The sequence below is a fragment of the Triticum aestivum genome, chromosome 6A (assembly GCF_018294505.1).
Source record: "Triticum aestivum cultivar Chinese Spring chromosome 6A, IWGSC CS RefSeq v2.1, whole genome shotgun sequence".
NCBI lineage: Eukaryota > Viridiplantae > Streptophyta > Magnoliopsida > Poales > Poaceae > Triticum > Triticum aestivum.
Window position 1 is genome coordinate 158,980,280 of NC_057809.1, and position 72,089 is coordinate 159,052,368.

Here is a 72,089-nt window from a genome sequence, read left to right on the forward strand (position 1 = left end):
AAGATAACTTCAAAGGGAAAACTCAATCCATTACAATAAGGTAGAGGGGGAGAAACGTCATAAGATCCAACTATAATAGCAAAGCTCGCGGTACATCAAGATCGTGCCAAAGCAAGAACACGAGAGAGAGAGAGAGAGAGAGATTGAACACATAGCTACTGGTACATACCCTCAGCCCCGAGGGTGAACTACTACCTCCTCGTCATGGAGAGCGCCGGGATGATGAAGATGGCCACCGGTGATGGATCCCCCCTTCGGCAGGGTGCCGGAATAGGGCTCCGATTGGTTTTTGGTGGCTACAGAGGCTTGCCGCGGCGGAACTCTTGATCTAGGTTATTTTCTGGAGGTTTGGGGATTTATAGGAGAGGTTGGTGTCGAGAACAAGCCAGGGGGCCCCACAGGGAGTCCACGAGGCAGGGTGTGTGCCCCAGGGGGTGGGCGCACCCTCCACCCTCGTGGGGCCCACGAGACTCCCCTCCGGTAACTCTTCGTTCTAGTATTTTTTATATTTTCCAGAAAAAATCTCCGTTGATTTTCAGCGCATTCCAAGAACTTTTATTTCTGCACAAAAACAGCACCACGGTAGTTCTGCTGAAAACAACGTCAGTCCAGGTTAGTTCTAACCAAATCATACCAAAATCATGTAAGAATATTATAAACATGGCATGAATACGTAAAAAATTATAGATACGTTGGAGACGTATCAGAGACTCTCTCCCCCTCTCTTTCAGTGGCGTCGGAGTGCCATCCGGGGAATCATCGCCGCGGTGATCGTCTTCATCACCATCATCATCTCTTTTACGCGGCGCACTCTCCCGCAACCCGTTGTAATCCCCTACTTGAACATGGTGCTTTATGCCACATATTATGATCCAATGATGTGTTGCCATCCAATGATGTTTTGAGTAGATTTCTTTTGTCCTTGGGTTTATTTATGATCTAGATTGGTATGAGTTGTATGTTTTATTTTGGTGCTGCCCTATGGTGTCTTTCGTGCAGCGCACACATGAAGGATTCCCGCTGTAGGGTGTTGCAATTGATTCGCTTATAGTGGGTTTCTAGAGTTACAGAAGCTTAAACCCGAGTAAGGGGGTTGTTGCGTATGGGATAAACAGGACTTGATACTTTAATGCTATGGTTGGGTTTTACCTTAATGATCTTTAGTAGTTGCGGATGCTTTCTAGAGTTCCAATCATAAGTGCATATGAGCCAAGAAGAGAAAGTATGTTAGCTTATGCCTCTCCCTCATATGAAATTGTAGTGACGACTATCGATCTTGTTAACAATTTCCTAGGACAATTCCGCACACCGATCCATCATTATTCCACACTCGCTATTTATAATATATAGTAATATATTCTAACTTCACGATAACAACACCTACTTCTATATTTTAGCTCTTCGATATCATGCAAAGTTATCATCTTCATACCCACAACGTTGTTTTATTTCTCGTTTCTAGGTGGAAGCAAACGTTCGGTGTACGCAGAGTCATATCAGTGGCAGATAGGACTTGAGAGAATATTGATCTTCCCTTTAGCTCCTTGTGGGTTCGACCCTCCATACTTATCACTTCCACCTTTGGAAATTGCTATGATGATTCCTTGCACTTGGGGATTATCAATAATCACCCAGTTTTGTGACGTTTGATAGCACACAAGGTATTTCTCCGGTGTCTGGGAGTTGCATAATCTCATATTCGAAGGAATATGTATTTGACATGAAGAAAGCAATAACAATAAAACTGAATGATCATTATGCTAAGCTAACGGATGGGTCTTGTCCATCACATCATTCTCCTAATGATGTGATCCCCTTATCAAATTACAACTCATTTCCATGGTTAGGAAACCTTAACCATCTTTGATCAACGAGCTAGTCAAGTAGAGGCTCACTAGGGACACTGTGTATGTCTATGTATTCACACATGTATTTGGGTTTCCGATCAATACAATTCTAGCATGAATAATAAACTTTTATCATGAATAAATAAATACAAAATAACACCTTTATTATTGCCTCTAGGGCATATTTCCTTCACTCTTCACCGCGACATGCCTCCTCTTCGAGTTGGGAGAGCCACAACACGATGGCGACTTGGTCCTTGGGCTCTGTTTTGCGGCGCCCGGTTCAGCAGCGTCGATGGGGACGGTGTCGTTGATGGGTACGATTGCGCTTGAGGTGCCAAATCGAAGTCGGCTACTGCGATGGGAGCCGACTGATCCCGTGTGACATTCCTCACGAGAGCTGCTGCGGGAGGAGGAAACATCGGCTGTTGTCGTTAGTGCATCGTGGGGGGAGTTTGCACTAATGGTGCACCGCATATGGGATGGGAGGTTCAACAAATAGGTTGCGTTCTTCCTCGCAACTGCAATGTCCCGCATAGGGTACGAGATGTCCAGGTGAAAGACGATGATGAGGGAAAGGTGACAACTAGGGTTTAGGTGATGGGGACGCGTCGCCACCGAGCTTTTATAGCCGAGGACGACATTGTGTTGATGCCGCATGATTCGTCTCCAATGTATCTACTTTTCCAAACACTTTTGCCCTTGTTATGGACTCTAACTTGCATGATTTGAATGGAACTAACCCAGACTGACGCTGTTTTCAGCAGAACTGCCTTGGTGTTATTTTTGTGCGGAAATAAAAGTTCTCGGAATGACCTGAAAATCCACGGAGACACGTTTTGGAATTAATAAAAAATACTGGCGAAAGAATCAGCATCAGGGGGCCCACACCCTGTCCACGAGGGTGCGGGGCGCGCCACCTGCCTCGTGGGCCCCCTAGGACTTCACCGACCTCAACTCCAACTCTATATATTCACTTTCGGGGAAAAAAATCTGAGAGAAGGATCCATCATGTTTTACGATACAGAGCCACCGCAAAGCCCTAATCTTCCTCGGGAGGGCTGATCTGGAGTCCGTTCGGGGATCCGGAGAGGGGAATCCGTCGCCATCGTCATCATCAACCATCCTCCATCACCAATTTCATGATGCTCACCGCTGTGCGTGAGTAATCTCATTGTAGGCTTGCTGGACGATGATGGGTTGGATGATATTTACCATGTAATCGAGTTAGTTTTGTTAGGGTTTGATCCCGAGTATCCATTATGTTCTAAGATTGATGTTGCTATGACTTTGCTATGCTGAATGCTTGTCATTAGGGCCCGAGTGCCATGATTTCAGATCTGAACCTATTATGTTTTCATGAATATATGTGAGTTCTTGATCCTATCTTGCAAGTCAATAGTCACCTACTATGTGTTATGATCCTGAAACCCTGAAGTGACAATAATCGAGACCACTCTCGGTGATGACTGTAGTATGAGGAGTTCATGTATTCACTAAGTGTTAATGCTTTGTTCTGCTACTCTATTAAAAGGAGGCCTTAATATCCCTTAGTTTCCAATAGGACCCCACTGCCACGGGAGGGTAGGACCAAATATGTCATGCAAGTTCTTTTCCATAAGCATGTATGACTATATTCAGAATACATGCCTACATTATATTGATGAACTGGAGCTAGTTCTGTGTCACCCTATGTTATAACTGTTGCATGATGAATCACATCCGACTTAATTATCCATCATTGATCCATTGCCTATGATCTTTTCACATATTGATCTTTTCTTAGTTACTTTTTCGTTGCCACTGTTACGATTGCTACATAAACTACTACTGTTACTTTTGCCACCGTTATCGTTACTTCCATACTACTTTGCTACTAAATACTTTGCTCCAGATATTAAGTCTTTCAGGTGTGGTTGAATTAAAAAATCAACTGCTAATACTTGAGAATATTCTTTGGCTCCCCTTGTGTCGAATCAATAAATTTGGGTTGAACACTCTACCCTCGATAACTGTTGCGATCCCCTATGCTTGCGGGTTATCAAGACTATTTTCTAGCGCCGTTGCCGGGGAGCATAGCTCTATTCTTTGAGTCACTTGGTATTTATATATTTGATCACTATGAGGAACTTGAAAGATGAAAGAACCAAGATTTTTCCCTCAACTACGAGGGGAGGTAAGGAACTGCCATCTAGCTCTGCACTTGATTCACCTTCTGTTATGAGTAAATTTGCGACACATACACCTGTTATTGACTCTGATATGTTGCATGTTATTGATGTTGCCACTTCTTCTATGCATGATGCTTATGATGAAACTACTTCTATGCTTGATAATACCATGCCATTAGGTGAATTTCTTGATGAACAACTTGCTAGGGTTAGAGAAAATGAAATTATTGAAACATATAATATTGATGAAAGTGACGATGAAGATTCTCCTCCTAGATATGAATTGCCTAATGTACCTGAGGGTTATGTTATGGATGAAGAAACTGCTAGAGACCTTTTTGCTTGCAAAGATAGATATGATCTTAAGAAACTGTTAGCTAAGTTGAAAGAAAAGTCTTTGAATGCTAGAATGAAATATGACCTTGCTTTTGCTACTTCACCTATCTGTATTTCTGATAAGGATTATGATTTCTCTGTCGATCCCGAGTTAATTACTTTGGTTGAATCTGATCCTTTTTATGGCTATGAATCTGAAACTGTTGTGGCACATCTTACTAAATTGAATGATATAGCCACCTATTCACTCATGAGGAAAAAATTCGTTACTATTATATTCTTAAGTTATTTCCGTTCTCATTAAAGGGTGATGCTAAGACATGGTTTAATTCTCTTGATCCTGGTTGTGTGCGTAGTCCCCAAGATATGATTTATTACTTGTCTGCTAAATATTTCCCCGCTCATAAGAAACAAGCTGCCTTAAGGGAAATATATAATTTTGTGCAAATTGAAGAAGAGAGTCTCCCACAAGCTTGGGGGAGGCTTCTCCCATTACTTAATGCTTTGCCTGATCATCCTCTCAAGAAAAATGAAATACTTGATATCTTTTATAATGGACTAACCGATGCTTCCACAGACCACCTGGATAGTTGTGCTGGTTGTGTTTACAGGGAAAGAACTGTTGAGCAAGCTGAATTGCTATTGAATAATATATTGAGTAATGATAATGATTAGACACTTCCTGAACCAACTCCTAAGCCAACTCCGAAGAAAATGGGTATTCTATTTCTCAGACCTGAAGATATACAGGAGGCAAAGAAATCTATGAAAGAAAAGGGTATTAAAGCTGAAGATGTTAATAATTTACCACCTATTGAAGAAATACATGGTCTTAATAACCCGACACTGGTAGTAAAGGTAAATTCTCTATAGATTTGATGAAGGTGATATTCCTCGTAATAAGTCTGCTAGCCAATGCTTGGATGAGTTTGATAATTTCATTGTTAAACAAGAAAACTTCAATGCTTATGTTGGTAGACAATTGAAACGTAATGCTTATATGGTTGAACACTTGAGTGATTATATGTCTAGAGTTAAAGGTGACCTTAAACTTATTAGTAAACATGCTTCTATGGTTACCACTCAAGTAGAACAAGTGCTAAAAGCACAAGATGATTTGCTTAATGAATTAAATAATAAGAAAAATGATAATGATGTTAGAGTTATGACTAGAGGGGGTAAAATGACTCAGGAACCTTTGTATCCTAAGGGCCACCCTAAGAGAGCTGAGCAAGATTCTCAGAGAACTAATGTTGATGCACCTAGTCCTTCTAAGAAGAAGAAAAAGAAAAATGATAGGACTTTGCATGCTTCTAGTGAACCTGTTGTTGACACACCTGAGAATCCCAATGATATTTCTATTTCCGATGCTGAAACACAATCTGGTAATGAACATGAACCTAGTAATAATGATGATGTTCATGTTGATGCTCAACCTAGCAATAACAATGATGTAGAGATTGAACCTGTTGTTGATCTTGATAACCCACAATCTAAGAATCAACGTTATGATAAGAGAGACTTCGTTGCTAGGAAGAATAGTAAAGAAAGAGAACCATGGGTTCAGAAACCCATGCCTTTTCCTCCTAAACCATCCAAGAAAAAGGATGATGAGGATTTTGAGCGCTTTGCTGAAATGATTAGACCTATCTTTTTGCGTATTTGTTTGACTAATATGCTTAAAATGAATCCTTATGCTAAGTATATGAAAGATATTGTTACAAATAAAAGAAAGATACCGGAAGCTGAAATTTCCACCATGCTTACCAATTATACTTTTAAAGGTGGAATACCAAAGAAACTAGGAGATCCAGGAGCACCAACTATACCATGCTCCATTAAAAGAAACTATGTTAAAACTGCTTTAAGTGATCTTGGAGCCAGTGCTAGTTTTATGCCTATCTATTTATATTGTAGACTTTATTTGAATAAGTTGACACCTACTAAAATATCTTTGCAAATGGCCGATAAATCAACTGCTATACCTGTCAGTATCTGCGAGGATGTGCCTGTTGTGGTTGCAAACGTTACTATTTCAACGGACTTTGTTATTCTTGATATTCCCGAGGACGATAGTATGTCGATTATCCTTGGTAGACCCTTTTTGAATATTGCAGGGGCTGTTATTGATTGCAACAAAGGCAATGTCACTTTTCATGTTAATGGTAATGAGCATACGGTACACTTTCCAAGGAAACAACCTCAAGTCCACAGTATCAATTCTATTGGAAAAATTTCAATGATTACTATTGGAGGTTTTGAATCCCTCTTCCTACTGTCAAGAAGAAATATGATATTCTTATTGTTGGGGACATGCATATCCCCGTTGAGGTAACCTAGTGTTATTCAAAAATTCTCCGGTTTCATGTTATTCGGAAAGAGTTTGTTAACAAGACTTGATCAGCCTTGTTAGTGGATTCTTTTTGATGAGCATGAGATGGATGAAGTTAGAAAGCACAACTCTCTGTACCCTCCTTTTACTTTCTGTTATTTAGATTAAATAAAGCAAAAATAGTATTCTCTGTCTGTTTTTTGAATTATCCTTGCGATAAAAATACCCTGAAAATAAAAGTTCTCCAAATGTCCTGAAAATGAAATATGATTTTTTGTAGACTATTTAAGAATTTCTGGCACTGAGAACACACCAGGGGGGCCCACCATTTGGCCACAAGGGCACAGGGCGCGCCCACCCCCTGGGGCGCGCCCCCTACCTCGTGGGCCCCACATGGACCCCCTCCACTTATTCCAACACCCACACACTTCGTCTTCCTCCAGAAAAAATCATCTCGTAGCTCAAACCCATGTTCTAGCTCATCTTGCTGCTATTTTCGATCTCTTTGCTCAAAGCTCCATTCACAAAGCTGCTTTGGGGGATTGTTCTCCGGTACGTGACTCCTCCAATGGTCCAATTAGTCTTTGTTCTAGTGCTTTATTTATTGCAAACTTTTGCTGCCTAGGTGACCATGTTCTTCAGCTTACATGTCAAATTTATATGGTCAAAAGTAGATTTAATGTATGATATAGCCTCTAGGCACTTGTGGGAGTAGTTGCTATCAATCTTGTTGAGTTTGGTTCACTTTTATTTTGAGTCACTAAAATTTCAGAAATTTTTCAGAGAAAGAAAATGATGAAGAGATTGTTGAGGGGCTCTTCGAGCCGAAGCTCGAAGGATAAGCAGAATGAGGAGAATAAAAAGCCCAAATACAATCTTCCTCGCACTGCGGAGGTTCGGCCGTGCGAATGGCCTTGTGATGCGTTCTTGAGAGCCGCCAGAATGTATGATGACTTTTATTACTTGGCTGAGAATGCAGGCCTCAGCGACTTCCTCCATGACCAGCATGAACAGTATCCCCTACTCACTAATATTTTCGTGCAAAATTTTTATTTCCATGCTAAGAAATCACCACCTTCAGTGGAGTTTCACTTATATGATGAGGTTAAGGAGATGTCACTCCATGATTTTTGTCGGGTCTGCAAGATACCCTTTGTGGGCAGCATCGAGGAACCACATCGTAGTGATGTGGATGGATTAATTGATAAAATTGCTATAGGGAAACGAGGAAAGTTTCCGATGCAAGAATTACTATTATACATTTTCCTGTTCTATGTTACTTTGTGATATTTGCTAGTAGATGCTTAATTGGTCACGGGAACAGTGGAAATCTTATTGCTCCTAATATTGTCATTTAGCGCCATGCTTTGTTTTGTGATACAACTTTCAGCTTAGGCGCTATTGTTGCTAAATGATTAAGTCCGAACCGTACAAAGGGCCCCATCTTCGGAGGCATCTTTGCTTCACGCCTTGCTAAACACTTTGAGATACCTATTCGGCATTATGAGAAAGAGGAAACATTGTTGCCCCCTATTTTTCTAGATTATAAGAGTATGGTAGCACATAATTTTATTGTTAAAAATAAGAAGAAGATGCTTAAGTATAATTTGATATTTGATAAAAATCACTATGACACTATTACCTTGCCTGCACCCTCTTTGTTTAACATACTTTCAGGCACGTACCTCATCTTACCCGAGGCCATTTATGCGTACTGGAGGCTGACACAAGTCCCAGAGCCTGAGCCTGAGCCACCACTTGATCCTTATCGAAAGTTTGTTTATCAATGGGATCCAGAGGAGATCGCCAACCAGTGGCACCCTGAGGACCCTCCTCAGTACACCGGTGAAAGTAGATTCGATCCATGGGAATAGACCAACTTAGGCCAAAAGCCTAAGCTTGGGGGAGTATGTATTTCTCACCAACATTACATTCATGTTCACACACTCATTCTAGTTGTTAGTGCTCATACTTTTTCATTGTATTATCCATGCTAGTTTATTTTTCTTCGCTAAGCCATCTTCTTGTGTGTTTGAAAAACCTTAAGGAAAACCAAAAAAAATAGTTGTAGCTTTTAGCTACTTTACTTTCCATGCCTGTAGTAGTAGTAATTAAAAGAAAACCCATAAAGATTTCTCATTCTTCTTTTTCTTGTTGGGAGCTTTCCCTTGTAAATAGTTTTACTTTTTTTCTTATTCTTTGGGGGTCAAGAGGAGAAGACCATGATGAAAATGTTGAGTGGCGCTCATATGCATTATTGTTGATTTAACCAAGAGCCCATATTACCTTATCTTCTCCCTTGTATTAAATGCTTGCAGATTCCAACTTAGTCCAATGCACGTGCACTATTATTATTATTATCCACACCGTTCGTTTATGCGAGTGACAGGCAATAACGACGATATATGATGGACTAATTGAGATGAGAGAAGCTGGTATGAACTCGACCTATCTTGTTTTTGTAAATATGATTAGTTCATAGTTCCTGATTCAGCCTATTAAGAAGGAAACATATTTGCAATGAAAATTAGAGATTATAGTTGCTCATGACATGCTTACGATATATGATGTTTATAATAGTTTACCTTGCGTGCCAATGATACGTCGCCAACGTATCTATAATTTTTGATTGCTCCATGCTATATTATCTACTATTTTGGACATTATTGGGCTTTATTATCCACTTTTATATTATTTTTGGGACTAACCTATTAACCGGAGGCCCAACCCAGAATTGCTATTTTTTGCCTGTTTTAGGGTTTCGAAGAAAAGGAATATCAAACAGAGTCCAAACGGAATGAAACCTTCGGGAACGTGATTTTCTCATCGAATACAACTCAGGAGACTTGGACCCTACATCAAGACACGTAACAAGAGGCCACGAGGTAGGGAGGCGCGCCTACCCCCCCTCCCCCCCACCCCTAGGCGCGCCCTCCACCCTCATGGGCCCCCTGTTGCTCCACCAACGTACTTCTTCCTCCTATATACACATACCCCCAAACGATCAGATACGGAGCCAAAAACCTAATTCCACCGCCGCAACTTTCTGTATCCACAAGATCCCATCTTGGGGCCTGTTCCAGAGCTCTGCCGGAGTGGGCATCGATCACGGAGGGCTTCTACATCAACACCATAGCCCTTCCGATGAAGTGTGAGTAGTTTACCTCAGACCTACGGGTCCATAGTTAGTAGCTAGATGGCTTCTTCTCTCTTTTTGGATCTCAATACAATGTTCTCCCCCTCTCTTGTGGAGAACTATTCGATGTAATCTTCTTTTTGCGGTGTGTTTGTTGAGACCGATGAATTGTGGGTTTAAGATCAAGTCTATCTATGAATAATATTTGAATCTTCTCTTAATTCTTTTATGTATGATTGGTTATGTTTAAAAGTCTCTTCGAATTGTCAGTTTGGTTTGGCTTACTAGATTGATCTTTCTTGCAATGGGAGAAGTGCTTAGCTTTGGGTTCAATCTTGCGGTGTCCTTTCCCAGTGACAGTAAGGGCAGCAAGGCATGTATTGTATTGTTGCCATCGAGGATAACAAGATGGGGTTTTCTTCATATTGCATGAGTCTATCCCTCTACATCATGTCATCTTGCTTAAGGCGTTACTCTGTTTTTAACTTAATACTCTAGATGCATGCTGGATAGCGGTCGATGAGTGGAGTAATAGTAGTAGATGCAGGCAGGAGTCGGTCTACTTGTCTCAGACGTGATGCCTATATACATGATCATACCTACATATTCTCATAACTATGCTCAATTCTGTCAATTGCTCAACAGTAGTTTGTTCACCCACCGTAGAATACTTATGCTCTCGAGAGAAGCCACTAGTGAAACCTATGGCCCCCGGGTCTATCTTTATCATATCAATCTCCTACTACTTAGTTATTTACTTTGCCATTTACTTTGCCTTTATTTTACTTTGCATCTTTATCATAAAAATACCAAAAATATTATCTTATCATATCTATCAGATCTCACTCTCGTAAGTGTCCCTATAGGGATTGACAACCCCTATTTGCGTTGGTTGCGAGGATTTATTTGTTTTGTGCAGGTGCGAGGGATTCGCGCGTAGCCTCCTACTGGATTGATACCTTGGTTCTCAAAAACTAAGGGAAATACTTACGCTACTTTGCTGCATCATCCCTTCCTCTTCAGGGAAAACCAACGCAGTGCTAAAAGAGGTAGCAAGAAGGATTTCTGGCGCCGTTGCCGGGGAGGTCTACGCAAAAGTCAACAAACCAAGTACCCATCACATACCCTTATCCCCCGCATTACATTATTTGCCATTTGCATCTTGTTTTCCTCTCCCCCACTTCACCCTTGCCGTTTTATTTGCCCTCTCTCTCTCTATCCTCCCTCTATTTGCCTCTTTCTGCCCGCTTGCTTTTTGTTTGCTTGTGTGTTAGTTTTCTTGCTTGTCACGATGGCTCAAGATAATACTAAATTGTGTGACTTCACCAATAGCAACAACAATGATTTTATTAGCACTCCGATTGCTCCTCTTACCGATGCTGAATCTTGTGAAATTAATGATGCTTTGCTGAATCTTGATAATGATGGGACTGAATATGATCCACCTTTACCTAGAAGGCGTTCCAAGAATTCTGAATCTTTTGATCTTGATGCTAAATTTGATAAAAGTGGGATTGAAGAAATTAAAACCCTAGATGTTGCTAAACCCACTATTATGGATTTCAAGGAATTTAACTATGAAAATTGCTCTTTGATTGATTGTATTTCCTTGTTGCAATCCGTGCTAAATTCTCCTCACGCTTATAGTCAAAATAAAGCGTTTACTAAACATATCGTTGATGCCTTGATGCAATCTTATGAAGAAAAACTTGAATTGGAGTTTCTATACCTAGAAAACTTTATGATGAGTGGGAACCAACTATTAAAATTAAAATTAAAGATCATGAATTCTATGCTTTATGTGATTTGGGTGCTAGTGTTTCCACGATTCCAAAGACTTTGTGTGATTTGTTAGGTTTCCGTGATTTTGATGATTGCTCTCTAAACTTGCACCTTGCGAATTCCACTATTAAGAAACCTATGGGAAGAATTAATGATGTTCTTATTGTTGCAAATAGGAATTATGTGCCCGTAGATTTTATCGTTCTTGACATAGATTGCAATCCTTCATGTCCTATTATTCTTGGTAGACCTTTCCTTAGAACGATTGGTGCAATTATTGATATGAAGGAAGGAAATATTAGATTCCAATTTCCATTAAGGAAAGACATGAAACACTTTCCTAGAAATAAAATTAAATTACCTTATGAATCTATTATGGGAGCCACGTATGGGTTGCCTACCTAAGATGGCAATACCTAGATCTATTCTTGCTTGTTATGCCTAGCTAGGGGCGTTAAACGATAGCGCTTGTTGGGAGGCAACCCAATTTTATTTTTTATTCCTTGCTTTTTGCTCATGTTTAGTAATAAATAAATTATCTAGCCTCTGTTTTGGTTGTGTTTTTTGTGTTTAATTAGTGTTTGTGCCAAGTAGAACCGTTGGGAAGACTTGGGGAAAGTCTTGTTGAACTTGCTGTAAAAAACAGAAATTTTAGTGCTCACGAGAACTGCTGTAATTTTTATTTGGAAAGTGATATTTAGTTAATTATTTTTGAAGATGATTAATAGATAAATTCCTCACGTCCAGAAATTTATTTTAGAATTTTTGGTGTTCCAGATCTTGCGCTAGCTACAGATTACTACAGACTGTTCTGTTTTTGACAGATTCTGTTTTTCGTGTGTTGTTTGCTTATTTTGATGAATCTATGACTAGTAAAATAGTTTAGAAACCATAGAGAAGTTGTAATACAGTAGGTATAACACCCATATAAATAAAGAATTAGTTCATTACAGTACCTTGAAGTGGTCTTTTGTTTTCTTTCGCTAACGGAGCTCACGAGATTTTCTACTTTAAGTTTTGTGTTGTGAAGTTTTCAAGGTTTGGGTAAAGATTTGATGGATTATGGAACAAGGAGTGGCAAGAGCCTAAGATTGGGGATTCCCATGGCACCCCAATATAATCTAAGGACACATGAAAACCAAAGCTTGGGGATGCCCCGGAAGGCATCCCCTCTTTCGTCTACTTCTATCGGTAACTTTACTTGGAGCTATATTTTTATTTACCACATGATATGTGTTTTGCTTGGAGCATCTTGTATGATTTGAGTCTTTGCTTGTTAGTTTACCACAATAATCCTTGCTGTACACACCTTTTGAGAGAGCCATATATGATTTGGAATTTGTTAGAATACTCTGTGTGCTTCGCTTATATCTTTTGAGTTATATAATTTTGCTCTAGTGCTTCACTTATATCTTTTAGAGCACGGTGGTGGATTTGTTTTATAGAAACTATTGGTCTCTCATGCTTCACTTAGATTATTTTGGGAGTCTTAATAGCATGGTCATTTTCTTAAAATCCTAATATGCTTGGTATGCAAGATTAATAATAAAACAATCTTATGAGTGTGTTGAATACTATGAGAAGTTTGATACTTGATAATTGTTTTGAGATATGGAGATGGTGATATTAAAGTCATGCTAGTTGAGTAGTTGTGAATTTGAGAAATACTTTTGTTGAAGTTTGTGATTCCCGTAGCATGCACGTATGGTGAACCGTTATGTGATGAAGTCGGAGCATGATTTATTTATTGATTGTCTTCCTTATGAGTGGCAGTTGGGGACGAGTGATGGTCTTTTCCTACCAATCTATCCCCCTAGGAGCATGCACGTAATACTTTGCTTTGATAACTTGTAGATTTTTGCAATAAGTATATGAGTTCTTTATGACTAATGTTGAGTCCATGGATTATACGCACTCTCACCCTTCCACCTTTCCTAGCCTCTCTAATATTGCGCACCTTTTTGCCGGTATCATACACCCACCATATACCTTCCTCAAAACAGCCACCATACCTACCTATTATGGCATTTCCATATCCATTCACCGGTATATTGCCATGTAACTTTCCACCGTTCCATTTATGACACACTCCATCATTGTCATATTGCTTAGCATGATCATGTAGTTGACATGGTATTTGTGGCAAAGCCACCGCTCATAATTCGTTCATACTTGTCACTCATGCATCATTGCATATCCCGGTACACCGTCGGGGGCATTCACATAGAGTCATATTTTGTTCTAAGTATCGAGTTGTAATTGTTGAGTTGTAAGAAAAATAAAAGTGTGATGACCATCATTATTAGAGCATTGTCCCAGTGAGGAAAGGATGATGGAGACTATGATTACCCCACAAGTCAGGATGAGACTCCGGACGAAAAATAAATAAAAGAGGCCAAAGAAGCCCAAATAAAAAAAGAGAAAGAAAAGAGGCCATAAAAAAGAGAAAAGGCCCAAATAAATAAAAAAATGAGAGAAAAAGAGAGAAGGGACAATGTTATTATCCTTTTACCACACTTGTGCTTCAAAGTAGCACCATGATCTTCATAGTAGAAAGTCTCTCATGTTATCACTTTCATATACTATTGGGAATCTTACATTATAGAACTTGGCTTATATATTCCAATGATGGGCTTCCTCAAATTGCCCTAGGTCTTCATGAGCAAGCAAGTTGGATGCACACCCACTTAGTTTCTTTTTAAGCTTTCATATACTTATAGCTCTAGTGCATCCGTTGCATGGCAATCCCTACTCACTCACATTGATATCTATTGATGGGCATCTCCATAGCCCGTTGATACGCCTAGTTGATGTGAGACTATCTTCTCCTTTTTGTCTTCTCCACAACCACCACTCTATTCCACCTATAGTGCTATATCCATGGCTCACGCTCATGTATTGCGTGAAGATTGAAAAAGTTTTGAGAATGTCAAAAGTATGAAACAATTGCTTGGCTTGTCATCTGGGTTGTGCATGATTTAAATATTTTGTGTGGTGAAGATAGAGCATAGCCAGACTATATGATTTTGTAGGGATAACTTTCTTTAGCCAGGTTATTTTGAGAAGACATAATTGCTTTGTTAGTATGCTTGAAGTATTATTATTTTCTATGTCAATATGAACTTTTGCCTTGAATCTTTCGGATCTGAATATTCATACCACAATTAAGAAGAATTACATTAAAATTATGCCAAGTAGCACTCCGCATCAAAAATTCTGTTTTTATCATTTACCTACTCGAGAACGAGCAGGAATTAAGCTTGGGGATGCTTGATACGTCTCCAACGTGTCTATAATTTTTGATTGCTCCATGCTATATTATCTACTGTTTTGGACATTATTGGGCTTTATTATGCACTTCTATATTATTTTTGGGACTAACCTATTAACCGGAGGCCCAGCCCAGAATTGTTGTTTTTTGCCTGTTTTAGGGTTTCGAAGAAAAGGAATATCAAACAGGAGTCCAAACGGAATGAAACCTTCGGGAACGTGATTTTCTCATCGAATACAACTCAGGAGACTTGGACCCTACGCCAGGACACGTAACAGGAGGCCACGAGGTAGGGGGCGCGCCTACCCCCCCAACACGCCCTCCACCCTCGTGGGCCCCCTGTTGCTCCACCGACGTACTTCTTCCTCCTATATATACCCACGTACCCCCAAACAATCAGATACGGAGCCAAAAACCTAATTCCACCGCCGCAACTTTCTGTATCCATGAGATCCCATCTTGGGGCCTGTTCCGGAGCTCCACCGGAGGAGGCATCGATCACGGAGGGTTCTACATCAACACCATAGCCCTTCCGATGAAGTGTGAGTAGTTCACCTCAGACCTACGGGTCCATAGTTAGTAGCTAGATGGCTTCTTCTCTCTTTTTGGATCTCAATACAGTGTTCTCCCCCTCTCTTGTGGAGAACTATTCGATGTAATCTTCTTTTTGCGGTGTGTTTGTTGAGACCGATGAATTGTGGGTTTATGATCAAGTCTATCTATGAATAATATTTGAATCTTCTATGAATTCTTTTATGTATGATTGGTTATCTTTGCAAGTCTCTTCGAATTATCGGTTTGGTTTGGCCTACTAGATTGATCTTTCTTGCAATGGGAGAAGTGCTTAGCTTTGGGTTCAATCTTGCGGTGTCCTTTCCTGGTGACAGTAAGGGCAGCATGGCACATATTGTATTGTTGCCATCGAGGATAACAAGATGGGGTTTTCTTCATATTGCATGAGTCTATCCCTCTACATCATGTCATCTTGCTTAAGGCGTTACTCTGTTTTTAACTTAATACTCTAGATGCATGTTGGATAGCGGTCGATGAGTGGAGTAATAGTAGTAGATGCAGGCAGGAGTCGGTCTACTTGTCTTAGACGTGATGCCTATATACATGATCATACCTACATATTCTCATAACTATGCTCAATTCTGTCAATTGCTCAACAGTAATTTGTTCACCCACCGTAGAATACTTATGCTCTCGAGAGAAGCCACTAGTGAAACCTATGGCCCCCAGGTCTATCTTTATCATATCAATCTCCTACTACTTAGTTATTTACTTTTCCATTTAATTTGCCTTTATTTTACTTTGCATCTTTATCGTAAAAATACCAAAAATATTATCTTATCATATCTATCAGATCTCACTCTCGTAAGTGGCCCTATAGGGATTGACAACCCCTATTTGCGTTGGTTGCGAGGATTTATTTGTTTTGTGCAGGTGCGAGGGACTCACGCGCAGCCTCCTACTGGATTGATACCTTGGTTCTCAAAAACCGAGGGAAATACTTACGCTACTTTGCTGCATCATCCCTTCCTCTTCGGGGAAAACCAACGCAGTGCTAAAAGAGGTAGCAGCCAACAGGCTATTAAAATGGTTGTGATGTGGTATGATATGGTGGTATCCTCATTTGAACGATTCGAGTGGCTTGACTTGGCACATGTTCACGCATGTAGTTGAAACAAAATCAACATAGTCTCCACAATATTTATGTTCATGGTGATTTATATCATACTCATGGTTACACTCATTGTTGATTAATCTTAATGCATGTTCATGACTGGTGTCACTCTCTAGTTGGTCGCTTCCCAGTCTCTTTCTAGCCTTCACTTGTACTAAGCGGGAATACTGCTTGTGCATCCATTTCCATAAACTCCAAAGTTATTCCATATGAGTCCACCATACCTTCCTATATGCGGTATTTACCTGCCGTTCCAAGTAAATTTGTATGTGCCAAACTCTAAACCTTCAAATGAAATTCCGTTTTGTATGCTCGAATAGCTCATGTATCAACTAGGGTCGTCTATATCTTCCATGCTAGGTGGGTTATTCTCACGATGAGTGCACTCCGCTTATCATTCACGACAAAATGCCCGATAACCGGGATGCCCAGTCCCATGCTCAAATCAAAATAATTGCAAACAAAACTCCCCTAGGATTTTTGTTAGTTGGGGGCACCCGTTGTTTCGGACAAGCCATGGATTGATGTTTGTTGGTGGTGGGGGAGTATAAACTTTACCATTCTATTTGGGAACCGCCTATAATGTGTGTAGCATGGAAGATATCGAGATCTCTTGGTTGTTATGTTGACAATGAAAGTATGCCACTCAAAATATTATTTATCTCTGTTTCAAAACTTGAGCTCTGGCACCTCTACAAATCCCTGCTTCCCTCTGTGAAGGGCCTATCTATTTACTTTTATGTTGAGTCATCATCCTCTTATTAAAAAGCACCAGTTGGAGAGCACCGTTGTCATTCGCATGCATTGCTATTAATTTACATTGAGTATGAATGTGACTAGATCTCTTTTACCATGAGTTACAATGTCTAGTCAGTCCTTGATCTTCAGGGGTGCTCTGCATTTATGTTTTGCAGTCTCAGAAAGAGCTAGCGAGATACCATCTTGTTATATCATGTTATGATTGTTTTTAGAAAGTGTTGTCATCCGAGATTTATTATTATTGCTCACTAGTTGATTATGCCATTGATATGAGTGAACATGTGACCTAAATGTTATTGTGAATATGGTTAGTTCATAATCTTCGCCGAAAACTTGAATGCTGGCTTTACATATTTGCAACAATAAGATCAAACAGAGTTTGTAAAAGTTTTTCTTTATCACTTTCAGTTTGTCGACTGAATTGCTTGAGGACAAGCAAAGGTTTAAGCTTGGGGGACTTGATACATCTCCAACGTATCTACTTTTCGAAACACTGTTGCCCTTGTTTTGGACTCTAACTTGCATGATTTGAATGGAACTAACCTGGATTGACGCTGTTTTCAGCAGAACTGCCAAGGTGTTATTTTTGTGCAGAAATAAAAGTTCTCGGAATGACCTGAAAATCCATGGAGACACGTTTTGGAATTAATAAAAAATACTGGCGAAAGAATCAGCATCAAGGGGCCCACACCCTGTCCACGAGGGTGCAGGGCACGCTCCCCTGCCTCATGGCCCCCCTGGGACTCCACTGACCGCAACTCCAACTCTATATATTCACTTTCGGGGAGAAAAAAATCAGAGAGAAGGATTCATCATGTTTTACGATACAGAGCCACCGCCAAGCCCTAATCTTCCTCAGGAGGGTTGATCTGGAGTCCGTTCGGGGCTCCGGAAAGGGGATCCATCACCATCGTCATCATCAACCATCCTCCATCACCAATTTCATGATGCTCACCACCATGCGTGAGTAATCTCATCGTAGGCTTGCTGGATGGTCATGGGTTGGATGAGATTTACCATGTAATCGAGTTAGTTTTGTTAGGGTTTGATCCCTATTATCCATTATGTTCTAAGATTGATGTTGTTATGGCTTTGCTATGCTTAATGCTTGTCACTAGGGCCCGAGTGCCATGATTTCAGATCTGAACATATTATGTTTTCATGAATATATGTGAGTTCTTGATCCTATCTTGCAGGTCAATAGTCACCAACTATGTGTTATGATCCAACAACCCTGAAGTGACAATAATCGGGACCACTCCCGGTGATGACCGTAGTCTGAGGAGTTCATGTATTCACTAAGTATTTATGCTTTGGTCCGGTACTCTATTAAAAGGAGGCCTTAATATACCTTAGTTTCCAATAGGACCCCGCTGACACGGGAGGGTAGGACAAAAGATGTCATGCAAGTTCTTTTCCATAAGCATGTATGACTATATTCAGAATACATGCCTACATTACATTGATGAACTGGAGCTAGTTTTGTGTCACCTATGCTATAACTATTGCATGATGAATTGCATCCGACATAATTATCCATCATTGATCCATTGCCTACGAGCTTTTCACATATTGATCTTTGCTTAGTTACTTTTCCATTGCCACTATTACGATTGCTACAAAAACTACTATTGTTAGTTTTGCCACCATTACCGTTACTTCCATACTGCTTTGCTACTAAATACTTTGCTGCAGATATTAAGTCTTTCAGGTGTGGTTGAATTGAAAACTCAACTGCTAATACTTGAGAATATTCTTTGGCTCTCCTTGTGTCGAATCAATAAATTTAGGTTGAATAATCTACCCTCAAAAACTGTTGTGATCCCCTATACTTGTGGGTTATCACCGCATGGCGGCCATCTAAATCACCACCTCGGTTATCTGAGTGATTGTGTTGGCCATTAACGGACGGGTGATTAGCGGTCAATTTACCCTGCTTGCCGGTGAATATTTGTGTGTGACGCTGCGTGTACACGCGAAACACAATTTAAATCAAGGTTGTGATACAAGGAGGAAGGCACTGTAACTTTTCTCGTACGCCAGCGGTTGAATTTGAAGTGAGCTCCAAACAGAATCTCGACAGTCTCTAAATATGGAGGCTACACGTACGCTTGTTTTGGAGCGAGCTTCTTAAATTATGCAGATCCAAATGAACATGACGACTCTGTTAGAGTGCCATTTTAAAAAGAAAAAGGAACATCATAGTAATAATGAAAGTGCGTTATATCAACTAGAAGGGGGGTGAATAGGCGGTTTTTACAAATTCCTCGCTGAGGAAATTCAAGGTGAGGAATTTCCTAAGTCACGAACATCAAGAAGTGGAATAAATACTCAGATGCAAATGTAACAGAGTAGTAGCACAGTCATCATGGCGAAATGAAAACAAACGCAGAGTACAAGTAGCATCTAAACAGGATAAGCAGGCTGAAGACAAAGTGACTGAAGAATTAGGATCGAGGAAATTGAGAAATTCTTCAGTCAAAGTCTTCAGACAGTAACGATTAAGTACTTCAATACATGAATGAGGAAATGAAAGGGTTGAGGAAATAGAACGAGTAGCTTGGTGAAGACGATGATTTGGTTGACCAGTTCCAACTGCTGTGACAATCGTACATCTAGTTGGAGCGGATAGGTATTTAAACCTGAGGACACACAGTCCCGGACACACAGTCCCGGACACACAGTCCTCACGTATTCTCCTTGAGCTAAGGTCACACAGACCTCGCCCAATCACTTATGGGAAGTTTTTAGGTGACTTCCAAACGTTCACAGGCTTGGTCACTCGGCAATCCACAATTTCCTCTTGGATGCTCTAGACCATGACGCCTAACCGTCTAGAGGATGCACAGTCCTCAAAGGTAACAAGCGTCGGTTCCACACAGGAACAATCTCTTCAGTGATGCTCAATCACTTTGGGTTTGTAGGTGTTTGGGTTTGGGTTTGGGTTTTCCTCACTTGATGATTTTCGCTCAAAGTCCTCGGAGGATGGGATGCTCTCAATGATAAGTGTCAGTTTCTCGTGGAGCAGTGATATGTCTCGAGCATATCTATAATTTTTGATTGTTCCATGCTATTATATTATCTGTTTTGGATGTTAATGGTCTTTATTTTACACTTTTATATTATTTTGGGACTAACCTATTAACCTAAGGCCTAGTGCAAATTGCTATTTTTTTTGCCTATTTCAGTGTTTCACAGAAAAGGAATATCAAATGGAGTCCAAACGGAATGAAACCTTCGGGAGCATGATTTTTGGAACAAATGTGATCCAGAGGACTTGGAGTGGACGTCAAGCAACCAACGAGGAGGCCACGAGGCAGGGGGAGTGCCTACCCCATGACCGCGCCCTCCCCCCTCGTGGGCTCCTCGTGGCTCAACTGACCTACTTATTCCTCCTATATGTTCACATACCTCGAAAACATCCAGGAGCACCATGAAACCCTATTTCCACCACCGCAACCTTCTGTACCCAAGAGATCCCATCTTGGGGCCTTTTCCGGAGCTCTGCCGGAGGGGGCATTGATCACGGAGGGCCTCTACATCAACTCCATGGTCCCTTCAATGATGTGTGAGTAGGTTACTTCGGACCTTCGGGTCCATAGCTAGTAGTTATATAGCTTCTTCTCTCTCTTTGGATCTCAATACAAAGTTCTCCTCGATCTTCTTGGAGATCTATTCGATGTAACTCTTTTTGCGGTGTGTTTGTCGAGATCCGATGAATTGTGGGTTTATGATCAAGTCTATCTATGAACAATATTTGATTCTTCTCTAAAATCTTTTATGCATGATTGGTTATCTTTGCAAGTCTCTTCGAATTATCAGTTTGGTTTGGCCTACTAGATTGATCTTTCTTGCAATGGGAGAAGTGCTTAGCTTTGTGTTCAATCTTGCGGTGCTTGATCCCAGTGACAGAAAGGGAAACGACATGTATTGTATTGTTGCCATCAAGGATAAAAAGATGGGGTTTATATCATATTGCTTGAGTTTATCCCTCTACATCATGTCATCTTACCTAAGGCGTTACTCTGTTCTTATGAACTTAATACTCTAGATGCATGCTGGATAGCGGTCGATGTATGGAGTAATAGTAGTAGATGCAGGCAGGAGTCGGTCTACTTGTCACGGACGTGATGCCTATATATATGATCATGCCTAGATATTCTCATAATTATTTGCTTTTCTATCAATTGCTCGACAGTAATTCGTTCACCCACCGTAATACTTATGCTATCTTGAGAGAAGCCACTAGTGAAATCTATGGCCCCGAGGTCTATTATCCATATAAGTTTCCAATCTATTTTATTTTGCAATCTTTACTTTCAATCTATATCATAAAAATACCAAAAATATTTATCTTATCATTATTATCTCTATAAGATCTCACTCTTGTAAGTGACCGTGAAGGGATTGACAACCCCTTTATCGCGTTGGTTGCGAGGTTCTTATTTGTTTGTGTAGGTACGAGGGACTTGCGTGTGGCCTCCTACTAGTTTGATACCTTGGTTCTCAAAAACTAAGGGAAATACTTACGCTACTTTGCTGCATCACCCTTTCCTCTTCAAGGAAAAACCAACACAGTGCTCAAGAGGTAGCAAGAAGGATTTATGGCGCCGTTGCCGGGGAGTCTACGCACAAGTCAAGACATACCAAGTACCCATCACAAACTCTTATCCATCGCATTACATTATTTGCCATTTGCCTCTCGTTTTCCTCTCCCCCACTTCACCCTTGCCGTTTTATTCGCCCACTCTTTCTGTTCCCCTTTTCTTTTCCACTTTGCCTCTTTTTGTTGTTTCTTGTTTGCTTGTGTGTTGGATTGCTTGATCGTCACGATGGCTCAAGATAATACTAAGTTGTGTGACTTTTCCAATGCCAATAATAATGATTTTATTAGCACTCCGATTGCTCCTCTTACCGATGCTGAATCTTTTGAAATTAATGCTGCCTTGCTGAATCTTGCCATGAAAGATCTGTTTTCCGGCCTTCCTAGTGAAGATGTCGCTACCCATCTAAACAACTTTGTTAATTTGTGTGATATGAAAAAGAAGAAAGATGTGGATAATGATATTGTTAAACTGAAGCTATTCCCGTTTTCTCTTAGAGATCGTGCTAAAACTTGGTTTTCGTCTTTGCCTAAAAATAGTATTGATTCATGGAATAAGTGCAAAGATGCTTTTATCTCTAAGTATTTTCCTCCCGCTAAGATCATCACTCTTAAAAACGATATTATGAATTTTAAGCAACTTGATCATGAACATGTTGCACAAGCTTGGGAGAGGATGAAATTAATGATACATAATTCCCTACACATGGTTTGAATCTTTGGGTGATTATACAAAAATTTATGCCGGATTGAATTTTGCTTCTAGAAATCTTTTAGATTCGGCCGCGGGAGGCACTTTTATGGAAATCACTTTAGGAGAAGCTACTAAACTCCTAGATAATATTATGGTTAATTATTCTCAATGGCATACTGAAAGATCTACTAATAAAAAGGTGCATGCTATAGAAGAAATCAATGTTTTGAGTGGAAAGATGGATCAACTTATGAAATTGTTTGCTAATAAAAGTGTTTCTTCTGATTCTAATGATATGGCTTCGTCTACTTTGATTGATAATAATAATGAATCTATGGATGTGAATTTTGTTGGTAGGAACAATTTTGGTAATAACGCGTATAGAGGTAATTTTAATCCTAGGCCGTTTCCTAGTAATTCCTCTAATAATTATGGTAATTCCTACAACAATTCTTATGGAAATTATAATAAGATGCCCTCTGATTTTGAATCTAATATTAAAGAATTTAGTTTGCAAAAGAGTTTCAATGCTTTGATTGAAGAAAAATTGTCTAAGATTGATGAGTTGGCTAGGAACGTGGATAGAATTTCTCTTGATGTTGATTCTTTGAAACTTAGATCTATTCCACCTAAGCATGATATCAATGGGTCTCTCAAAGCTATGAGAATTTCCATTGATGAGTGCAAAGAAAGAACCGCTAGGATGCGTGCTAAAAAGATTGCTTTGTGAAAGCGTGTCCTTCTAATTTCCAAGATAATAAATATGAAGATCTAAAAGTTATTGATGTGTCCCCTATTAATTATTTGTTTTGCAATATGAATCTTGATAATGATGGGACTGGAGATGAATCAACTTTAGTTAGAAGGCGTCCCAATGATTCAGAGTTTTTAGATCTTGATGCAAAAATTGATAAAAGTGGGATTGGAGAGGTCAAAACTTTAAATAGCAATGAACCCACTATCTTGGATTTCAAGGAATTTAATTATGATAATTGTTCTTTAATAGATTGTATTTCCTTGTTGCAATCCGTGCTAAATTCTCCGCATGCTTATAGCCAAAATAAAGCTCTTACTAAACATATCATTGATGCTTTAATGCAATCTTATGAAGAAAGGCTTGAATTGGAAGTTTCTATCCCTAGAAAACTTCATGATGAGTGGGAACCTACTATAAAAATTAAGATTAAATATAATGAATGCTTTGCTTTATGTGATTTGGGTGCTAGTGTTTCCACGATTCCTAAAACTTTGTGTGATTTGCTAGGTTTCCTTGAATTTGATGATTGTTCTTTAAACTTGCATCTTGCGGATTCCACCATTAAGAAACCTATGGGAAGAATTAGTGATGTTATTATTGTTGCAAATAGGAATTATGTGCCTGTAGATTTCATTGTTCTTGATATAGATTGCAATCCTACATGTCCTATTATTCTTGGTAGACCTTTCCTTAGAATGATTGGTGCAATTATTGATATGAAGGAAGGGAATATTTGATTCCAATTTTCTTTAAGGAAGGGCATGGAACACTTTCCTAGAAATAAAATTCAATTACCTTATGAATCTATTATGAGAGCCGCTTATGGATTGCATACCAAAGATGATAATACCCAGATCTATCCTTGCTTTTATGCCTAGCTAGGGGCGTTAAACGATAGCGCTTGTTGGGAGGCAACCCAATTTTATTTTTGTTTATTGCTTTTTGATTCTGTTTAGTAATAAATAAATTCATCTATCCTCTGCTTAGATGTGGTTTTATGCTTTTAATTAGTGTTTGTGCCAAGTAGAACCTTTGGGAAGACTTGGGGAAAGTCTTTGTGATCTTGCTGTAGAAAACAGAAACTTTAGCGCTCACGAGAATTGCTGCCATTTTTTACTGGAGAGTGATATTTAGTTAATTCTTTTTTCAGATGATTAATAGATAATTTCCTCACGTCCAGAAATTTATTTTAGAATTTTTGGGGTTCCAGAAGTATTCGAAACCTACAGATTACTACAGACTCTTCTGTTTTTCACAGATTCTGTTTTTCGTGTGTTGTTTGCTTATTTTGATGAATCTATGGCTATTAATAGAGTTTGTGAACCATAGAAAAGTTGGAATACATTAGATTTAATACCAATATAAATAAAGAATGATTTCATTACAGTACCTTGAAGTGGTGGTTTGTTTTCTTTTACTGACGGAGCTCACGAAGATTTTATTTTAAGTTTTGTGTTGTGAAGTTTTCAAGTTTGGGTAAAGATTTGATGGATTATGGAACAAGGAGTGGCAAGAGCCTAAGATTGGGGATGACCAAGGCACCCCAAGGTAAAATTCAAGGACAACCAAAAGCCTAAGCTTGGGGATGCCCCGGAAGGCATCCCCTCTTTCGTCTTCGTCCATCGGTAACTTTACTTAGAGCTATATTTTTATTCGCCACATGATATGTGTTTTGCTTGGAGCGTCTTGTATGATTTGAGTATTTGCTTTTTATATTACCACAATAATCCTTGCTGTACACACCTTTTGGGAGAGACACACATGAATTGGAATTTATTAGAATACTCTATGTGCTTCGCTTATATCTTTTGAGTTGGATAATTTTTGCTCTAGTGCTTCGCTTATATCTTTTAGAGCACAGTGGTGGTTTTATTTTATAGAAATAATTGATCTCTCATGCCTCACTTATACCATTTTGAGAGTCCTTTAGAACAGCATGGTAATTCACTTTGGTTATAAATTTTAAATGCTAAGGGAAGTTGGATGCTTGATAGGTTGTTTTGAGATATAAAGGTGGTAATATTAGAGGTGTGCTAGTTGAGTAATTGTGAAATTGATGAATAATTGTGTTGAAGTTGGCAAGTCCCATAGCATGCACGTATGGTAAATGTTATGTGACAAATTTGAAGCATGGGGTGTTCTTTGATTGCTTTCCTTATGAGTGGCGGTCGGGGACGAGGGATGGTCTTTTCCTACCAATCTATCCCCCTAGGAGCATGCGCGTAGTGCTTGGTTTTGATGACTTGTAGATTTTTGCAATAAGTATGTGAGTTCTTTATGACTAATGCTGAGTCCATGGATTATACGCACTCTCACCCTTCCATCATTGCTAGCCTCTTTGGTACCGTGCATTGCCCTTTCTCACCTTGAGAGTTAGTGCAAACTTTGCCGATGCATCCAAACCCCGTGATATGATATGCTCTATCACACATAAGCCTCCTTACATCTTCCTCAAAACAGCCACCATACATACCTATTATGGCATTTCCATAGCCATTCCGAGATATATTGCCATGCAACTTTCCACCCTTCCATTTATTATGACATGCATCATCATTGTCATATTGCTTTGCATGATCATGTAGTTAACATCGTATTTGTGGCAAAGCCACCATGCTTAATTTTTCATACATGTCACTCTTGATTCATCACAATCCCATTACACCGCCGGAGGCATTCACATAGAGTCATATTTTTTTCTAAGTATCGAGTTGTAATTCTTGAGTTGTAAGTAAATAAAAGTGTGATGATCATCATTAGAGCATTGTCCCATGTGAGGAAAGGATGATGGAGACTACAATTCCCCCACAAGTCAGGATGAGACTCCGGACGGAAAATAAATAAAAAAAGATGCCATAAAAAAGGACCAAATAAAAAAAGAGAGAAAAAGAGAGAAGGGACAATGTTACTATCCCTTTTCCACACTTGTGCTTCAAAGTAGCACCATGATCTTCATGATAGAGAGTCTCTTATTTTGTCACTTTCATATACTAGTGGGAATTTTTCATTATAGAACTTGGCTTGTATATTCCAATGATGGGCTTCCTCAAATGCCCTAGGTATTCGTGAGCAAGCAAGTTGGATGCACACCCACTTAGTTTCTTTGATGAGCTTTCATATATTTATAGCTCTAGTGCATCTGGTGCATGGCAATCCCTACTCCTTGCATTGACATCAATCGGTGGGCATCTCCATAGCCCATTGATTAGCCGCGTCAATGTTAGACTTTCTCCCTTTTTGTCTTCTCACACAACCTCAATCATCGTATTCTATTCCACCCATAGTGCTATGTCCATGCTCGCGCTCATATATTGCGTAAAAGTTGAAAGAGTTTGAAAAGGCTAAGTATGAAACAATTGCTTGGCTTGTCATCGGGGTTGTGCATGATGGGAGCATTTTGTGTGATGAAAATGAAGCATGGACAAACTATATGACTTTGTAGGCATAAGTTTTCTGTGGCTATGGTATTTTGATAAGACATAATTGCTTGATTACCATATGTGGAGTATTACTATTTTTATGTCAACAATAAACTTTTATCTTGAATCTTTCGGATCTAAAAATTCATGCCACAATAGAGAAAAATACATTGAAGAATATTCTAGAAAGCATTCCACATCAAAAATTCTGTTTTTATCATTTACCTACTCGAGGATGAGCAGGAATTAAGCTTGGGGATGCTGATATGTCTCCAACGTATCTATAATTTTTGATTGTTCCATGCTATTATATTATCTGTTTTGGATGTTAATGGGCTTTATTTTACACTTTTATATTATTTTTGGGACTAACCTATTAACCCAAGGCCTAGTGCAAATTGCTGTTTTTTTGCCTATTTCAGTGTTTCACAGAAAAGGAATATCGAACGGAGTCCAAATGGAATGAAACCTTCGGGAGTGTGATTTTTGGAACAAACGTGATCCAAAGGACTTGGAGTGGACGTCAAGCAACCAACGAGGAGGCCACGAGGCAGGGGGTGCGTCTACCCCCTGGGCGGGCCCTCCCCCCTCGTGGGCTCCTCATGGCTCAACCGACCTACTTCTTCCTCCTATATATGTTCACATACCCCAAAAACATCTAGGAGCACCACGAAACCCTATTTCCACCGCCACAACCTTCTGTACCCAAGAGATCCCATCTTGGGGACTTTTTCGGAGCTCCGTCGGAGGGGGCATCGATCACGGAGGGCCTCTACATCAACTCCATGGCCCCTCCGATGATGTGTGAGTAGTTTACTTCAGACCTTCGTGTCCATATCTAGTAGTTAGATGGCTTCTTCTCTCTCTTTGGATATCAATACAAAGTTCTCCTCGATCTTCTTGGAGATCTATTCGACGTAACTCTTTTTGCGGTGTGTTTGTCGATATCCGATGAATTGTGGGCTTATGATCAAGTCTATCTATGAACAATATTTGATTCTTCTCTAAAATCTTTTATGCATGATTGGTTATCTTTGCAAGTCTCTTCGAATTATCAGTTTGGTTTGGACTACTAGATTGATCTTTCTTGCAATGGGACAAGTGCTTAGCTTTGGGTTCAATCTTGCGGTGCTCGATCCCAGTGACAGAAAGGGAAACAACACATATTGTATTGTTGCCATCGAGGATAAAAAGATGGGTTTTATATCATATTGCTTGAGTTTATCCCTCTACATCATGTCATCTTACCTAAGGCGTTACTCTGTTCTTATGAACTTAATACTCTAGATGCATGCTGGATAGCGGTCGATGTGTGGAGTAATAGTAGTAGATGCAGGCAGGAGTCGGTATACTTGTCACGGACGTGATGCCTATATACATGATCATGCCTTGATATTCTCATAATTATTCTCTTTTCTATCAATTGCTCGACAGTAATTCATTCACCCACCATAATACTTATGCTATCTTGAGAGAAGCCACTAGTGAAACCTATGGCCCTCGGGTCTATTCTCCATCATATAAGTTTCCAATCTATTTTATTTTGCAATCTTTACTTTCAATCTATATCATAAAAATACCAAAAATATTTATCTTATCATTATTATCTCTATCAGATCTCACTCTCGTAAGTGACCGTGAAGGGATTGACAACCCCTTTATCGTGTTGGTTGCGAGGTTCTTATTTGTTTGTGTAGGTACGAGGGACTTGCGTGCGGCCTCCTACTGCATTGATACCTTGGTTCTCAAAAACTGAGGGGAATACTTACGCTACTTTGCTGCATCACCCTTTCCTCTTCAAGGGAAAACCAATGCAGTGCTCAAGGGGTAGGAAGCAGCCAACCAACTAGTGGTAGTAGGGGGCGGCTATTTATAGCCTAGGGAGCAGCCCGACATAATAAGACATAAATTCCCTTTAATGATATGACCGTTAGGTGGGTAGATATTTTGGGACAGCTGGCGCATAGCACAACAACGGTCGGATATTTGAGTATCAAATTCCTCAGGGCTATGATGTTCCTCACTTGTAGACAATCCGCACTGGCGAATTCCTAACTCCTTAGTCAGAACAAATTCCTCAGAGACCAGAAGATCTTTGTCTCTGTCACTGAAGAAATTGACTGAACTGTATGAGATTTCCAATGGCTTCACTCGAAAGGATTGGGTAGGTGTAGGATTTTGAGATGATCATCACTTGGAAACTTTTCCTTAGTTTTACCTCGACCCCCTTTAACAATACGGTGTTACCCATGACTCAAGAAAGAGAAAATGAAACTACGAAAACAAAAGTCTTCACGCTTCATATTCCTCGCATGAATATCAAGTCTTCACGGTCACACACAAAGTCTTCAAGAAAACCAAAGTCTTCAACTGAAGACATTCATTTTTAGGGCTCAACTTTCATCGTAAATATCAAACTCCTCATAGACTTATAGACCTGTGTACACTCAAAAACTCATTAATCTCTTAACCTATAAATCTTCAATACACTAAAATCACTAAGGGGCACTAGATGCACTTACAATCTCCCCCTTTTTGGTGATTGATGGCAATATAGGTTAAGTTTTCAACGGGGATAAACATATGAAGTGTAGATACTGATATTGAGGAATTTTTTTGCAAGATATAGAAGAACTCCCCCTGAAGATTTGCATACATGAGGAATTTGCTTTGAATAGCAAATGCACATTGTAGAGTAGAATCATGGAGATCTCCCCTTATATCTTGTAATTCATACACGCATTTAACATACGATATGAAGAATTTGAAATGCTTGATGAAATACGGTGTCTGATGAAATTCAACATGCGTGCATTAACGAACTTGAGGGAATAGCATGCAGAAAACAGAGCAAGAGTATTAGACCACCATAGGACTTAAGTTTACAACTCGATCAACAAACACTTCAGAAGAGCAAGAGTTGTAACTTAACAAAAAAACGCCCATATATAGAGATCCACTTGAAGACTAACTCAAATTTCTCCCCCTTTGTCATTGAATGACCAAAAGGGAAGAAAAAAGAGGACTAATGCCCCTGAAGAAAGTCATCATGATGTCGAAGGAGGAGCGCCAGTGTTGTTGGGGTTGTCTGTTAGAGTAGGGCCTGTCGCGGTGTCATTCAAATCTTCAGCTTCATCCATCCCGCGTGATGAAGAATATGAACTGGCGACTAGGTGGGGAACTTTGACCTTCTTGAATTTCTTCGAAGGTGATTGAGACCAGTCAAAGTCCTGTTGGAAGCCCATCTGCTTGAGATCTTCATCACCGTAGAGGTGAGACAATACGGCCCAAGTGCGGCCATAAACTTCATGCAAGTAGTAATGGTTCTTCTTCACAGTGTTTTGCGCAATCGTCATATTCTGAAGAATCAAACCAAACTGATGCTTGACCCACTTGTGGTTGCGATCGACCTTCTGATGAAGACCGAGGAGAAGCTCATGATTAGTCATCACACGTGGAGCAGTGGCTTGAGGATATTGCTTTGAAGCACTTGCGGCGGTATCATGTGTGGCAGAGTCATCATTGGTGGAATATGGTGCAGCTTTATGAAACTGTCCATCCAATGGACGAGTTCCTTCATCAATGACAGCAGCCTTGCCCTTCGCATTAGCTGAGGAAATAGTCCTTTTGAGGACTTCAATAGGCGGCAAGTAGCTGAGATGATTTTCACAGTCAGCCTGATAGTTGATTGAAGACCTTGATCTGATGAATCTCATAACCTAGGGAGCATAAGGCTTCAACTCAAACGGTGACAGAGCTACATTGGCCAAAGTCCTCATGAAGAAATCATGGTAGTTGATAGGAATACCATGGATTATATTGAAGAACAGATTCTTCATGATGCCAACAACTTCTTCGTCATCAGAGTTGTGGCCCTTGATTGGACTTAGGGTTTTGGTCAATATTATGTAGATCGTCCGTGGCACATAGAGCAATTCCTTCACTGGGAACATGGTCCGGAGCTTGGCCTGGTGTCGGTGTCAAAACCGGCGGATCTCGGGTAGGGGGTCCCGAACTGTGCGTCTAGGCCGGATGGTAACAAGAGGCAAGGGACATGAAGTTTTACCTAGGTTCGGGCCCTCTCGATGGAGGTAAAACCCAACGTCCTGCTTGATTAATATTGATGATATGGGTAGTACAAGAGTAGATCTACCACGAGATCAGAGAGGCTAAACCCTAGAAGCTAGCCTGTGGTATGATTGTTGATGTGTATGTTATCCTACGGACTAAAATCCTCCGGTTTATATAGACACCGGAGAGGGTTAGGGTTACATAGAGTCGGTTACAATGGTAGGAGATCTGAACATCCGTATCGCCAAGCTTGCCTTCCACGCCAAGGAAAGTCCCTTCCGGACACGGGATAGAGTCTTCAATCTTGTATCTTCATAGTCCAGGAGTCCGGATGAAGGTATAGTTCGGCTATCCGAACACCCCCTAATCCAGGACTCCCTCAGTAGCCCCTGAACCAGGCTTCAATGACGACGAGTTCAGCGCACAAATTGTCTTCGGCATTGCAAGGCGGGTTCCTCCTCCAAGTACTTCATAGAAGATTTTAAACACAAAGATAGTGTCCGGTTCTGCAAGATAAGTTTTCCACATATTGCCATAGAGAGAATAATATTTACATAAATCTAATCTGCTGACGTATTCCGTGGTGCAACACACCACGGCCAAGCCTTTATCCGAGTCGTTTAATTATCCCACCTCAGCGCGTCATGCGAGGCGGCTTCCTTGGCACGTCTTATCAAAGCAGAGATCGTGCCCCCTTATTCCGGGATTCTCATCAATACGGGCGTGGTAACCCAACCGCGCCTTTGATTATGGTGCTTGGAGATAAGCGAGTTTTACCAGGCTGGTGGGGACATGTAGTCGCGTCCACCCATATAAGGGGATAAGGATCCACCTTTTCACCCACGCCTTCTTCCTCCTTTGCCTATCCATTCTTGCGCACTCGAGCTCCAGCGCCCAAGTCCGCACTACCACCTCAACCTTCTCCAGTCATGTCCGGAGCGGGAGGCAAGTGGATGGTCTCCTCCGTCATGGAGGGACACATCAAAAAGCTAAGGAAGGCAGGATATCTGGCTAGCGACATCGCGCACCGGCTTCCCGAAAAGGGGCAGCTCATCCCCACTCCTAGGCCCCATGAGAGGGTGGTATTCCTCCCCCATTTCCTTCACAGACTGGGCTTCCCTCTGCATCCATTTGTCCGGGGCCTCATGTTCTACTACGGCCTGGATTTCCACGATCTGGCCCCGAACTTCGTCCTCAACATCTCGGCGTTCATCGTCGTGTGCCAGGCGTTCCTTCGCATCCGCCCCCATTTTGGCCTATGGCTTAAGACTTTCAACGTCAAGCCAAAGGTGGTGCGTGGCAGCCAGGCGGAGTGCGGCGGTGCCATGGTTGGCAAGATGGCCAACGTCCTGTGGCTCCAGGGATCCTTTGTGGAGACCCTGAAGAGGTGGCAATCATGGTGGTTTTATGTCACCGAGCCGCGTGACGCCGAATGGGTCGCACCCCCTGAGTTTCGATCCGGCCCCCCTACACGGCTCACCTCCTGGAAGGAGGCAGACCTGTCTTGGGGTAAAAAAGGAGAGCTGACTGGACTCCAAACATGCATCCAAACCCTGGTGGACAAGAAGCTCAAGCTTGTCAACATAGTCCAGGTTATGCTCATCCGCCTGATCCTCCCGTGTCAACGACGGGCCTTCAATCTGTGGGAGTTCGACCCGGTGCAGCATCAAACTCTAGGCTCTTCGACACGACGTACGAAGATGCCTGGAGGATGCTTTTCAAGGGCGCCGAGGCTCCCGCATCCGCTACCGAGGATCGCGGATTCAGCGCGCAGCGTCACGCGCTCGCGGTAAGCTGTTTTTTTCCTTTTATAGGGTACCAGTTTTCCATAGTTTGACTCTATGCGGGATCTAAGCTCCCTTTCCTCTGACAGGATTGGCAGGTGACGTCCGGACAGATCAATTGTCCGGCCCCTTTGCCCGAAGGCCCAGCGGACACTCGCTTGGCGAGGCTGCTGGTTCCGGCGCCCTATGTGGTGTCGGAGAAGAAGGCCACGAAAAGGGCCACGGGGACTCAAAAGAGCACCCGGCGCCAGGAGGTGTCGGATTCATCATCCGACGGTCCCGAAGCGCCTTCCTCTCGCGAAGACGAGGAGGAAGAAGAAGAAACCTCTCCCCCTCCAGCGGGAGGAGAAAAGAAAAGGAAGGCCGCCCTCTCTGAGGAGGCCGGAGGGTCCAAGAAGGGGAAAACCCTTCCTCCGGACTACTCCGCCGACGCCGATGATGGCGGAGATGAGTGGCAGCCCAGGGCCAAGCCCCTGGCAAAATCGTAAGTATCGGGATACTGGAGTAATTCATAATATTCGTTTATTGCACAGCTTTCCATTATGTCGAATATGCTTATGCAGCCCACCCAAAGACCGGCTCGACGCGTCGTCGAGCGGCTCACTGGACTCGTCGGATGTGAACTCGCTTCCAACGGCTTCCTCCCCCCGCCCTACGGACGACACCGAGGTGTTGTCCCAATAGGTTCCAAGCAGGGAGGAGGTGGTCCCAGAGGCGCCGCAAGGCGACCTCCCGGACTCCAGGAGTAAAGGGGATGAAACCCCCCAGGGCTCCAAGTCTGGCTCTAGGCCGGACACCGCTCCGGAACCTTCAAAGGTTCCGGAGTCCGGCGGGGGACCTCCTTCCGAGAGGAGCAAGTCCACCATGCCGGAGGCCTCCGTCCAACCGGAGGCGCCGGACAATATGCTGGAGGCGCTCCAAGGCGCCTCCATCGACGAGGAGCACCGCGCTATTATGAGTGCGGTGGTCTAGAAGGTTTAGTCCGCAAAAACGGACCGACTGAAGCTTGTACTGGCCTTTTGACAGGCTTCGAGGTAAGTAAAGAAAGTGTAAATAATAGTACCGCATAGACAGTAGCCCCTGATGCTCTGTTTGGCGTTCGGGAAGAAAAGCCGAATAGAGGATCAAACAGAATTCGCAGGAGTCTAACAAAAATGAGTCAATATGCATGTGCAGGCTACCCTGCTTGCATCCGCCGCACTGACTGCGGAAGTGGACACGCTAAAGCAGGACCTCGAAAGGTCCGAGCAAGAGCTCGAGCGTGCCAAGAAGCAGCTCGAGGACAATGAAGGTAAGAAATACCTTGTTAAAAAAATATAAATATAAAAGGTGCAATTGCAAAAAATGACAGGATTATCATGGCTATTGTAGGGGCCACGTCTGAGGTGGCGACCCTTAAGCAAGCGCTAGACGAGGCCGAGAAGAATTCGGCCTTGGAGCGCACCGAGCGGGAGAAGTATGAGGCCGAGGTTGGCAAGGTGCGTCAAGAGCTCCAGGCTCTCATGGAAAAACATGAGAGTTTGGAGCGTGACTCGAAGACGCAAGCGTCCGAGCTTGCGGTGGCTATTGAAAATGCCAAATCTGCCAAGGCCGAATCCCAGAAGACCCTCCAGGAGTTGGATGAGGTGAAGAAGATAGCGGCGGGTAAGGCATTCTTTATGCAAAGTAAACACATAAACGTGAGTTACTTGATACTTACCCGAATCCGGAGCTCTCCAGGGGCATTTGCAGATCTTCCCCGGAGTGTATCCGATGCCGCCGCATTCTATCGAGCCGAGGAGGGTAGCTCGACGGAGAAGGTGTTCTGGTCTTAGTATGCTGAGGCCGGACACCCTGTGCCCCTGAGCGACCAGCTGAGGCAACTGGTTGAGCTCAACAAGGCGGCCGAACAGGCCATGAAGGGCCTCCTAGTTCGGCTGTGGCCTGGAGAGGCTCTGCCTGGGAGCTATTTCGGGCTGGTGCGGCGGCTGGTGGAGGCCTGTCCAAGGCTCAAAGTCATCAAGAGCTCCGTCTGTATTGAAGGTGCCCGTAGGGCCTTTGCCCGTGCTAAGGTGCACTGGGGCAGGCTGGATGCGGAGAAGCTTGTGAAGGACGGGCCACCAGCGGGGAAAGAGCATCGCAAGCCCGAAAATTACTATAAGGATGTTCTGAAGGGTGCCCGCCTTGTGGCGGATGAATGTACTAGGGATGTAATTTTTGAGTAAAACTCGCTCGTGTTTGTCCTGTGCGCTGAAAACTTGTTCATATGCGCTGAGCAATGCTGCTTGAATTTAAAATATTACCTTCTGTGCGGCTGTTTATCAATACTGAGAGATGGCGAGTCGTCGGCTTCTGCCCCCTTGCCGCTAGTGCTGGGGTGTTCGGGGATAAACCTGGGCGCTCTTTTTCCCATATTTGGGTCCTTCGAGGGAGGCGCTCAGCCCAACGAACGAGGCAATCGGACTATAATGCGTGAACACTCTCACTTAGCCATAGAATTCTATAATTTTAAATTTCGGCGAAGCCCCTAGTATTCGGAAGACCGAGTTCGGGGCGCTATCCACGCCTTGGCCGGACAGAGCCGACTCCTCGCCCTAAGCGGCATAAGTCTTTAGGGACTCGAAAAAACCTCTCGAACAGCGACCAGCTCTCGCTTCATCATGACAGTCAGTTTTAGCTTTCTCCACTGAGGTGCTCGGCCCAGCTCAACTGGGGCACAATCGCAGTGGTTCTCCTAGTGCTACCTTAGCCGATATAGCGGAACGTAAGGCACCAAAACATAGGAGCCGGGCAAACCCAACTATTGACCCAAGACATGATTCGGAGCCGATGCATATAGTGCTATAAGTTCGGGGTGCCGCACTTGTGAAAGTGTTCGGACTTCTCACACCATATTGAGGGGTGCTAAAAGCCCCTGGCGTATTTTGGCCGTACCAAGTTGTACGGGTGCAACATGTCGTTAAGGAACATTTATTTATAAAAAGATAATGCAAAAAATAGACAAAAGCTATGCATTGTTTATTAAAAATAGCTGCGATCAAAGCAGAACGATAAAAGTAATGCGATAAACGAAAAGTTGGACTATTTAACATGCCTGCTCCAGGGGCAAGCTGCGGAATAGTATGCGAAACAGGTATACTGCTCGTGATAGAGACCACCTGGGATTTCCATAATGTGGCATGGCTTGTCTGCTTCCCTGGTTCTTGTGTCGGTTGTTCGGCAATTGAACTGCCGAACAGGCCTTCCGGAGAGTAGAGTCCTCGAAGTAAGAGAAAAGTAAAAAAAATCGGCAGCCCCTGGTGCGGTTTAAGCCGTGTTTTGGGCGTGCCATGATGGTGCCCCTCCCCCTATGCCCATGGTATTTCCAGAGCGTAGTTATGGACGCGAAGTACTGGCGTCGCCTTTTTGCGAGGGTTAGGGTTGGGGCCGCATTGCTACGCCTGCTCGGAACGTGCCAGGCGGTCTTGTTATAGGTTACTCCGGGCGCGCTTGACGGTGTCCGGATGTTTAATGGCCGGACTGGAGAACTGCCTGGAGAGGCTGCTTTGTACTTCCGCTACAAGGGCCGCCGTGTGCTCCTCCGTTCGGAGGGAGCATTCGGTGTTTCCATTGACCGTAATTACTCCACGAGGGCCTGGCATCTTGAGCTTAAGGTATGCGTAGTGCGGTACCGCATTGAATTTGGCGAATGCGGTTCGTTCGAGCAGTGCATGATAGCCACTGCGGAATGGGACTATGTCGAAGATCAATTCCTCGCTTTGGAAATTATTCGGGGATCCGAAGACCACTTCAAGTGTGACTGAGCCTGTACAGTTGGCCTCTACACCTGGTATTACGCCTTTAAAGGTCGTTTTGGTGGGCTTAATCCTCGAGGGATCGATGCCCATTTTTCGCACTGTATCCTGGTAAAGCAGGTTCAGGCTGCTGCCACCGTCCATGAGGACTCTAGTGAGATGAAATCCGTCAATAATTGGGTCTAGAACCAATGCGGCAAATCCGCCATGACGGATGCTAGTGGGATGGTCTCTTCGATCAAAGGTGATCGGGCAGGAGGACCATGGGTTGAACTTTGGGGTGACTGGCTCTACAGCGTATACGTCCCTTAACGTGCGCTTCCGCTCCCTTTTGGGGACGTGGGTGGCGTATATCATGTTCACCGTCTGCACTTGTGGGGGAAAACCCTTCTGTCCATTGTTGTTCGGCGGCCGGGGCTCCTCGCCGTCATCGCTATGCAGCCCCTTGTCTTCATTGTTGGCGCTTAACTTGCTTGCCTGCTTGAACACCCAACAATCCCTGTTGGTGTGATTGGCCGGCTTTTCGGGGGTGCCATGTATTTGGCACAAGCGGTCGAGTATTCGGTCCAAGCTGGACGGGCCCCTAGGATTCCTTTTGAATGGTTTTTTCTGCTGACCGGATTTAGAGCCTCTGAATCCGGCATTAACTGCCGTATCCTCAGCATTGTCGCCGTTAATGCGGCGCTTCTTCTTGTTGCGACGCGACCTGCCACTAATGTCCCTGGTATCTGAACTACCAGGGTTCTTGGTCATATTGTTGCTACGAGCAAGCCAGCTGTCTTCTCCCGCGCAAAAGCGGGTCATGAGTGTCGTGAGTGCTGCCATAGATTTCGGCTTTTCCTGTCCAAGGTGCCAGGCCAGCCACTCGTCGCGGATATTGTGCTTGAAGGCTGCTAGGGCCTCAGCGTCCGGACAGTCGACTATTTGATTTTTCTTTGTTAGGAACCATGTCCAGAATTGCCTGGCCGATTCCTCTGGCTGCTGAATTACGTGACTTAGGTCATCGGCGTCTGGGGGTCGCACATAAGTGCCCTGGAAATTGTCGAGGAATGCGGCTTCCAGGTCCTCCCAACAACTGATTGATCCTGTTGGCAAGCTGTTGAGCCAATGTCGAGCTGGTCCTTTAAGCTTGAGTGGGAGGTATTTGATGGCGTGAAAATCGTCGCCGCGGGCCATGTGGATATGAAGGAGATAATCCTCGATCCATACCGCAGGGTCTATTGTGCCATCATATGATTCGATGTTTATGGGTTTGAAACCCTCGGGGATTTGATGATTCCTACTTCTTGTATTCTTTTACAATTTTGGTTTAAGTGAGGGATCAAATATGTAGTCAACTTTATTTGATGGTAGCTTGGAGGATTAGAAATATGACTATTGCTTTCCAATTAGCTGTTTTTGCATTAATTGCGACTTCCTCAGTCTTAGTAATTAGTGTACCCCTTGTATTTGCTTCTCCATTATTTCGTCTGTAAAGCACAGTGGGTGTGCGGCGCCTCTGTACTGGGCGATATCATGACGTATCTCCAATGAGTTTTGTCTACTGTGTTCAGCCCTGCCGAATTTCTGGCCGGCATGACGGTTACCGTCTCGAGCCGTGGCGTGCCCACGCGTTCCGTAGATCGATCGTGTTTGCCTTGCCTTGTCCTCCAACATGTCTCGTAAGTCCGGCGCATATTCCCGTGCCTTGGTACGGGGTGCGGCTTGAGTGGAGGGTCGGGAGGCCTCTCTGTCGCGGCCACGAGGTGGCCGTTCGGCCGCATCAAGTGCTTCCTCCTCTAATTGGGGTAGCAATCTGCGCTTTGGGTAACTCTTGGAGGGGCGTTCGAGTTTATGCTCTTCGGTCGCAAGGACTTCGGTCCATCTGTCAACCAGCAAATCTTGATCAGCTCGGAGCTATTGCTGTTTTTTCTTGAGGCTTCTTGCCGTGGCCATAAGCCTGCGTTGGAAACGCTTTTGCTCAACGGGATCCTCTGGCACGACGAATTCGTCGTTGTCGAGGCTTGCCTCGTCTTCGGAGGGAGGCATATAATTATCGTCCTCGACCTCTCTGTCTGCCGCTCTCTCATGAGGGCTGGTTTCTCCATCCTCCTGTGCTAAACCTTGCTGGAGGGGGTTTTCTTCGGCACTCTCCGGAGTATTGTTATCTCCCATGCTGGAATCACCGTTTTTGTGTTGGCAGGATTTTGAGCGGCGCCGCTGACGCCAGCGCTTGGGCTGTTTCTTGGAGGGGTCATCCTCCGCTCTTCCATCGCCCTCTCCCTCTTTGGGGTGTCCACCATGTATATGTCATATGACGAGGTGGCTTTCCAGGGCCTAGTAGGCGCTGGTTCTTCATCATCTCATTCATCGGCGTCCATACCGTCGATGTCTTCGGAGTTGAAGTCGAGCATGTCGGTTAAGTCGTCGACAGTGGCTACAAAGTGGGTGGTGGGTGGGTTTTGAATTTCTTCATTGTCTGTACCCCAACCTTGCTGACCGTAGTCCGGCCAGGGCTCTCCTGATAAAGAGAGAGACTTCAGTGACTTCAGGATATCGCCAAAAGGCGAGTGCTGAAAGACGTCCGCCGTAGTGAACTCCATGATTGGCGCCCAATCGGATTCGATCGGCAAGGGCGCGGAGGGTTCGGAGTCCGGAGAAGAATCCGGCTCCGTGGAGTCACGAGTCTCGCAGAGTACGGGGCTGGTGTTCGGCTCAACCGCCGTTGGGATCACAGCCCCCGAGGTGGCGTCCAACCGCCCATCCTCAATCGGAGCGGTTGGCTCCGAACTAAGGGTCGGAGCCGATGTGGGTGTGGCCTCCAGGGCACTGTTCGGCAGCAGAGCTAGATCATGCTCGCCGTGACAGTGCGGCGCGCTTGGCGGTGGTTCGAATCTGCCGAAGATCAAGTCCCCGCGGATGTCAGTCGTGTAGTTTAAATTTCCGAATCTGACCTGACGGCCAGGGGCGTAGCTTTCAATCTGCTCTAGATGGCCAAGTGAATTGGCCCGCAGTGCGAAGCCGCCAAAGACGAAGATCTGTCCGGGGAGGAAGGTCTCACCCTGGACTGCATCACCATTCATGATCGTAGGAGCCATCGGGCCTGACGGCGACGGCACAGAGGAACTCTCAATGAAAGCACCAATGTCGGTGTCAAAACCGGCGGATCTCGGGTAGGGGGTCCCGAACTGTGCGTCTAGGCTGGATGGTAACAGGAGGCAAGGGACACGAAGATTTACCTAGGTTCGGGCCCTCTCGATGGAGGTAAAACCCTACGTCCTGCTTGATTAATATTGATGATATGGGTAGTACAAGAGTAGATCTACCACGAGATCAGAGAGGCTAAACCCTAGAAGCTAGCCTATGGTATGATTGTTGATGTGTATGTTGTCCTACGGACTAAAATCCTCCGGTTTATATAGACACCGGAGAGGGTTAGGGTTACATAGAGTCGGTTACAATGGTAGGAGATCTGAACATCCGTATTGCCAAGCTTGCCTTCCACACCAAGGAAAGTCCCTTCCAGACACGGGACAGCGTCTTCAATCTTGTATCTTCATAGTCCAGGAGTCCGGCTGAAGGTATAGTTCGGCTATCCGAACACCCCCTAATCCCGGAGTCCCTCACCTGGCTTCAAAGGCTTCATCAGCACTTGCATCAGATGATTTGAAAGTTTAGGTTCATCATAGATGCGCACTGCACCTTCAGTGGGAGGACTGACTGGAATGGCATGAAGCAATTCAGAGGCCGGTGCTTTGTAGTGAGTGTTTTCAGTCATCCAGTCCAATACCCATGAATTCACATCTTCAACGTTTCCGATGATGTGCAGCATGGCGAAGAATTGAAGAATGAGTTCTTCATTCCAATCGCATATGTCGGTGCAGAAGTTGAGCGGCCCAGAGTCATGAAGAACATTGAGGACTGGGGTGAAGCACATAAGAGACTCCATATCCACATGAGGAATTTTCTCATGGTCAAAGATCTTGTGCTTATCAAACAGCAACGAGGAATAGAAGTTCATATGGCTAGCCATCCAAAGACGCTTGCGATGAAGTCGAGCAGAGTCATAAGGATTGTAGTCAGTGAAGAAATGATGCCCAACAAAGAATTCAACAGCCTTGAACTTATGCTTCTTGGTGTGAGGATTATGTGGCTTGGGTTGAAGATTTGCAGTTGATGTCTTCACAGCCTCTTGATGTATAGCCTCTGGAGCCACAGGCTGAGGAATTTCAGGAGCGGTTTCATCAGCTGCAGCCATGGCCTCCATTTCTTCAGCACTAGTGGCTAGAACTTCTTCTGGAACAGAAGGAAGTGAAGCTTGACACCCTTCAAAACCCGTATGAATTTCTTCAGTTTGGACAGGGGACTGAGGAATTTGTTGCAGAGGGGTGAAAAGTGGTGAATTGGGGTGATGACTTTCCTGGTAATCATCATTCATAATTGGAGTTGTAGACCCAATAACCACATCCTCATCCTCTTCATCAATTTCTTCAACGCCAGCCTCTTCAGCTGTGAACTGAGGCATGGGCAATGATACCGGAGGAGTTGAAGGGATGTTATCCACTTCAATCTCTTCATCCAACTGCTCTGACGTAGCAGCAGAAGGATTTTCTTCATCTGATTCACTAGGAATCACATATTCCTCACCAAAAGGAATAATCTCCTTTGATGGCATGCTTGATATTGTAACAACATCTATGGGGTTTGCATAAGAGCTCGTCAAAGTCTTCACTTTCCTCGCAGCTGAAGACTCTGAGAATGCAGATGCTTTCCTTTTCTTCATTGTTGCCTTCTTCGCAACCTTGGTCTTCTTTGCTTCTGATGCAGAAGGAAGGTTGGTACTTGTCATGTGAGGTGACTTGGCAGGAGGAGCAGATGAAATAGGTTCAGTTTCTTCAGGCGCAACACTGGAGGTTGCCCTGGCAGTTTCTTTAGTGGCTGGAATTTCTTTAGCAGCCCTGGTACTCTTAGAATCATCAATAGCCTGGTTGTCATCAGCTGTGCTTGCATGTTTTTCAGTAGGCTGAGCAGATGCTTTAGCATGAGGTATTTCATGTTGCGATGAGGCTGCAACATTTGGAGTGAAGGTCTTGGTCAGCTTGACAAATCTGACTTTGGCTCCCATCCAATCAGCATAGTATCTATCAAATTCATCGCTGAGACCCTTGATCTCTGTTTGTAGAGCAACAAGTTCACCAGGTGATAGCTTCAGAACATTGTTCTTTAGAATGCGCTCTTTCTTGTACTGAGCTTTCTTCACTTTCCTCCCTTGTTCAAATTTCCATTTTTCCTCATCAATGAAGGTCGTCAACACATGACTTTGGCCAGGAGTGAGATTCAGCTCAGGCAAAGGAGTATTGGGGTCCTTTTGCCAAAGATCAATGAAGTCAAGGATCAACTTTGGATCCACCGTCAGTGGCACATTGCTGCCTTTGGCTCTAGCGGCCCTTTGCTGCCTGTCTCTGATGATTTCAGCCAATTCTTCATCATCAGCTTCGTCTTCACAAGATGGTACTTGAAAGACGACCTGCTACTTGTGAGGACTTAGCCTTGTGCCTTGTTCAGCATCGTCCTTTTTAGTAATGTTGGGCCAGTTGAGGACTGCGGAGGAGCTAAAGAACTTGCAGATGCTCATGAAGCAATTGATATCCCAGTGGTCCTTTGGCAAGAGGCGAGATGCGCAGGTGCCGAGGACTTTGCAGCAGTTGCTGAGGATTTATTGAAGGAAATATGCCCTAGAGGCAATAATAAAGTTATTATTTATTTCCTTATTTCATGATAAATGTTTATTATTCATGCTAGAATTGTATTAACCAGAAACATAATACATGTGTGAATACATAGACAAACATAGTGTCACTAGTATGCCTCTACTTGACTAGCTCGTTAATCAAAGATGGTTATGTTTCCTAGCCATAGACATGAGTTGTCATTTGATTAACGGGATCACATGATTAGGAGAATGATGTGATTGACTTGACCCATTCCGTTAGCTTAGCACTTGATCGTTTAGTATGTTGCTATTGCTTTCTTCATGACTTATACATGTTCCTATGACTATGAGGTTATGCAACTCCCGTTTACCGAAGGAACACTTTGTGTGCTACCAAACGTCACAACATAACTGGGTGATTATAAAGATGCTCTACAGGTGTCTTCGAAGGTACTTGTTGGGTTGGTGTATTTCGAGATTAGGATTTGTCACTCCGATTGTCGGAGAGGTATCTCTGGGCCCAGTCGGTAATGCACATCACTATAAGCCTTGCAAGCATGTTAACTAATGAGTTAGTTATAGGATGATGTGTTACAGAACGAGTAAAGAGACTTGCTAGTAACGAGATTGAACTAGGTATTGAGATACCGACGATCAAATCTCGGGCAAGTAACAAACCGATGACAAAGGGAACAATGTATGTTGTTATGCGGTTTGACCGATAAAGATCTTCGTAGAATATGTAGGAGCCAATAAGAGCATCTAGGTTCCGCTATTGGTTATTGACCGGAGATGTGTCCCGGTCATGTCTACATAGTTCTCGAACCCGTAGGGTCCGCACGCTTAAAGTCCTGGTGACGATTTGTATTATGAGTTATGTGATTTGATGTACCTAAGGTCGTTCGGAATCCCGGATGAGATCAGGGACATGATGAGGAGTCTCAAAATGATCGACACGTAAAGATCGATATATTGGTCGACTATATTCGGACATCAGAAAGGTTCCGAGTGATTCGGGTATTTTTCAGAGTACCGAGAAGTTACGGGGGGGGGGGGGAAGTAGTATTGGGCCTTAATGGTCCTTAGTGGGAAGGAGAGGCAGCAGCCAGGAGGTGGCGCGCGCCCCTCCCAAGCCCAGTTCGAATTGGATAAAGGGTTTGGGGCACGGCCCCCTCTCCCTTCCTTCTCCACTCCCCTCCTTTCCCCCTTCTCCTAGTTGGACTAGGAAAGGAGGAAACCTACTCCTACTAGGAGTAGGAATCCTACTCCCTTGGCACGCCCCTCCTAGGGCCGGCCTCCTCCTCCCTTGCTCCTTTATATACGGGGGCAGGGGGCACCCCAAGACACACAAGTTGATCTGTTGATCTCTCCCAGCCGTGTGCGGTGCCCCCTCCACCATAATCCACCTTGATCATATCGTAGCAGTGCTTAGGCGAAGCCCTGCGTCGGTAGCATCATCATCACCATCATCACGCGGTCATGCTGACAGAACTCTCCCTCGAAGCTCTGCTGATCGGAGTTCATGGGACGTCATCGAACTGAACGTGTGCTGAACTCGAAGGTGCCGTACGTTCGGTACTTGGATCGGTCGGATCGTGAAGACGTACGACTACATCAACCGCGTTGTGCTAACGCTTCTGCTTTCGGTCTACGAGGGTACATGGACACACTCTCCCCTCTCGTTGCTATGCATCACCATGATCCTGTGTGTGCGTAGGAAATTTTTGAAATTACTACGTTCCCCAACAGTGGCATCCGAGCCTGGTTTTATGCGTAGATGTTATTTGCATGAGTAGAACACAAGTGAGTTGTGGGCGATATAAGTCATATACTTACCAGCATGTCATACTTTGGTTCGGCGGTATTGTTGGATGAAGCGGCCCGGACCGACATTACGCGTACGCTTACGCGAGACTGGTTCTAGCGACGTGCTTTGCACACAGGTGGCTGGCGGGTGTCAGTTTCTCCAACTTTAGTTGAACCGAGTGTGACTACGCCCGGTCCTTGAGAAGGTCAAAAAAGCACTAACTTGACAAACTATCATTGTGGTTTTGATGCGTACATAAGAACGGTTCTTGCTCAGCCCGTAGCAGCCACGTAAAACTTGCAACAACAAAGTAGAGGACGTCTAACTTGTTTTTGCAGGGCATGTTGTGATGTGATATGGTCAAGACGTGATGAGATATAAGTTGTTGTATGATATGATCATCTTTTGTTGAAGTTATCGGCAACTGGCAGAAGCCTTATGGTTGTCTCTTTATTGCATAAGATGCAAGCGCCAAATAATTGCTTTACTTTATCGCTATGCGATAGTAATAGTTGCAAGAGCAATAGTTGGCGAGACGACCATGTGATGACACATTGATATAGATCAAGATGATGGAGATCATGGTGTCATGCCGGCGACGATAGAGATCATGACGGTACTTTGGAAATGGAGATCAAAGGCGCAAGATGATCATGGCCATATCATGTCACATATTTTGATTGCATGTGATGTTTATCTTTTATACATCTTATTTTGCTTAGTACGACGGTAGCATTATAAGATGGTCTCTCACTAAATTTCAAGATAAAAGTGTTCTCCCTGAGTATGCACCATTGCCAAAGTTTGTCGTGCCCAGACACCACGTGATGATCGGGTGTGATAAGCTCTACGTCCATCTACAACGGGTGCAAGCCAGTTTTGCACACGCAGAATACTCAGGTTAAACTTGACGAGCCTAGCATATGCAGATATGGCCTCGGAACACTGAGACCGAAAGGTCAAGCATGAATCATATAGTAGATATGATCAACATAGTGATGTTCACCATTGAAAACTACTCCATTTCACGTGATGATCGGTTATGGTTTAGTTGATTTGGATCACGTGATCACTTAGATGATTAGAGGGTTGTCTATCTAAGTGGGAGTTCTTAAGTAATATGATTAATTGAACTTTAATTTATCATGAACTTAGTCCTGGTGGTATTAGCATATCTATGTTGAAGATTTATAGCTCCCGTTTAGCTCCTCTATTTTATTTTTGATATGTTCCTATAGAAAACTAAGTTGAAAAATGTTAGTAGCAATGATGCGGATTGGATCCGAGATCTGAGGATTATCCTCATTGCTGCATAGAAGAATTATGTCCTTAATGCACCGCTAGGTGACAGACCTATTGCAGGAGTAGATGCAGACGTCATGAACGTTTGGCTAGCTCAATATGATGACTACTTGATAGTTTAGTGCACCATGCTTAACAGCTTAGAATCGGGACTTCAAAGACGTTTTGAACGACATGGATCATATGAGATGTTCCAGGAGTTGAAGTTAATATTTCAAGCAAATACCCGAGTTGAGAGATATGAAGTCACCAACAAGTTCTATAGCTAAAAGATGGAGGAGAATAGCTCAAGCAGTGAGCATGTGTTCAGATTGTCTGGGTACTACAGTCGCTTGAATCAAGTGGGAGTTAATCTTCCAGATAAATAGTGATTGACAGGATTCTCTAGTCACCATCACCAAGTTAGTAGAACTTCGTGATGAACTATAGTATGCAAGGGATGACGAAAACGATTCCCGAGCTTTTCATGATGATGAAATCGATGAAGGTAGAAAATCAAGAAAGAGCATCAAGTGTTGATGATTAACAAGACCACTAGTTTCAAGAAAAGGGAAAAGGGAAAGAAAGGGAACTTCAAGAAGAACGACAAGCAAGTTGCTGCTCAAGTGAAGAAATCCAAGTCTGGACCTAAGCCTGAGACTAAGTGCTTCTACTGCAAAGGGACTGGTCACTGGAAGCAGAACTGCCCTAAGTATTTGGCGGATAAGAAGGATGGCAAAGTGAACAATGCTATATTTGATATACATGTTATTGATGTGTACTTTACTAGTGTTTATAGCAACCCCTCGGTATTTGATACTGCTTCAGTTGCTAAGAGTAGTAACTCGAAACGGGAGTTGCAGAATGAACAGAGACTAGTTAAGGGTGAAGTGATGATGTGTGTTGGAAGTGGTTCCAAGATTGATATGATCATCATTGTACACTCCCTATACTTTCGGGATTAGTGTTAAACCTAAATAAATGTTATTTGGTGTTTGCGTTGAGCATGAATATGATTTGATCCTGTTTATTGCAAAACGGTTATTCATTTAAGTTAGAGAATAATTGTTGTTCTGTTTAAATGAATAAAACCTTCTATGGTCATACACCCAATGAAAATGGTTCGTTGGATCTCGATCGTAATGATACAGATATTCATAATATTGATGCCAAAAGATGCAAAGTTAATAATGATAGTACAACTTATTTGTGGCACTGCCGTTTAGGTCATATTAGTGTAAATCGCATGAAGAAAATCCATGCTGATGGGCTTTTGAAATCACTTGATTATGACTCGGTTGATGCTTGCGAACCATGCCTCATGGGCAAAAATGACTAAGACTCCGTTCTCCAGAACAATGGAGCGAGCAACTGACTTATTGGATATAATACATACTGATGTATGAGGTCCGATGAGTGTTGAGGCTCGCGGCGGGTATCGTTATTTCTGACCTTCATAGATGATTTGAGCAGATATGGGTATATCTACTTGATGAAACATAAGTCTGAAACATTTGAAAAGTTCAAAGAATTTCAGAGTGAAGTGGAAAATCATTGTAACAAGAAAATAAAGTTTCTACGATCTGATCGCAGAGGCGAATGTTTGAGCTACGAGTTTGGCCTTCAATTAAAACAATGTGGAATAGTTTCACAAACTCATGCCAACTAGACCACCACAGCGCAATGGTGTGTCGAAACGTCATAACCGTACTTTATTTGATATAGTGCAATCTATGATGTCTCTTACCGATTTACCACTATCGTTTTGGGGTTATACATTAGAGACAGCTGCATTCACATTAAAAAGGGCACCATCTAAATCCGTTGAGACGACACCGTATGAACTGTGGTTTAGCAAGAAACCTAAGCTGTCGTTTCTTAAAGTTTGGGGTTGCGATGCTTATGTGAAAAAGTTTCATCTTGATAAGCTCAAACCCAAGTCGGAGAAGTGCGTCTTCATAGGATACCCAAAAGTAACTGTTGGGTACACCTTCTATCACAGATCCGAAGGCAAGATATTTGTTGCTGAGAATGGATCCTTTCTAGAGAAGGAGTTTCTCTCGAAAGAAGTGAGTGGGGGGAAAGTAGAACTTGATGAGGTAACTATACCTGCTCCCTTATTGGAAAGTAGTTCATCACGGAAATCTGTTTCTGTGACTCCTACACCAAGTAGTGAGGTAATGATGATGATCATGTAACTTCAGATCAAGTCACTACCGAACCTCGTAGGTCAACCAGAGCAAGATCCGCACCAGAGTGGTACGGTAATCCTGTTCTGGAGGTCATGTTAATTGACATTGACGAACCTACGAACTATGAGGAAGCGATGATGAGCCCAGATTCCGCAAAATGGCTTGAGGCCATGAAATCTGAGATGGGATCCATGTATGAGAACAAAGTGTGGCTTTGGTTGACTTGCCCGATGATCGGCAAGCCATAAAAATAAATGGATCTTCAACAGGAAGACGGACGCTGATAGTAGTGTTACTATCTACAAAGCTCGACTTGTTGCGAAAGGTTTTCGACAAGTTCAAGGAGGTGACTACGATGATACCTTCTCACCCGTAGCGATGCTTAAGTCCGTCCGAATCATGTTAGCTATTGCCACATTTTATGATTATGAAATTTGGCAAATGGATGTAAAGACTGCATTCCTGAATTGATTTCTGGAAGAAGAGATGTATACGATGCAACAAGAAGGTTTTTTCGATCCTAAAGGTGCTAACAAAATGTGCAAGCTCTAGCGATCCATCTATGGACTGGTGCAAGCATCTTAGAGTTGGAATATATGCTTTGATGAGTTGATCAAAGCATATAGTTTTATACAGACTTGTGGTGAAGCCTGTACATCATTTCTGATAAATATATGTGATTGACATATTGTTGATCAGAAATAATGTAGAATTTTCTGAAAAGCATAAAGGAGTATTTGAAAGGAGTTTTTTCAAATAAAGACCTCGGTGAAGCTACTTACATATTGAGCATCAAGATCTATAGAGATAGATCAAGACGCTTGATAAGTTTTTTCAATGAGTACATACCTTGACAAGATTTTGAAGTAGTTCAAAATGGAACAGTCAAAGAAAGAGTTCTTACCTGTGTTACTGTCACATCCCTAGTCTGGTATGACCTAGACTAGCTAGTCATTTGTGCATCATGTTTATATTCCATTTAAATTTGAAATGAGGATTGGTGGAACCCTCAGAATCATCTCTCGAAATGACCCAAATAAAAATTGTTCCAAAAGGGGCCAAGGAAATGTTCATGTTGCTCTCTGAAAATATTGGTCAGAGGTAAAATTCAAACAAATATTTTAGGAGCTCATGGATATTTATTTTGGCCATTTGGATTAATCCGATAATTATTTGCATTGGATATATATATGTCATATATATATGTCATATATATAATATATGTCCAAAAATTATGCCATTTGCTGAGGAGCTTTGGAATAATATAGTTAGCTCCTGCAAAAATTGGCATAAGGTAATAAAATGATTTAATATTTTAATTAAATCAAAACAAATGTCAGAAAAATAGAAAAATAAAAACAAAACAGGAAAAAACCTTACCTGGGCTTCTTACCTGGCGCCTCTGGCCCAGCAGGCCAGCCCAGCCCACCACCGCCGTCGTCCTCCTGGCGCCAGTCGGCCAGGCGTGTGGCCGACGCGCGCGCACGGGCGGAGCGCCACGCCACCAGCTCGCCTGCCTGCCTTCCCTGCCAGCGCGACGCCGCGATGCTTCTTCTCGGTGCCGCCCCGATCCCCTGGCCTCACCCCCCTCTCTCCCGTGCCATTCTCTCCTCCCCTCGCCCTCTCTCTCGCCCGAGAATCACCGTCGCCGCCGTCCATAGCCACCGTGGCCTCGGCCACTGCCGCACCTCCCCGACACGCTTCCCAGCTCCGCCGCGACCCCCTCTCCCTCCTCACCGAGCAAAGCAACCCGGGCGAGCTCCGCTTCATCGCCATCGCCGTCGTCTTCAAGCTTCGGCCGACGAGATCGCCGTCGTCGCTCCGGCTGCCCCAAGCCTTCCCCGAGCTCGCCGACGACGCCGTTGGATTCGCTGTGAGCCCCGCCGTCGAACCCCCCCTTCTCCCCTGCCTCCCCGTGCCCCGCAGGCCGATCCCGCTCGCGCCCGAACTCCGGCCGCCGCCCAAGTGGTCGCCGCCGTCGATTTAGGCCGTCTCCGGTGAAACGGAGGGCACCAGTGGATGCGCGCGAGCCCCAGCTTCCCGCGCGTGCCCTCCGCTGCTCGATTGGGCGCCGGAGTGGCAATCCCGCGCCCTCCGCCGCGTTTGCTGCCGCCGGCGGCTAAACGCCGGCGTGTTAGCCCCAGTTGACCAGGGGGTTTGACCTCCCCTGGCTCAATGACAAGTGGGGCCCGTCCCTGCTAATTCTAGTTTAGGATTAGTTTAAATTTAATTAACCTCTGTTATTTAACCATGACACTGTCGGGTGGACCCCACGTGTCAGATTTGACCTGGACAGCCGCGTTGACCCGCTGATGTAGTGATGACGTCATGCTGACGCAGTTATTCTTTTTCTGGAATTATTTTAATCAGGAAATTCCAGAAAATTAGCAAAACTTCAAAAATTCATAGAAATTCAACCGTAGCTCAGATTGAAATAATTTATATATGAAAAATTATCAGAAAAATGTAATCTATCCATCTGTACTAGTTTCATGCATGACAAACCAACTTATACATGCTGAATATGAGAAACACATTATGGCATATATAGGAGCTTAATTTGGAGATGCATTTGAACCTTTGGTTCAAATGGATTTCAACCAAATGGATACTAGTTGCATTAGCTCAAGCAGCATCACATCTACATGCCATGCTCATGCATCATATTGTTGCATATGTTTGTGTATTGATTGCCGACACCGTTCCTTCTCGATAGGTCCTGCTCCGGAGACCGTTCCAGAGTACCTGTCTGAGGAGCAGTGCCCCCCTGTTGATCTACCAGGCAAGCAAACCCCCCTTGTTCATTCCGATACAATCCTACTCTCTCGCTCCTGCTCTCAATTATTGCATTAGGACAACAACGATTCATCTGCTACTTTGTGCTGCGGTAGTTGAACCCATTCCTCTGCATGACCTGTCATTGCCACAGTAAATAGTTGAAACCCACTAGCATGTGTAGGAGTTGATTGAAGCCATGTTGTGTTCCTACCATGCTATGCCTGCTATTGCTTAGAGTTGTGTCAGGTCTGATTCATTGGGAATGAATTGGAGTGTTACGATATGTTCTGGTGCTGAGAGTTAAGTGTGTGAACACGATTTGGTAAAGGTAGCGGTGAGAGGCCATGTAGGAGTACATGGTGGGTTGTCTCACTGGAACCGTCCTTAAGCACTGAGTTCTATGTATGTTGTCCAATGACTCGATACTACCACACATTGGGCTCCGGCTCAATGCCCTCTCGACTTATTAACCAACTTGATCTCTGTCCAGGAGTCGCAACTAGTTTCTGGTGTTTGTAGGCAGTGTTAGTAGTCTACCAAGTGGCACCCGGCCAGGTGGGCTTGGGACAGACTAGGCACAAGTGGCACGGTGTACCAAGCGTAGATCCATCCGGCGAGGTGGGCTTGGGAACCCTGCACACATCGTTTGGGGCCGTGAGTGAAACCCCGGCCGGATCTCCTTGCGGATGGAACCCGAATAGGCGATAAACCTGGACTAGAGTCTTGTGTGGTTAGTCAGGTCGTGGCCGACACCCTCGCCAGGCTTCCGCTTGAAGGTTGCCGAGATACATGACGTGTACATGGCGGTAAGTGGCGAGAGCGTGTGTGAAGAAGTACACCCCTGCAGGGTTAACATGATCTATTCGAATAGCCGGGTCCGCGGTTATGGACTTCTTGGATGCTTACATGGTACATAGACAACTTGAAGTGGATACTATAAAATGCTCAAGACAAGTGTGAGTGCTATGGATGGCCTTCTCGTAGGGAGACGGGAATGAATCCATAGTAGTGTATTGTGTGGTGATTAGTGGACTCGTGTGCGCCATATCACCTCAAGAGTTTCTGGTAGTCGTAGAACAGGATAGCCACAGAGTCAAAGCTGGCTTGCTGCAACTAAACCCCACATTACCCTCTTGATACAAATGCATGTATGATAGGATCTGATGTAAGTCTTGCTGAGTACCTTTGTACTCATGTTGCTTTATTTATGTTTTTGCAGCGGAGACTTCGGTCTTACTAGTGTTCTCGTGGACTTCGACAAGTAGCTTGTACCTCAGCTACGATCTTGATCGGACGTTGTAGATAGTCAGGCTTTCAGCCTTTTTCATTTATAGATGTCTGTACTCAGACATGTAATGCTTCCGTTTGTTGCTTGATTGCTCTGAATGTTGGGTCATGTGACCCCTGTTTGTAATAAATGCTATGATGGCTCTTCTGAGCCTTATCTATATGAGTTGTTGAGTTATGCTGTGATGCCATGTTGTACAGCACATACTTGCATGTTATGCGTACGTGTAATGTGTATTGCTATGTGTGGGATCTGACTATCTAGTTGTTTATCCTTAGTAGTCTCTCTTACCGGGAAATGTCTCCTAGTGCTTCCACTGAGCCCTGGTAGCTTGCTACTGCTCCGGAACACTTAGGCTGGCCGGCATGTGTCCTTCTTCGTTCCTGTGTCTGTCCCTTCGGGGAAATGTCACGCGATGAATACCGGAGTCCTGTTAGCCCGCTACAGCCCGGTTCACCGGAGTCCTGTTAGCCCAGTGCTACAGCCTGGATTCACTCGCTGATGACCGACACGTTCGATGCTGGGTCATGGATGCCTGTCCCTGTAAGTTAGTGCCACTTTGGGTTTACGACTAGCCATGTCAGCCCGGGCTCCTTGTCATATGGATGCTAGCGACACTGTCATATACGTGTGCCAAAAGGCGCAAACGGTCCCGGGCAAAGGTAAGGCGACACCCGTGGGGATACCGTGCGTGAGGCCGCAAAGTGATATGAGGTGTTACATGCTAGATCGATGTGGCATTGAGTCGGGGTCCTGACAGCGTTGGTATCAGAGCCTGACTGCCTGTAGGATTACCAAGCCAAACTGGTCGAAGTTGAGTCTAGAAATTCTTTAGTTATGTAAGGGAATTGATTGTGGGATGGAACGTAAGGCTCTTTTTACTCCTTATACCTCATGGCCTTCTGATCTGAGTCATCCTATCTTTCCTACGGGGTTAAGGAACTAGGCTTTCTCTTCCGTCTATCAGGATCACGTGTTACTACTCCGTAGTCCCATAGGATTGGTTGATCAGAGTCATACCCCAGTTTTGAGTATTTCCGGTGTAGTCTGTTTAGTATGATCTCAGAACCTTGAGTAATGCTGATGAGTATGTTACCACCCCATTTTTAGTAGGATGTCTCATTCTGAGCATTTTACTGCCGTTATGCTGCCGGAATTTCCCTAGGAGTTCGAGAGATACTAATTCCTTGTCCTACATTCTACAGTCCTATAGTTGATGCTGATTCCGTCCCTGGTTTCGTTTCTCAGGATGTCATCAAGTTCTATTGTTCGTAGCCAGAACCACGGAGATGGTAGGGATGAGGATCCTCCCGACCAGCCTTCGTTGACAGAGTTCATGTTAGAGATGGAGAGGAACAAGCGTGAGTCTAACCGCTTGTTGGCACGTATCGAGGAGAACACCGCACATCAGTTCAAAGGATCTGTGACCATTCATGACTTCATCCGCTTGCACCCACCCACCTTTCATCATTCCATCGAGCCACTCGATGCAGATGACTGGCTCCGTAGCATCACTCATAAGCTGCGTTCCGCGAACGTAGCTGAAGATGACAAGGTCACTTATTCCACATACCACCTGGAAGGTCCTGCTAGTCTTTGGTGGCAGAACTATGAGGCTATGCTTCCAGCTGGCCAGATTCCTACCTGGAGGGATTTCATTGAGGCTTTTCGCGAGCATCACATTCCTGAAGCCCTCATCGATTGCAAGAGAGAAGAGTTCTATAGTTTCACCCAGGGTAAGATGGCTGTTGATGCTTACAGTAGAGAGTTTGAGAACCTCGCCCGTTATGCCACAGAAGAGGTGTCCACGGACGCCAAGAAGTAGGCTAGTTCCGGAAGGGTCTCAACCCCAAGTTGGGTCATGATCTCCACCTACATCATTGTGATACATTCCAAGCTCTTGTGAACAAGGCCATTAATGCAGAGACAGCTCAGCTCACTTACGAGGAGTCTCGTAAGCACACCCGTGATTTGGGATCTTCCTCCGGTTCTAGCTCTCAGAAGCGCCGGATTTGGGTTCCGAACTCCGCTCTTCCACCCGAATATGTACCGAGGCCATCTTATGTGGCACCTCATCCAGTTCAGCAGTATGCTCCACCCAGGCCTATTGGTGGACCGCCTTCCAATGCGGGTCCACATCCTACCTCCAAGATTTGTTACAAGTGCGGAGAGCCAGGCCACATTGCCCGTATTTGCACTCAGACCAGAGTTGCTCCACCTCAGCCCGAGAAGTCTGTTGGCCTGTGTAAGCCATCACGCAAGATGATCAGTGCCAAGTCAGCTCCCACTGAACATGGACGTGTGCATCACGTCTCAGCTAAAGACGCTCATGATGATCCAGATGTCGTTCTTGGTACACTCCTTGTCAACTGTCATCCGGCATCGGTTTTGTTCGATACTGGAGCGTCTCATTCCTTCATTTCTGAAAGCTATGCCCGCTTGCACGACATGTCATTTTGTGATATGCCCTCCCCGCTACTTATTCAAACTCCTGGATCCAAATGGCAAACTTCTAGGATAAGTTATGGCAATGAAATCCATGTTGACAGACTTGTATTCCTTGCTTCCTTGATATCTCTCAAGTCTTCGGATATTAACATCATCTTGGGTATGGACTGGATGACAGCTCATCATGCCAAGATTGATTGTTTCACCAGGTCTGTTCAGCTTACACACCCATCTGGCAAGATAGTCACTGTCTCCACTAGAGTTGCAAAGCGTCAGCTCTATTCCCTTAATGCCAGCCCTCTTCCAGACCTTGAAGATATTCCGGTAGTCCGTGACTTTCCGGATGTCTTTCCAGAGGAACTGCCAGGTGTTCCGCCTGACAGAGATGTAGAGTTCGTCATAGATCTTATCCCAGGAACTGCTCCAATCTCTAGGAGACCCTACAAGATGGCACCCTTAGAACTAGCCGAGCTTAAGAAACAACTTGATGAGTCCTTGCAAAAGGGTTTCATCCGTCCTAGTTCTTCTCCTTGGGCTTGCCCCGTCCTCTTCGTCAAGAAGAAGGATGGTACGGACCGGATGGTTGTAGATTATCGTCCCGTTAATTTGGTCACGATAAAGAACAAGTATCCGCTCCCCAGGATCAACGACCTGTATGATCAGCTCGCTGGATCCTCAGTCTTCTCCAAGATGGATTTGAGGTTAGGCTACCACCAAATCAAGATCAGAAACGGGGACATCCCAAGACAGCCTTTGTCACTCGTTATGGCCAGTACGAGTACACCGTCATGTCCTTTGGTCTAACCAACGCCCCAGCCACATTCTCCCGCTTGATGAACTCGATCTTCATGGAGTACTTAGATAAGTTCGTCGTGGTTTACCTCGATGATATTCTTATTTACTCGAAGAACGAGGAAGAGCATGCCGAACATCTTAGACTTGTGTTAGAAAAACTCAGAGAGCACCGCCTTTATGCCAAGTTCTCCAAGTGTGAATTTTGGTTGCCAGAAGTGACCTACCTAGGCCACGTAATCTCTGGTAAGGGCATTGCTGTCAATCCCGAGAGAGTTAAGGCCGTTCTCGATTGGACTCCACCTGAAACCGTTAAACAAGTTAGGAGTTTCCTTGGTCTAGCCAGCTATTGTCGCCGCTTTGTTGAAAACTTCTCCAAAGTAGCCAAACCCCTCACGGAACTTCTCAAGAAAGATAAAAAGTTTGAGTGGTCCCCACAGTGTGAGTACAGTTTTCAGGAACTGAAAAGACGCCTGACTTCTGCTCCCATACTTGTGCCACCGGATTTCACTAAAGACTTTGTTATCTACTGCGACGCCTCACGACAGGGACTAGGTTGCATTCTTATGCAGGATCGTCATGTGATTGCCTATGCATCTCGACAGTTGCATCCACATGAGGAGAATTATCCTACACATGATCTAGAGCTTGCAGCCGTAGTCTATGCACTCAAGACCTGGCGACATTACCTTCTTGGTAAACGTTGCGAGATCTACACCGATCACCAGAGTCTCAAGTATATCTTCACCCAACCGGATCTGAACCTTAGGCAAAGACGTTGGTTGGAGTTGATCACAGATTATGATCTAGGGATTACCTACACCCCAGGCAAAGCCAATGTCATGGCTGATGCTCTAAGCCGTAAATCCTATTGCAACAATCTCATGTTGCAGCAAGGCCAACCACTTCTCCATGAGGAATTCTGTAAGCTTAATCTTCACATTGCTCCTCACGGATTCCTTTCTACCTTGGTGGCGAAACCTGATCTTGAGGATCGGATTATCGCTGCTCAAAAGCAAGACACAGGAATTTCTCGGATCAAGAGAAACATTAAGAAGGGAGTTGGTGGATGTTTCTCTATGGATGATCGTGGTGTTGTTTTCTTTGAGAATCGCTTGGTGGTTCCCAAGAATCAACATCTGCGACAATTGATTCTTAAGGAGGCGCATGAATCTCCTCTCACGATTCATCCCGGTAGTACTAAGATGTATCAGGACCTACGCCAGAGGTTCTGGTGGACTAGGATGAAGAGAGAAATCGCTGAGTTCATTGCTAAATGTGACGTTTGTCGTCGCGTTAAGGCAGAGCATCAAAGGCCTGCTGGCACTCTTCAGCCTTTAGCTATTCCTGAATGGAAATGGGATAAAGTTGGTATGGACTTCATCACCGGCTTTCCCAGGACCAAGAGAGGGAATAACGCTATCTTCGTAGTCGTTGATCGTCTTTCCAAAGTGGCTCACTTCCTTCCTGTTCGAGAGAGTATCACTGCTAGTCAGCTTGCTGACTTATACATTTCTCAAATAGTGTCACTTCATGGTGTTCCACTAGAGATCAATTCAGACCGTGGCAGTCTTTTCACTTCTCATTTCTGGGAGAGTTTCCAAACTGCCATGGGAACCCATCTTTCCTTCAGTACCGCTTTCCACCCTCAGTCGAGTGGTCAGGTGGAACGGGTCAACCAAATTCTCGAAGACATGCTTAGAGCTTGCGTTATCTCATTCGGTATGGATTGGGAGAAATGTCTTCCTTTTGCCGAGTTTTCTTATAACAATAGCTATCAATCCAGTCTCAAGAAAGCTCCTTTTGAGGTTCTCTATGGACGAAGATGTCGAACACCTTTGAACTGGTCAGAAACCGGTGAAAGACAATTCTTTGGACCGGACATGATCCAGGAGGCAGAAGAGCAAGTTCGCATCATTCGTGAGAATTTGAAAACAGCCCAGTCTCGTCAAAAGAGCCAGTATGATCGTCATCATAAGGATATGACTTATGAAGTTGGCGACAAAGCTTACCTTCGGGTTACTCCTTTGAAGGGTACCCATCGTTTCGGTATCAAGGGCAAGTTGGCTCCTCGTTACATTGGTCCTTTTCGCATTCTCGCTAAACGAGGAGAGGTTGCCTACCAGTTGGAACTACCCCCACATCTTTCTCGAGTTCATGATGTCTTCCACGTCTCTCAACTCAGGCGTTGCTTCTCGGATCCTATCCGCGGAGTGGACCACGAAACGCTTGATCTCCAAGATAACCTCACATACCGAGAGTACCCGGTTCGCATTCTTGATCAAGCAGAGCGTGTCACTCGACGTCAGAACATCAAGTTTCTCAAGGTTCAGTGGTCTCATCATTCCGAGAGAGAAGCTACTTGGGAGCGAGAAGATCGTCTTCGACTGGAGTACCCCGCTTTCTTTCCGTCAACCCCTGAATCTCGGGACGAGATTCTTTCAAGTGGGGGCGAGTTGTCACATCCCTAGTTCTGGTATGACCTAGACTAGCTAGTCATTTGTGCATCATGTTTAAATTCCATTTAAATTTGAAATGAGGATTGTGGAACCCTCAGAATCATCTCTGGAAATGACCCAAATAAAAATTGTTCCAAACGGGGCCAAGGAAATGTTCATGTTGCTCTCTGAAAATATTGGTCAGAGGTAAAATTCAAACAAATATTTTAGGAGCTCATGGATATTTATTTTGGCCATTTGGATTAATCCGATAATTATTTGCATTGGATATATATATGTCATATATATAATATATGTCCAAAAATTATGCCATTTGCTGAGGAGCTTTGGAATAATATAGTTAGCTCCTGCAAAAATTGGCATAAGGTAATAAAACGATTTAATATTTTAATTAAATCAAAACAAATGTCAGAAAAATAGAAAAAGAAAAACAAAACAGGAAAACCTTACCTGGGCTTCTTACCTGGCGCCTCTGGCCCAGTAGGCCAGCCCAGCTCACCACCGCCGTCGTCCTCCTGGCGCCAGTCGGCCAGGCGTGTGGCCGACGCGCGCGCACGGGCGGAGCGCCACGCCACCAGCTCGCCTGCCTGCCTTCCCTGCCAGCGCGACGCCGCGATGCTTCTTCTCGGTGCCGCCCCGATCCCCCTGGCCTCACCCCCCTCTCTCCCGTGCCATTCTCTCCTTCCCCTCGCCCCCTCTCTTGCGGCCGAAATCACCGTCGCCGCCGTCCATAGCCACCATGGCCTCGGCCATTGCTGCACCTCCCCGACACGCTTCCCAGCTCCGCCGCGACCCCCTCTCCCTCCTCACCGAGCAAAGCAACCCGGGCGAGCTCCGCTTCATCGCCATCGCCGTCGTCTTCAAGCTTCGGCCGACGAGATCGCCGTCGTCGCTCTGGCTGCCCCAAGCCTTCCCCGAGCTCGCCGGCGACGCCGTTGGATTCGTTGTGAGCCCCGCCGTCGAACCCCCCCTTCTCCCCTGCCTCCCCGTGCCCCGCAGCCCGATCCCGCTCGCGCTCGAACTCCGGCCGCCGCCCAAGTGGTCGCCGCCGTCGATTTAGGCCATCTCCGGTGAAACGGAGGGCACCAGTGGATGCGCGCGAGCCCCAGCTTCCCGCGCATGCCCTCCGCTGCTCGATTGGGCGCCGGAGTGGCAATCCCGTGCCCTCCGCCGCGTTTGCTGCCGCCGGCGGCTAAACGCCGCCGTGTTAGCCCCAGTTGACCAGGGGGTTTGACCTCCCCTGGCTCAATGACAAGTGGGGCCCGTCCCTGCTAATTCTAGTTTAGGATTAGTTTAAATTTAATTAACCTCTGTTATTTAACCATGACACTGTCGGGTGGACCCCACGTGTCAGATTTGACCTGGACAGCCGCGTTGACCCGCTGATGTAGTGATGACGTCATGCTGACGCAGTTATCCTTTTCTGGAATTATTTTAATCAGGAAATTCCAGAAAATTAGCAAAACTTCAAAAATTCATAGAAATTCAACCGTAGCTCAGATTGAAATAATTTATATATGAAAAATTATCAGAAAAATGTAATCTATCCATATGTACTAGTTTCATGCATGACAAACCAACTTATACATGCTGAATATGAGAAACACATTATGGCATATATAGGAGCTTAATTTGGAGATGCATTTGAACCTTTGGTTCAAATGGATTTCAACCAAATGGATACTAGTTGCATTAGCTCAAGAAGCATCACATCTACATGCCATGCTCATGCATCATATTGTTGCATATGTTTGTGTATTGATTGCCGACACCGTTCCTTCTCGATAGGTCCTGCTCCGGAGACCGTTCCAGAGTACCTGTCTGAGGAGCAGTGCCCCCCTGTTGATCTACCAGGCAAGCAAACCCCCCCTTGTTCATTCCGATACAATCCTACTCTCTCGCTCCTGCTCTCAGTTATTGCATTAGGACAACAACGATTCATCTGCTACTTTGTGCTGCGGTAGTTGAACCCATTCCTCTGCATGACCTGTCATTGCCACAATAAATAGTTGAAACCCACTAGCATGTGTAGGAGTTGATTGAGCCATGTTGTGTTCCTACCATGCTATGCCTGCTATTGCTTAGAGTTGTGTCAGGTCTGATTCATTGGGAATGAATTGGAGTGTTACGATATGTTCTGGTGCTGAGAGTTAAGTGTGTGAACACGATTTGGTAAAGGTAGCGGTGAGAGGCCATGTAGGAGTACATGGTGGGTTGTCTCACTGGAGCCGTCCTTAAGCACTGAGTTCTATGTATGTTGTCCAATGACTCGATACTACCACACATTGGGATCCTTAATTGACTCTCTCAACTTATTAACCAACTTGATCTCTGTCCAGGAGTCGCAACTAGTTTCTGGTGTTTGTAGGCAGTGTTAGTAGTCTACCAAGTGGCACCCGGCCAGGTGGGCTTGGGACAGACTAGGCACAAGTGGCACGGTGTACCAAGCGTAGATCCATCCGGCGAGGTGGGCTTGGGAACCCTGCACACATCGTTTGGGGCCGTGAGTGAAACCCCGGCCGGATCTCCTTGCGGATGGAACCCGAATAGGCGATAAACCTGGACTAGAGTCTTGTGTGGTTAGTCAGGTCGTGGCCGACACCCTCGCCAGGCTTCCGCTTGAAGGTTGCCGAGATACATGACGTGTACATGGCGGTAAGTGGCGAGAGCGTGTGTGAAGAAGTACACCCCTGCAGGGTTAACATGATCTATTCGAATAGCCGGGTCCGCGGTTATGGACTTCTTGGATGCTTACATGGTACATAGACAACTTGAAGTGGATACTATAAAATGCTCAAGACAAGTGTGAGTGCTATGGATGGCCTTCTCGTAGGGAGACGGGAATGAATCCATAGTAGTGTATTGTGTGGTGATTAGTGGACTCGTGTGCGCCATATCACCTCAAAGAAGTTCTGGTAGTCGTAGAACAGGATAGCCACAGAGTCAAAGCTGGCTTGCTGCAACTAAACCCCACATTACCCTCTTGATACAAATGCATGTATGATAGGATCTGATGTAAGTCTTGCTGAGTACCTTTGTACTCATGTTGCTTTATTTATGTTTTTGCAGCGGAGACTTCGGTCTTACTAGTGTTCTCGTGGACTTCGACAAGTAGCTTGTACCTCAGCTACGATCTTGATCGGATGTTGTAGATAGTCAGGCTTTCAGCCTTTTTCATTTATAGATGTCTGTACTCAGACATGTAATGCTTCCGTTTGTTGCTTGATTGCTCTGAATGTTGGGTCATGTGACCCCTGTTTGTAATAAATGCTATGATGGCTCTTCTGAGCCTTATCTATATGAGTTGTTGAGTTATGCTGTGATGCCATGTTGTACAGCACATACTTGCATGTTATGCGTACGTGTAATGTGTATTGCTATGTGTGGGATCTGACTATCTAGTTGTTTATCCTTAGTAGTCTCTCTTACCGGGAAATGTCTCCTAGTGCTTCCACTGAGCCCTGGTAGCTTGCTACTGCTCCGGAACACTTAGGCTGGCCGGCATGTGTCCTTCTTCGTTCTTGTGTCTGTCCCTTCGGGGAAATGTCACGCGATGAATACCGGAGTCCTGTTAGCCCGCTACAGCCCGGTTCACCGGAGTCCTGTTAGCCCAGTGCTACAGCCTGGATTCACTCGCTGATGACCGACACGTTCGATGCTGGGTCATGGATGCCTGTCCCTGTAAGTTAGTGCCACTTTGGGTTTACGACTAGCCATGTCAGCCCGGGCTCCTTATCATATGGATGCTAGCGACACTGTCATATACGTGTGCCAAAAGGCGCAAACGGTCCTGGGCAAAGGTAAGGCGACACCCATGGGGATACCGTGCGTGAGGCCGCAAAGTGATATGAGGTGTTACATGCTAGATCGATGTGGCATTGAGTCGGGGTCCTGACAGCGTTGGTATCAGAGCCTGACTGCCTGTAGGATTACCAAGCCAAACTGGTCGAAGTTGAGTCTAGAAATTCTTTAGTTATGTAAGGGAATTGATTGTGGGTTGGAACTTAAGGCTCTTTTTACTCCTTATACCTCATGGCCTTCTGATCTGAGTCATCCTATCTTTCCTACGGGGTTAAGGAACTAGGCTTTCTCTTCCGTCTATCAGGATCACGTGTTACTACTCCGTAGTCCCATAGGATTGGTTGATCAGAGTCATACCCCAGTTTTGAGTATTTCCGGTGTAGTCTGCTTAGTATGATCTCAGAACCTTGAGTAATGCTGATGAGTATGTTACCACCCCATTTTTAGTAGGATGTCTCATTCTGAGCATTTTACTGCTGTTATGCTGCCGGAATTGCCCTAGGAATTCGAGAGATACTAATTTCCTTATCCTACATTCTATAGCCTATAATTGAACTGATTCCGTCCCTAGTTTCGTTTTACCAGGATGTCATCAAGTTCTATTGTTCGTGGCCAGAACCACGAAGATGGTAGGGATGAGGATCCTCCCGACCAGCCTTCGTTGACAGAGTTCATGTTAGAGATGGAGAGGAACAAGCGTGAGTCTAACCGCTTGTTGGCACGTATCGAGGAGAACACCGCACATCAGTTCAAAGGATCTGTGACCATTCATGACTTTATCCGCTTGCACCCACCCATCTTTCATCATTCCATCGAGCCACTCGATGCAGATGACTGGCTCCGTAGCATCACCCATAAGCTGCGTTCCGCGAACGTAGCTGAAGATGACAAGGTCACTTATGCCACATATCACCTGGAAGGTCCTGCTAGTCTTTGGTGGCAGAACTATGAGGCTATGCTTCCAGCTGACCAGACTCCCACCTAGAGGGATTTTGTTGAGGCTTTTCGTGAGCATCACATTCCTGAAGCCCTCATCGATCGCAAGAGAGAAGAGTTCTGTAGTTTCACCCAGGGTAAGTTGGCTGTTGATGCTTACAGTAGAGAGTTTGAGAACCTCGCCCGTTATGCCACAGAAGAGGTGTCCACGGACGCCAACAAGCAGGCTAGGTTCCGGAAGGGTCTCAATCCCAAGTTGCATCGTGATCTCCACCTGCATCATTGTGATACATTCCAAGCTCTTGTGAACAAAGCCATTAATGCAGAGACAACTCAGCTCACTTACGAGGAGTCTCGTAATCACACCCGTGATTTGGGATCTTCCTCCGGTTCTAGCTCTCAGAAGCGCCGGATTTGGGTTCCGAACTCTGCTCTTCCACCCAAATATGTACTGAGGCCATCTTATGTGGCACCTCATCCAGTTCAGCAGTATGCTCCACCCAGGCCTATTGGTGGACCGCCTTCCAATGCGGGTCCACATCCTACCTCCAAGATTTGTTACAAGTGCGGAGAGCCAGGCCACATTGCCCGTATTTGCACTCAGATCAGAGTTGCTCCACCTCAGCCCGAGAAGTCTGTTGGTTGTGTTAAGCCATCACGCAAGATGATCAGTGCCAAGTCAGCTTCCATTAAACATGGACGTGTGCATCACGTCTCAGCTAAAGACGCTCATGATGATCCAGATGTCGTTCTTGGTACACTCCTTGTCAACTGTCATCCGGCATCGGTTTTGTTCGATACTGGAGCGTCTCATTCCTTCATTTCTGAAAGCTATGCCCGCTTGCACGACATGTCATTTTGTGATATGCCCTCCCCGCTACTTATTCAAACTCCTGGATCCAAATGGCAAACTTCTAGGATAAGTTATGGCAATGAAATCCTTGTTGACAGACTTGTATTCCTTGCTTCCTTGATATCTCTCAAGTCTTCGGATATTAACATTATCTTGGGTATGGACTGGATGACAGCTCATCATGCCAAGATTGATTGTTTCACCAGGTCTGTTCAGCTTACACATCCATCTGGCAAGATAGTCAATGTCTTCACTAGAGTTGCTAAGCGTCAGCTCTATTCCCTTAATGCCAGCCCTCTTCCAGACCTTGAAGATATTCCGGTAGTCCGTGACTTTCCGGATGTCTTTCCAGAGGAACTGCCAGGTGTTCCGCCTGACAGAGATGTAGAGTTCATCATAGATCTTATCCCAGGAATTGCTCCAATCTCTAGGAGACCCTACAAGATGGCACCCTTAGAACTAGCCGAGCTTAAGAAACAACTTGATGAGTCCTTGCAAAAGGGTTTCATCCGTCCTAGTTCTTCTCCTTGGGCTTGCCCCGTCCTCTTCGTCAAGAAGAAAGACGGTACGGACCGGATGGTTGTAGATTATCGTCCCATTAATTTGGTCACGATAAAGAACAAGTATTCGCTCCCCAGGATCAACGACCTGTATGATCAGCTCGCTGGATCCTCAGTCTTCTCCAAGATGGATTTGAGGTTGGGCTACCACCAAATCAAAATCAGAAATGGGGACATCCCCAAGACAGCCTTTGTCACTCGTTATGGCCAGTACGAGTACACCGTCATGTCCTTTGGCCTAACCAATGCCCCAGCCACATTCTCCCGCTTGATGAACTCGATCTTCATGGAGTACTTAGATAAGTTCGTCGTGGTTTACCTCGATGATATTCTTATTTACTCGAAGAACGAGGAAGAGCATGCCGAACATCTTAGACTTGTGTTAGAAAAACTCAGAGAGCACCGCCTTTATGCCAAGTTCTCCAAGTGCGAATTTTGGTTGCCGGAAGTGACCTACCTAGGCCACGTAATCTCTGGTAAGGGCATTGCTGTTAATCCCGAGAGAGTTAAGGCCGTTCTTGATTGGACTCCACCTGAAACAGTCAAACAAGTTAGGAGTTTCCTTGGTCTAGCCAGCTATTGTCGCCGCTTTGTTGAAAACTTCTCCAAAGTAGCCAAACCCCTCACGGAACTTCTCAAGAAAGATAAAAAGTTTGAGTGGTCCCCACAATGTGAGTACAGTTTTCAGGAACTGAAAAGACGCCTGACTTCTGCTCCCATACTTGTGCCACCGGATTTCACAAAGGACTTTGTTATCTATTGTGACGCCTCACGACAGGGACTAGGTTGCATTCTTATGCAGGATCGTCATGTGATTGCCTATGCATCTCGACAGTTGCATCCACATGAGGAGAATTATCCTACACATGATCTAGAGCTTGCAGCCGTAGTCTATGCACTCAAGACCTGGCGACATTACCTTCTTGGTAAACGTTGCGAGATCTACACCGATCACCAGAGTCTCAAGTATATCTTCACCCAACCGGATCTGAACCTTAGGCAAAGACGTTGGTTGGAGTTGATCACAGATTATGATCTAGGGATTACCTACACCCCAGGCAAAGCCAATGTCATGGCTGATGCGCTAAGTCGTAAATCCTATTGCAATAATCTCATGTTGCAGCAAGGCCAACCACTTCTCCATGAGGAATTCTGTAAGCTTAATCTTCACATTGCTCCTCACGGATTCCTTTCTACCTTGGTGGCGAAACCTGATCTTGAAGATCGGATTGTCGCTGCTCAAAAGCAAGACACAGGAATTTCTCGGATCAAGAGAAACATTAAGAAGGGAGTTGGTGGATGTTTCTCTATGGATGATCGTGGTGTTGTTTTCTTTGAGAATCGCTTGGTGGTTCCCAAGAATCAACATCTGCGACAATTGATTCTTAAGGAGGCGCATGAATCCCCTCTCACAATTCATCCCGGTAGTACTAAGATGTATCAGGACCTACGCCAGAGGTTCTGGTGGACTAGGATGAAGAGAGAAATCACTGAGTTCATTGCTAAATGTGACGTTTGTCGTCGCGTTAAGGCAGAGCATCAAAGGCCTGCTGGCACTCTTCAGCCTTTAGCTATTCCTGAATGGAAATGGGATAAAGTTGGTATGGACTTCATCACCGGCTTTCCCAGGACCAAGAGAGGGAATAACGCTATCTTCGTAGTCGTTTATCGTCTTTCCAAAGTGGCTCACTTCCTTCCTGTTTGAGAGAGTATCACTGCTAGTCAGCTTGCTGACTTATACATTTCTCGAATAGTGTCACTTCATGGTGTTCCACTAGAGATCAATTCAGACCGTGGCAGTCTTTTCACTTCTCATTTCTGGGAGAGTTTCCAAACTGCCATGGGAACCCATCTTTCCTTCAGTACCGCTTTCCACCCTCAGTCGAGTGGTCAGGTGGAACGGGTCAACCAAATTCTCGAAGACATGCTTAGAGCTTGCGTTATCTCATTCGGTATGGATTGGGAGAAATGTCTTCCTTTTGCCGAGTTTGCTTACAACAATAGCTATCAATCCAGCCTCAAGAAAGCTCCTTTTGAGGTTCTCTATGGACGAAGATGTCGAACACCTTTGAACTGGTCAGAAACCGGTGAAAGACAATTCTTTGGACCGGACATGATCCAGGAGGCAGAAGAGCAAGTTCGCATCATTCGTGAGAATTTGAAAACAGCCCAGTCTCGTCAAAAGAGCCAGTATGACCGTCGTCATAAGGAAGTGGCTTATGAAGTTGGCGACAAAGCTTACCTTCGGGTTACTCCTTTGAAGGGTACCCATCGCTTCGGTATCAAGGGCAAGTTGGCTCCTCGTTACATTGGTCCTTTTCGTATTCTCGCTAAACGAGGAGAGGTTGCCTACCAGTTGGAACTATCCCCACATCTTTCTCGAGTTCATGATGTCTTCCACGTCTCTCAACTCAGGCGTTGCTTCTCGGATCCTATCCGCAGAGTGGACCACGAAACGCTTGATCTCCAAGATAACCTCACATACCGAGAGTACCCGGTTCGCATTCTTGATCAAGCAGAGCGTGTCACTCGACGTCAGAACATCAAGTTTCTCAAGGTTCAGTGGTCTCATCATTCCGAGAGAGAAGCTACTTGGGAGCGAGAAGATCGTCTTCGACTAGAGTACCCCGCTTTCTTTCTGTCAACCCCTGAATCTCGGGACGAGATTCTTTCAAGTGGGGGCGAGTTGTCACATCCCTAGTCTGGTATGACCTAGACTAGCTAGTCATTTGTGCATCATGTTTATATTCCATTTAAATTTGAAATGAGGATTGGTGGAACCCTCAGAATCATCTCTGGAAATGACCCAAATAAAAATTGTTCCAAACGGGGCCAAGGAAATGTTCATGTTGCTCTCTGAAAATATTGGTCAGAGGTAAAATTCAAACAAATATTTTAGGAGCTCATGGATATTTATTTTGGCCATTTGGATTAATCCGATAATTATTTGCATTGGATATATATATGTCATATATATAATATATGTCCAAAAATTATGCCATTTGCTGAGGAGCTTTGGAATAATATAGTTAGCTCCTGCAAAAATTGGCATAAGGTAATAAAACGATTTAATATTTTAATTAAATCAAAACAAATGTCAGAAAAATAGAAAAAGAAAAACAAAACAGGAAAAACCTTACCTGGGCTTCTTACCTGGCGCCTCTGGCCCAGTAGGCCAGCCCAGCTCACCACCGCCGTCGTCCTCCTGGCGCCAGTCGGCCAGGCGTGTGGCCGACGCGCGCGCACGGGCGGAGCGCCACGCCACCAGCTCGCCTGCCTGCCTTCCCTGCCAGCGCGACGTCGCGATGCTTGTTCTCGGTGCCGCCCCGATCCCCCTGGCCTCACCCCCCTCTCTCCCGTGCCATTCTCTCCTTCCCCTCGCCCCCTCTCTCGCGGCCGAAATCACCGTCGCCGCCGTCCATAGCCACCATGGCCTCGGCCATTGCTGCACCTCCCCGACACGCTTCCCAGCTCCGCCGCGACCCCCTCTCCCTCCTCACCGAGCAAAGCAACCCGGGCGAGCTCCGCTTCATCGCCATCGCCGTCGTCTTCAAGCTTCGGCCGACGAGATCGCCGTCGTCGCTCTGGCTGCCCCAAGCCTTCCCCGAGCTCGCCGGCGACGCCGTTGGATTCGTTGTGAGCCCCGCCGTCGAACCCCCCCTTCTCCCCTGCCTCCCCGTGCCCCGCAGCCCGATCCCGCTCGCGCTCGAACTCCGGCCGCCGCCCAAGTGGTCGCCGCCGTCGATTTAGGCCATCTCCGGTGAAACGGAGGGCACCAGTGGATGCGCGCGAGCCCTAGCTTCCCGCGCGTGCCCTCCGCTGCTCGATTGGGCGCCGGAGTGGCAATCCCGCGCCCTCCGCCGCGTTTGCTGCCGCTGGCGGCTAAACGCCACCGTGTTAGCCCCAATTGACCAGGGGGTTTGACCTCCCCTGGCTCAATGACAAGTGGGGCCCGTCCCTGCTAATTCTAGTTTAGGATTAGTTTAAATTTAATTAACCTCTGTTATTTAACCATGACACTGTCGGATGGACCCCACGTGTCAGATTTGACCTGGACAGCCGCGTTGACCCGCTGATGTAGTGATGACGTCATGCTGACGCAGTTATCCTTTTTCTGGAATTATTTTTAATCAGGAAATTCCAGAAAATTAGCAAAACTTCAAAAATTCATAGAAATTCAACCGTAGCTCAGATTGAAATAATTTATATATGAAAAATTATCAGAAAAATGTAATCTATCCATATGTACTAGTTTCATGCATGACAAACCAACTTATACATGCTGAATATGAGAAACACATTATGGCATATATAGGAGCTTAATTTGGAGATGCATTTGAACCTTTGGTTCAAATGGATTTCAACCAAATGGATACTAGTTGCATTAGCTCAAGCAGCATCACATCTACATGCCATGCTCATGCATCATATTGTTGCATATGCTTGTGTATTGATTGCCGACACCGTTCCTTCTCGATAGGTCCTGCTCCGGAGACCGTTCCAGAGTACCTGTCTGAGGAGCAGTGCCCCCCTGTTGATCTACCAGGCAAGCAAACCCCCCCCCTGTTCATTCCGATGCAATCCTACTCTCTTGCTCCTGCTCTCAGTTATTGCATTAGGACAACAACGATTCATCTGCTGCTTTGTGTTGCGGTAGTTGAACCCATTCCTCTGCATGACCTGTCATTGCCACAGTAAATAGTTGAAACCCACTAGCATGTGTAGGAGTTGATTGAGCCATGTTGTGTTCCTACCATGCTATGCCTGCTATTGCTTAGAGTTGTGTCAGGTCTGGTTCATTGGGATGAATTGGAGTGTTACGATATGTTCTGATGCTGAGAGTGAAGTGTGTGAACACGATTTGGTAAAGGTAGCGGTGAGAGGCCATGTAGGAGTACATGGTGGGTTGTCTCACTGGAGCCGTCCTTAAGCACTGAGTTCTATGTATGTTGTCCAATGACTCGATACTACCACACATTGGGATCCTTAATTGACTCTCTCGACTTATTAACCAACTTGATCTCTGTCCAGGAGTCGCAGCTAGTTTCTGGTGTTTATAGGCAGTGTTAGTAGTCTACTAAGTGGCACCCGGCCAGGTGGGCTTGGGACAGACTAGGCACAAGTGGCACGGTGTACCAAGCGTAGATCCATCCGGCGAGGTGGGCTTGGGAACCCTGCACACATCGTTTGGGGCCGTGAGTGAAACCCCGGCCGGATCTCCTTGCGGATGGAACCCGAATAGGCGATAAACCTGGACTAGAGTCTTGTGTGGTTAGTCAGGTCGTGGCCGACACCCTCGCCAGGCTTCCGCTTGAAGGTTGCCGAGATACATGACGTGTACATGGCGGTAAGTGGCGAGAGCGTGTGTGAAGAAGTACACCCCTGCAGGGTTAACATGATCTATTCGAATAGCCGGGTCCGCGGTTATGGACTTCTTGGATGCTTACATGGTACATAGACAACTTGAAGTGGATACTATAAAATGCTCAAGACAAGTGTGAGTGCTATGGATGGCCTTCTCGTAGGGAGACGGGAATGAATCCATAGTAGTGTATTGTGTGGTGATTAGTGGACTCGTGTGCGCCATATCACCTCAAAGAAGTTCTGGTAGTCGTAGAACAGGATAGCCACAGAGTCAAAGCTGGCTTGCTGCAACTAAACCCCACATTACCCTCTTGAAACAATGCATGTATGATAGGATCTGATGTAAGTCTTGCTGAGTACCCTTGTACTCATGTTGCTTTATTTATGTTTTTGCAGCAGAGACTTCGGTCTTACTAGTGTTCTCGTGGACTTCGATAAGTAGCTAGTACCTCAGCTACGATCTTGATCGGATGTTGTAGATAGTCAGGCTTTCAGCCTTTTTCATTTATAGATGTCTGTACTCAGACATGTAATGCTTCCGTTTGTTGCTTGATTGCTCTGAATGTTGGGTCATGTGACCCCTGTTTGTAATAAATGCTATGATGGCTCTTTGAGCCTTATCTATATGAGTTGTTGAGTTATGCTGTGATGCCATGTTGTACAGCACATACTTGCATGTTATGCGTACGTGTAATGTGTATTGCTATGTGTGGGATCTGACTATCTAGTTGTTTATCCTTAGTAGTCTCTCTTACCGGGAAATGTCTCCTAGTGTTTCCTCTGAGCCCTGGTAGCTTGCTACTGCTCCGGAACACTTAGGCTGGCCGGCATGTGTCCTTCTTCATTCCTGTGTCTGTCCCTTCGGGGAAATGTCACGCGATGAATACCGGAGTCCTGTTAGCCCGCTACAGCCCGGTTCACCGGAGTCCTGTTAGCCTAGTGCTACAGCCTGGATTCACTCGCTGATGACCGACACGTTCGATCCTGGGTCATGGATGCCTGTCCCTGTAAGTTAGTGCCACTTTGGGTTTACGACTAGCCATGTCAGCCCGGGCTCCTTGTCATATGGATGCTAGCGACACTGTCATATACGCGTGCCAAAAGACGCAAACGGTCCCGGGCAAAGGTAAGGCAACACCCGTGGGGATACCATGCGTGAGGCCGCAAAGTGATATGAGGTGTTACATGATAGATCGATGTGGCATTGAGTCGGGGTCCTGACAGTTACAAGGTGTGAAATTGAGTAAGACTCAAAGCCTGACCACGGAAGAAGATAGAAAGAGAATGAAAGTCATTCCCTATGCCTCGGCCATAGTTTCTATAAGCTGTGTACCAGATCTATTGTATGCCCTACACTGGGTTTAGCAAGGGGGTACAATAGTGATCTAGGAGTAGATCACTAGACAAACGGTCAAAATTATCCTTAGTGGAATAAGGATATGTTTCTCGATTATGGAGGTGACAAAAGGTTCGTCGTAAAGGGTTACGTCGATGCAAATTTTGACACTGATCCGGATGACTCTAAGTATCAATCTGGATACATTTTGAAAGTGGGAGCAATTAGCTAGAGTAGCTCCGTGCAGAGCATTGTTGACATAGAAATTTGAAAAATACATACGGATCTGAATGTGGCAGACCTGTAGACTAAAGTTCTCTCACAAGCAAAACATGATCACACCTTAGTACTCTTTGGGTGTTAATCACATAGCAATGTGAACTAGATTATTGACTCTAGTAAATCCTTTGGGTGTTGGTCACATGATGATGTGAACTATGGGTGTTAATCACATGGTGATGTGAACTATTGGTGTTAAATCACATGGCGATGCGAACTAGATTATTGACTCTAGTGCAAGTGGGAGATTGAAGGAAATATGCCCTGGAGGCAATAATAAAGTTATTATTTATTTCCTTATTTCAAATGTTTATTATTCATGCTAGAATTGTATTAACAGGAAACATAATACATGTGTGAATACATAGACAAACATAGTGTCACTAGTATGCCTGTACTTGACTAGCTCGTTAATCAAAGATGGTTATGTTTCCTAGCCATAGACATGAGTTGTCATTTGATTAATGGGATCACATCATTAGGAGAATGATGTGATTGACTTGACCCATTCCGTTAGCTTAGCACTTGATCGTTTAGTATGTTGCTATTGCTTTATTCATGACTTATACATGTTCCTATGACTATGAGATTATGCAACTCCCGTTTATCGGAGGAACACTTTGTGTGCTACGAAACTTCACAACGTAACTGAGTGATTATAATGGTGCTCTACAGGTGTCTCCGAAGGTACTTGTTGGGTTGGCGTATTTCGAGATTAGGATTTGTCACTCCGATTGTCGGAGAGGTATCTTTGGGCCCACTCGGTAATGCACATCACTATAAGCCTTGCAAGCATTGTAACTAATAAGTTAGTTACATGATGATGTGTTACGGAACGAGTAAAGATACTTGCCAGTAACGAGATTGAACTAGGTATTGAGATACCAACGATCGAATCTCGGGCAAGTAACATACCGATGACAAAGGGAACAACGTATGTTGTTATGCGGTTTGACCGATAAAGATCTTCGTAGAATATGTAGGAGCCAATAAGAGCATCCAGGTTCTGCTATTGGTTATTGACTGGAGACGTGTCTCGGTCATGTCTACATAGTTCTCGAACCCGTAGGGTCCGCACGCTTAAAGTTTCGGTGACGATTTGTATTATGATTTATGTGATTTGATGTACCGAAGGTAGTTCAGAGTCCCGGATGAGATCAGGGACATGACGAGGAGTCTTGAAATGGTCGAGATGTAAAGATCGATATATTGGACGACTATATTCGGATATCGGAAAGGTTCCGAGTGATTCGGGTATTTTTTAGAGTACCCGGGAGTTACGGGAATACGGAGAAGTAGTATTAGGCCTTAATGGGCCTTAGTGGGAAGGAGAGGTAGCAGCCAGGAGGTGGCGCGCACCCCTCCCAAGCCCAGTCCGAATTGGACAAAGGGTTTGGGGCGCGGCCCCCCTCTCCCTTCCTTCTCCACTCCCCTCCTTTCCCCCCTTCTCCTAGTTGGACTAGGAAAGGAGGAAACCTACTCCTACTAGGAGTAGGAATCCTACTCCCTTGGCTCGCCCCTACTAGGGACGGCCTCCTCCTCCCTTGCTCCTTTATATACGGGGGTAGAGGGCACCCCAAGACACATAAGTTGATCTGTTGATCTCTCCCAGCCGTGTGCGGTGCCCCTCCACCATAATCCACCTCGATCATGTCGTAGCAGTGCTTAGGCAAAGCTCTACGTCGGTAGCACCATCATCACCATCATCACGCGGTCGTGCTGACGGAACTCTCTCTCGAAGCTCTGTTGGATCGGAGTTCGTGGGACGTCATCGAGTTGAACGTGTGCTGAACTCGGAGGT